Source organism: Rhipicephalus microplus, chromosome X, assembly GCF_043290135.1.
Source record: "Rhipicephalus microplus isolate Deutch F79 chromosome X, USDA_Rmic, whole genome shotgun sequence".
NCBI lineage: Eukaryota > Metazoa > Arthropoda > Arachnida > Ixodida > Ixodidae > Rhipicephalus > Rhipicephalus microplus.
The window spans coordinates 269222777-269294865 of NC_134710.1; positions in this window are offsets into that span (position 1 = coordinate 269222777).

Consider the following 72089-nt stretch of genomic DNA (forward strand, 5'->3'; position numbering starts at 1 on the left):
TTGCGAAAATACTTGGAAAAATTCAGAATTATGGCTGAATCAGTCAACGACTTTCCTGAAACATTCATTATATTCGAATCAACTAAATATTTTCGCGAAAGTGCTTGCAGCACATGAAATAATCAATGCTGGGATGCTTCCCCGTTCTCGGCTTCATCGAACATGCATCCCGCTGCTCTTTGGTTTTAGCGTATGCACGGAAACTCACACCAGGGCGAGAAGTAGAGACTGTATTACGCGTTCCTTTAACCATACAATTACAAGCGCCGAACAGAATGGTTGCTGTGATTCCACGCTTCGGGAATCGTTCTTTCAAGCCTGTTGTAAATAAAGGCAATAAACTCCTATGCCTACATATCCGCGAAGTATACACCGTCATAGTGTTGGATGCACGGACGCTCAAAAAAAAAAAAAAAAAAAAATGGCCACTGAGTGAGCTGCACGCTTGAGGATGAAGGCTGAGTTGTTTCGCCGATTTCAGTTCTATCAGTGAATTGTATCGGTGCCACGACGTTTCGTAAGGACTCATTCACTATAAGGCTCACTCGAAGGCGCCCGGCACTGCGGGAACTAGCGTATAAACAAATCGGTAAGTTAGAAAATGAACTGACTCGGTGCTGGAAGCACGCGCTGCGCTGACGACGGCATTGGCGAGTCACGTGATGTCGTTTATTTCGTCACAGCGACAGTACCACTGGCCTCTCCAGTGGTCGCCCTCCCTCATAACTCCGAACCACGGTGGAGGAATATTCCTCCGTCATAACTCCGAACTCTCGATCTCGCCTCCTTCCACATGTGCATAGTCAGCCCCCTGTACACCTCCTTGCAGCATTCGGGCTGTTAGATTTTCGACTTCTGGCTACCCGCGGGTACAGTGCCAGCCAGAGCGCGCTCGTTTTTCTCGCGCTGCTCCCCCCCCCCCCCCCCCCCCACGGCGCACTTCCGGTTGGCGTTCGTTTTTTTCGGGTTGGACGTTCTGGCGACCCGCGGGGAGCCCGAGGGTCGGCAGGCGCTTCCAGGATAATTTAGTTGCGGAAGCTTTCTGGAAGGTTTGGGGCAGGTTTGGGGCAGGTTTCGGGCTAGCAGACGCCTGAAAGGTACGATGCGCGCTCTGTGCCATCTTTGTGAGGACTGGATGGATTGTAATGTGATTGATAGATATGTGGGGTTTAACGTCCCAAAACCACCATATGATTATGAGAGACGCCGTAGTGGAGGGCTCCGGAAATTTAGACCACCTGGGGTTCTTTTACGTGCACCCAAATCTGAGCACACGGGCCTACAACAATTCCGCCTCCATCGGAAATGCAGCCGCCGCAGCCGGGATACGAACCCGCGCCCTGCGGGTCAGTAGCCGAGTACCTTAGCCACTAGACCACCGCGGCGGGGCGATTGTAATGTGGGCGCTTGAGGACTGCGCCTTCGCTTGTCATTACGGTTGGCGTTATCTTCTAAAGCCTGTTCCGCCTTGCGAGATGAGGCGATTACTAGTGGTGGCGAATGTTTGAAGCTACTGTGCATCGCATTTGTTATGTTTCCCGTGAAGCTTCCTCCTGTGAACAACGCGGTGAACTGTTGCCTGTTGACTACATCGTGCACATGCCTTAAGAGTTATGTACGTAGTACACGTTCGTACGTACGCATGGAGACAACTTTGGAGTTATTTTTTTTTCGTAGCAGTCGTTTGTGAAGCTGTGCCTTCTTTTTGTGCACTTAGCGAAGACGATTGTGATCGAACTAGCTCGCTCCATCGTATGTTTGCGTACGTAAACCTCTTAGAACCTCTGTCCTTAGAACCTGTGTCTTAGAACCTCTGTACACGATTGATCTTCGATGGTGATAGAGGGCCCTAGATCGCGAGTGTTGGTGATGCTCGCTGGTCGAGAACGGCGTGCGAACCCATTTCTATCTATAAGCCAGGATATGTGGTATGATATTATACGACACGACGCGAGAAAAAAAAAACGAAGAATGGAATCAGAAATGTATACATCCTTTAGTGGTCCATTTCATCGTTGGCTTTGTCTTTTTCCACCTCTTCGTAATAATACCGCGCAGTACGGACCTAGTAGGTCGAATCAAAGCTCATGTACATGACATTCGTTAGGTGTCACTTAGAACTGAAAAACTGGCCAAGGAAAGTTCTAAAACTGGGTCGAGAACTTGTCAAGCAAATGTTTATTTTGTATACGACGCGCACTCGTGGTACCGATACCTGCGCCTGTCATAAACCCAGCGCCGTACCCAGGAATTTTTTTCGGGGGGGGGGAGGGGGTTGTGTGTAGAACGGCTGATATTTTTTAAGATTTATACTGGCTTATTATCGTGAATAAAACAAGTACATCGCTTACTTGTAATAATTCGATGGTACTTTTGAAATTTTTGTACCCAAATAAAGAAATTGGTATGTCAACCTCAAATTCTGGTTAAAGCAAGAAATAAGTTTGGACAATAGCACCACCAAAGCCGGGGACACCGCCACCAACGGCTCCTGATGAAGTAACACAACGTAACCGCGGTACAAAAACGGTATGTATGTGTTACAAGCTGCCACTCTAGCGTCGCCAGCGCGAAGTCGGCGACGGGAATGACAGCAGGTTAGGTCGTTCCGTACGTAAGCAGAGACAGTGAAGACATCAGAGACGTATGTGGGGAAAAACAAAACTCTAGTGATATTGCAGCACAGCAGAGGAATCTAGGAATATTGCAGAGGAATCTAGTACAACACTTAATACCAACTAACAAAATACATATAAAATCAATAAATCAGCTTACAAGAGAGAAGTATTACAAACTACACAAAACTAACCAACAATAAAACTACAGATGAGAAAGTCCGAAGGTATAAACAGGTGAAGGGATACCTGTGATGACCGGCAGCGTTGAGTCCACGACGATCGGATGCGAGAAGTCAGAGAGAGTTCTGGCACAACTGCGATGTCGGCGGTGTTGCAGCGCTGGTGTTTCCGGGAGGCTAGTGCTTGAAGCCGATCTCGGGCAGGTTGAGCTTACTCGAAATTCAAGTACCGATGCCTACGTTACAGACGTTAATTTCGCGTCACAACTAGACGAATGGCTAAGTTTAGGTGGCCAGCTGACACGGAGCCACAACCACTTAAGCGATACTTCTTGATCTCCTTCTACACCATGTTGGTCAGCAACTAGACTGCTTAGCAAGGCGAAATCCTGCTCTTAAATCGACCTCCGTGTCCCCTGATTCTCGTCCTGGGGGAAAAAAGACCTCTACATGGGTCCAATCATGCACGTTTCATTGTTAGAAACTCCACCCTAAAAATATATTGACCACGTCCCTTTTTAATTAGGAGAGGGTCCTCAACTAAGCGAGAGTGACAACCTGTTGGGGTTCTTTCATACGGCTTGTACACAGGCAGTTTTGCCCGTGGGAATGGTCAGTTTCCTTTGTTTCAGCCGGTGCGTCTTGCAGTCTACAGCTAGTTCGGGGTGCATCGCGGCCTTTGACGACCCTCCGACGCTGCCGTAGGTACAAAGGATCAAACATCGGCGACTAACGTTTGAAGAAGAACACCCCATTCAGTACTTCCCTGCACTAAAGGCCAGTCTTTTCATGAGCGAACGGTTCCACCGGTCAGTGGGGGAGTGCGGTGGCCGTTAATTTGCCGTTACGCCGGGTCGCAAAAATGGCAGTCCGTGACAGCATGTATGCAAGCAAACAAACAAGTCGCCCGACATTCCGATTTTCTTGTTACCGTTCGCACATTCTGCTTGCTGGATAGTTTCCTCGTAATTACGAAAGGATAGAAGGGTTGAAGCTTGGGCTAGCTGGGTTTAGCTTTTAATCGACTCTTGAAACATGGAGGGAAGTTTAAACGAGGAAGTTTTTCCTTCTCGGCAACTTGCGAAATTCTGTGAGGACTTGTTCTGCGGTCACTTGAAGTTCTCGATGGATGCTGAGCAGTGCTAGTCCGGTAAATCTGTCGTTGTTCATATGATTTCGAAGGTAGCTCTTCAGCCTTCTTAGTGTGGAAAAAGTCCGTTCCGGGGTCGACGTCGACACGGGTAAAGTCGCCAGGATAGAAAGTAGGCTGTGGATGTTCGGAAAAAAGTCGCGGTTGCACATCTCTAAGGCCTGTAAAGCACAAGCTGGGCGATTCCTTTCTTCGATCCGGCAGCATTTGTTCACCCACAATGGGAACTCTGTTTCAATGACATTAGCCGAAGGAATGTCGCCAAGGTAAAACTGCTTCCGATGGAGGCGGAAATGTTGTAGGCCCGTGTGCTCAGATTTGGGTGCACGTTAAAGAACCCCAGGTGACCTAAATTTCCGGAGCCCTCCACTACGGCGTCTCTCATAATCATATAGTGGTTTTGGGATGTTAAACCCAACATATCAATCAAGGTAAAACTGCACTGCATCATCAATATCAGAAAGGCTAGCCGATGCGCAGAGTTTCGGCAGCAGCATGTTAAGGCCAAGCACGACCTTCTTATGGGCATCGAACCGGTCTCTTACTTGATTTTCAAAGTCAGCCAGCAAAGGCAAATACACATTCCTCCGGTAGTACTCTTCGGGAGTAGCAGAAGTTACGTTGCTTCTTTGCATCTGCCTTCCAGTGATGCGTGGTAGGGCCATCTCAACATTTGTAATCTTCAACAAAGAGAGCGACTTCAGAAAAATCTTAATAAATTCCGTTTCCGCACTAGCCCTTTTTGTGGAAAGAACGTCTATAACGTTCTTTACGTGATTGCACGCTTGAGCCAAGTCACTATATATTTTTTGAAGAAACTTGCAAAGTGGCAGTGTCAAAGAGAAGAGGTCGCTACAGATCTGAAGCGAAACGACAAACTCGGGCTTCGTAATGACATTGAGCAGTTGAGAAGCTTTTGATGAAGTATCAGATGACGCGGCCTCTTCTTCCAAATATTCGAGGAATTGTACAATACGCACGTACAGTTCAAGGAAACGCTGAAGTGCATCGTGACTCTCTACCCACCTTGTTTGGCAAAAGGAGAGAACTGATTTTCTTTTTTCTTTTGTTAAATCTTCCACTTTGTCTCGCAGTTGGTTCGTCCTCTTTTGCGAAGCTCTCACAAACGTACAGGTTGAGGATACAGTTCCCAAACAGTTGCGGATGCTGGGGAGTTTGCATGCGTGAAGCAGAGCAAGGTTCAACGAGTGGGCGCTACAATGCACGTACAATGCTTTGGGCGCTGTTTGACGAATGAAGGCTTGAACACCGTCAAGGTGGCCGCTAATTGATGCCGCGCCATCGTATCCTTGCCCGCAAAGTAGGTTCAGGTCAAAGCCATGACCTCTAAGGCTGTTCAGGATTGTGCTCGCCAGCGCCTTGCCAGTGAGATCGTACACGGGAACGAAATCTACAAAATCTTCTTTAAGAATGGGCACTCCCGACGTGTCGTGTCCAACACGTACCTTACACATAGGGAAATGTGGGCGGTGCGAGATGTATCAGTGGCCTCGTCAGCTAGAACTGAAAAACACGAACCTGAGTTGACGTTTTCCACTATCTTTCTTTGTATGATTTTACCACAGAGGGTGATCAACTCATTTTGAATTTTTGGGCTCGTGTACAGCGCATTCGCCGGAGATGTTTCCATGTGAGCTCTCAAGGCGGCATCTCCACATTTTGCTCTTATCCTAAGCAGTGCGCGGAAATTTCCATCATTGTTGAATGGCATCACTTCAGACATATTTATCGGACCAGAGTCGTCTGTGCCGCGAAGCGGTACTTCTTGCCTGCCACAGAAAAGGATTGTTTCTATTGTGGGCAGCAAGTTCTTGCGGTTTTCTTCCGCCTGCTTTTTAAGGCCGTGGTCAAGTTGTGTTAAGATGTCATGCTATGAGCGGGACCGGACTGCTAAAAAGTTCTCCGATAGCGTTGTTGACATGGTGTGATAACTGCTGGATGCGTGGCTCTTAAAGGCGTCCATGGCTTTCTTGTAATTGGTGAACTCCTTAGTTACAAAACAGCCCAAGCGCTGGTGCTCCCCTTTTCCTGCACACTCGCTTGCGAAGACTACGCAATATTTGCATATTGCTCCTTGAAGCTTCTCTGAATAAACAAGCCATGGGTAACGATCTACCCAGTGAGGTTGGAACTTCAGACTCCTTTTCCCTGTGGCTGGATAATCATAGTTAGCCGGAGGGGTCCACGGATTGAGCAGCAGCTTCTCCATCGTCTCTGGATCATTTAAATTATTGCTTTTTGAGACAAACAGTCCCAAGTCGAAAATATTCGCACTCGTCGCACAGAGGGGAGGCGAACCAGAATGTGTAGGTGCCATGCCACTCACCTTCCTTGGGCATTGCCCAGTGGTAAAGGCGTCACTTTGCCCAGCGCTGACTGTAGAACAAAGATCACTTGGAGTTGCACTGCGGCCACCATCATTTCCTGGCGGCGCATGGGCGTCCTGCTTGTGTTTGTTCTCAAGTGATTCATATAAACCGGTGCATTCTCCTGAGTCGCTACAGAAGTTCGGACGCGCTTGGCTTTCCACCAGTGCTGAGGAGGGCGAAGTTTTATCCTTCGAAGGAGGCGGTTCTTCTCCGTCCGCTTTATCGGTTCGAACTTTCTTGAAGTAAGACGCAAGACTCCTTTGCTTCGTTGTTGCAGAGTGTCTTTTCATTTTGCTGCCGCAATCCTGTGCACGCACAAGGAAGTGGCCAGTGGCTCCAAAAAGACGTTTGCCACTGCTTCGACTGCCTGGCGTGAACGGCGGGCGATGTTTTCTTCCTCTCTTATCCACTTTACAGTGGCTAGAATGTAGAAGTGTGATGAACGCGCCGGCTCCCGCGTGGCGCATGTGTTTTCTGAATGCCGCTACAGCTGGTGTGCATGCAGCCCCATTATTGTACTCCAGCTGCAGCAAACTGGATTAACGCTACTTAAAGACCTTTTCACAGAAGACTCCATGGGCACTGCATACTCCCTTTAATATACGTGAACCCCGAAGAATGCACTGCCGAGACATTTGCACTCCCGTGGTACAGTTCAGAAAGGAGGTGTTGCTCCGTTCCTGTGAAAAAGTCACCTTTTCACAGAAGGCTCCCTGGGCGCCTGCATAATTCTCTCTGGGCTGCGCTAATTAAATAGCCGTGACCCCCCAAAAATGCACTTTGTAGGCTGTAACGTCAGCCTCTGTACTCCCGCACGCAGCCCAGCTTGGCGGCGTTTTTTTTTTCTCCTGTGAAAGTTGACCTCTGGTGCCGGATTGTGTGCGGGCTGTATCCTCGCTTTGTGCACTTTGTAGGGAGGCGCATATACCTTCTGTGTACAGAAGAGCTAGATTTCCTTGCGTGTGGTTAAGGTTGTTCGAAGTTGCTCGGATATGACAGTTTTTCAGTAGGTGTCATCTTCGATGATTCGTTTCGTTGGCGAGGACGACAGTTTGAGAAAAGTTTGCCCTGCAGCCTGCGTCCTCGGAATGCACGCCTGAGTTTTTCCGCTTAGAGGTTTCGTTCCCTGGCATATTTGCGCACGTCATGTTGGTGTTGCCGTTGCTGTCGAACTGTTTACCTTCACAAAAGTAGACGCGCTTTTCGTAGGAACCCAAAGCCGACAGGTGCGGTCCGCACAGAGGGATAACTTCTCCAGCTGCAATGCACAAGGAAAGCATCTGGAATCAATAAAGAAGCTGCTACAGTGTGAAAGACGAAAAAAAAAAAGACTCCAAGGAACGCGAGGGCGAAGTGCAAAGGTGCACAAATAGGGCAGGTGCGCGTGCGGGAGAGGGAGCGCTGAGGTGTTCTGGTAAAAGGGTAGGTTTGAAGAAAGGAAGAAGAGGGATGTTGTGCCAGGAATGTTGCAGTGTAACTTTGGCAGCTGGTGGTCGCTGTGAAGGCGTGTAAATAATTTAGTATCACCCGAAAAGTTAAAGCATCAAAAAAATTTCGGGGGGGGGTCAAAACCCCCTCAACCCCTGTCACAAAACGAGCGCTCAAAAAGGGCGCGCCGCCAACTTCTCGCGAGGAAACGCTGGAGTGACGCCGCGAAGTCAACGATAAAAAAAAAGAAGAAAACAAACATCTAAAGGCTCCCCGGGCGCGCGACTCTCTCCCTCGGAAGCGTGGGTCCGCCGACGAACCTCCTCACGCCACATTGGCGGCCGAGCAAGCACTCAAAATTTCTAGACGGAAAGAGGCGTGGTGATACCGGGTTGAGTCATCCGTCGCGGACGGCCCTCGTTTCCTCTCGACCTCTCCCCCAGCCTTCGCTGCGCATCGCGCCGACAAAATGATGAGAACCTTCTGGAATCTCGCGGGGAAGGTATTTAATCGAGCAGCCGAGACGAAAGATGAGGAGAAGACGGAAAGTAGCGCCAGAGCGCGTAGGGTATACCGCCGTGTAGTCGGCGAAGGTTTTGCCCGTAGAGACAAAGCAGGAGACGAGGATGATTTCCACCTGAGGGGTGACGACTCGAGCTACAGGCAAGAGTGTGTGTTTACCACTATCGAGTGAAGACGCGTGGCAACAGCTGCGTGTGTGAAGCCGACGTTTTTCCGGCGAAGAAGTTGAAGCTTGGAGAGGGGCCAATTGAAGACGGGAGGTTTCCTGGAAGAGAAACTTCGGCGAGGTTTCCTGGAAGAGAAACTTTGGGGGCTGCGGAACAACGCGGGACTTTGAGTGAGTGATTCTCGGAAGAGTATCATCCAGACTTTTGTTCCAAGAACTTTGGACTGAATAGGTTTTCTATCTCTTTAGTCTTAAAGTGTCTTGGTTGTTCAATGCATGCGACTGCATTGTAGTGTGTATTGTTGCCTGTGTCCGTTGTTTCGAGTGTGGCTGATTGTACTGTGTAGTACGTTGTTTGATTGGTGACATATTGTACTCAACGATTGTGGAGTGTGCATACTTGTGTATTGTTTTCGATCTGCCATTATTGAGAATATAATTCTGTTTTGTTTATCAACTCTCGGCTCTGACTTATTCTTTGGGCCGGCCACAGCCAGCGTCCGCTGGCGCGCCAAAAAGGACCACTTCTAAATTGTCCACGCTTTCGTGGTGCGGTTCGGGGGGCCGATATTTCGGCCCTTGGAATTAGCCCAGCGATCGCCTCCCTAATTAACGGGACCTGTGTGACAGTTAATCTGGCGTCCGCGACTGGGACCTTTTGGTGCACAGTGTGTCCAAAGTAGTGAGAAATAGCCTCGAGTTGTTGATAGTGCTATCGAAACGATTTTGTGTGTTGCTCAGTGTTCTCGTTACCAAGTGCAGGAGAGTGTTCCGATAGACTGATTTAGGCAGATACTTTTTACACGTGGCAAGACTTTATTTGCGAGACAACATGGATCTCGGAAAGTTAGTTGCTCTTGGTGAGAAGATGGGTCCTTCTGGCGCCGAACTACGGAAATGGGTAAGCCAGAAGGAGAAAGAGGTGGTGGAGAGAGAGAGGTTGGAAGCTGGGAGAGCTAAGGAAGAAAAAGCAGCTGAGTTGGAACGAGATAGGTTTTGGCAGCTGAGAGGGCCAAGGAAAAAAAAGCAGCTGAGTTGGAAAGAGAAAGGCTGGCCGCTGAAATGGCGAAAGAAGAAAGAGAGGCAAAGGAGCGACAGCTGAAAGAAGAAAGAGAGCAGCAATTGAAGTTGGAGCTGGAGAGAGAGAGAAGTTGGCAGCCGAAAGGGCGAGAGAAGAAAGAGAAGCGAGGGAGCGACAGCTGAAGGAAGAACGAGAAGCGAGGGAGCGACAGCTGAAAGAAGAAAGAGAAGCGGAGATGGCTGAAAGGGAACGGCAGCGGCAGCACGAGATGGAACTCGAGCGGCTCCGTTTGCAACAGCGAAGTGAAACTCCCGTCCAAGCTAGAGTTGAAAGCAGCGAACGGGAAGGTCATGGCTTCCGCTTGAACCCAACCAAGCTGCTCGTAGCGTTTGATGAAAGGAAGGACGACCTTGACGCGTACCTTCACAGATTTGAGACGATTGCGAAAAGCCAGAATTGGCCGGAACATCAATGGGCAACTGCTTTGAGTACCTGCTTGAGTGGTGAAGCGCTCAGTGTGTACGGTAGGCTGACGCCGACCGATGCAGCCAACTATGCCAAGGTGAAAGCTGCTTTGCTGAAACGATTTAGATTTACTGTGGAAGGATTCCGGGACAGATTTTGGACAGGAAAGCCAGCTGATGGTGAGACGGCTACGCAGTATGCCGCCCGACTTTGCCATTATTTCGACAGATGGATTGAACTTTCAGGGACAGCGCAGGAGTACGATGAACTTAGAGAGCTCCTAATTAGAGAACAATTTCTTACTAGTTGCCACCCAAGCCTGTCGCTGTACTTGAAAGAGAGGAGAGCTAAGTCACCTAAAGACATGCTTGAATTAGCGGATCAATTCTTGGAAGCGCAAGGTGGCAATAATTTGGCCAAAGTCAAGAAGGAGTGCCCCGAAGATTCGAAGAAATCGGCTCCCGAAGAAAAGAAGCGTGCACCGGAGAGCATTCCGCGATGTTTTCTGTGTAACCGAGTGGGTCATCGCGCGAGCAACTGTCGTACTAACTTTACGAGCCCTACGGTAGTAAAATGTTTTAAGTGTGGTCAGACTGGGCACAAAGCGGACGCATGTCGAAACGGAGCGAGTCAAACTCACCAGGTATCCTGTGTGCAAGCGGCACCGAAATCCGGTAATAATGCCGTCACCGATGGATTCGTAGAGTTGAAAAATGGGGAGAAAATTCCTATTGCGGGTGCTGTAATGACAAAACAGCCAACCGGTGTTACGAAGGGAATGCCAACGCTGTCTGGAAAAGTTGCGGGCAAAAAGGTTACGGTGTTAAGAGATACCGGTAGCTCCACTGTTATCGTGCGAAGAAATTTGGTACGGGAAAGTGAGTTAACAGGTGAAACGAAACCAGTCTGCCTAATTGACAGTATGGTTCGGATGCTTCCCGAAGCAGAGATTGAGGTCGAAACCCCGTACTTCAGCGGGAAGGTTACTGCTCTATGCATGACGACCCCCCTGTACGACCTCGTCATCGGAAACATCGACGGGGCGCGAGCGCCGAATGATCCAGAACGATTGGGAGAAGACCCTAAGATAGAACCCTCGCCAACCCAGCGACCGCGAGATACAGTGGAGGAGCATCCCGTGACGGATCTCACTCGAGCCCAAGGTGAAGCCGCGGTGCAAGAGACAGTGAATGAGAAGATGATCGTGTTGAATGAGTTCACGGGCCGGGCAGCTGGACTTACGTCGGCACGACCTCAACCGACCGAATGTGTAAAGGTGACGCAGTCGGCCAGCCAGGCCCAATATCGTGACATGAACAAGCGGGTGAATAACCGGGCAGGATCGGTTGAGCGTCATGACCCGCTAGCAGTGTCGGAAGTGACAACGATGGCTGAGACGCCGCCTCAGATACCATCGTTGGAAAGGGCTCGCCGGAAAAGAACGAGCAAAAACAAGAAGAGGTCGAGCGAGCACCGCAAAAAAGGGTGCAAGCGCAGCTCGAAGTACTCAGGATAGGTGCTGAGGTCAAATCGGAATGCGTTTGTCTGTGTTGAGCCTCAATATGTTGTGTTAATGTTCGTGTTATCTTATTGTGTCACAACTGTATGTCGAGCGAGTCAAAATGTTTGTTATGGTGATGTGATGTGATGTATTGTACAATTGTTGTAAAGACAGAACTTTGTACGTTTGTATTGTCTGGAATATGTGATGGTGTGTTGCACTCATGTACCTGTGGTTATATTTCATGTGTTGTGAGATTGAATTACAATGTACAATTGTATTGAGTGATCTATTGTGAATGTGACGTGTCATGAGCGATGGACTATGTTACAGTCTTTGAGAGTGTGGGGACTGTTCGCGCTCGTTTGTGTGGTTTTGAATATTATGAGATAATATTCTTAAAGTGGGGGGCAGTGTCACAAAACAAGCGCCGCCAACTTCTCGCGAGGAAACGCTGGAGTGACGCCGCGAAGTCAACGATAAAAAAGGAAACAAAACAAACATCTAAAGGCTCCCCGGGCGCGCGACTCTCTCCCTCGGAAGCGTGGGTCCGCCGACGAACCTCCTCACCCCACATCAGCGGCCGAGCAAGCACTCGAAATTTCTAGATGGAAAGAGGCGTGGTGATACCGGGTTGAGTCATCCGTCGCGGACGGCCCTCGTATCCTCTCGACCTTTCCTCCAGCCTTCGCTGCGCATCGCGGCGACGAAATGATGAGAACCTTCTGGAATCTCGCGCGGAAGGTATTTAATCGAGCAGCCGAGACGAAAGATGAGGAGAAGACAGAAGTTAGCGCCAGAGTGCGTAGGGTATACCGCCGTGTAGTCGGCGAAGGTTTTGTCCGTAGAGACAAAGCAGGAGACAAGGATGATTTCCACCTGAGGGGTGACGACTCGAGCTACAGGCAAGAGTGTGTGTTTACCGCTATCGAGCGAAGACGCGTGGCAACAGCTGCGTGTGTGAAGAAGACGTTTTTCCAGCAAAGAAGTTGAAGCTTGGAGAGTGGCCAATTGAAGACGTGAGGTTTCCTAGAAGAAAAACTTCGGCGAGGTTTCCTGGAAGAGAAAGTTCGGGGGCTGCGGAACGACAACAACGCGGGACTTTGAGTGAGTGATTCTCGGAAGAGTATCATCCAGACTTTTGTTCAGAGAACTTTGGACTGAATAAGTTTTCTATCTCTTTAGTCTTTAAGTGTCTTGGTTGTTCAATGCATGCGACTGCATTGTAGTGTGTATTGTTGCCTTTGTCCATTGTTTCGAGTGTGGCTGATTGTACTGTGTAGTACATTGTTTGATTGGTGACATATTGTACTCAACTAGTGTGGAGTGTGCATACTTGTGTATTGTTTTCAATCTGCCATTATTGAGAATATAATTCTGTTTTGTTTATCAACTCTCGGCTCTGACTTGTTCTTTGGGCCACAGCCGGCGTCCGCTGGTGCGCCAAAAAGAACCACTTCTAAATTGTCCACGCTTTCGTGGTGTGGTTCGGGGGGCCGATACTTCGGCCATTGGAATTAGTCCGGTGATCGCCTCCCTAATTAACGGGACCTGTGACACCCCCCCCCTAGTTACGAGCCTGCATAAAACTTAGACGAAAACGTAAGTTGGTCAACGTGTGTTTGCGACGTATGATACGCGATAGCTGAGCAGGTATATATCTTCAAGCTCTTTTGGGGACATGATCATTTTCGTGTGACTTCGCATCGTGTTGTCCAGTGAATGATGCATGTACTAAAAGAGACGTGAGCTTGCCAAGCAGTCACCGTCGCGGCAGCTCACCTTGCATTGTTCTCAAGGCAGCGTGCGCCAGCTGGCCGTTTCGTTCGCGGACGCAGTGAGTGGTCGTGGGAGCGTACGAAGTCGTACCACAAATCCGTGTGCTCGAGGATATTGTTTCAGCTTTTTGGCGAGCTTAGCTACGTTTTTCCAAGCGGACAATGCAGGAAAAACCAACATACAAGCAGCGAATTGCTTTGTTTGCTGCCATGACGGTATAGAGTTTCTTTACGTTTACGCTTGCTGTCCTGCGTTCCATTTTGCGACCTTCGGGCAGTCACCGGGTGGCCGTGTAGCCAGTTTACGTCATTTCCGATCAGAACCGGATGCAGCGGTAGCTTTCGGGGAGCCCGCGGGTCTCCAGAACTACCACTGTCCCAGAACCAACCCAGGAATCCGAAAATCGAAGAGCCCCAGTGCTTGCCCCTGCGGCTGACGCTGCTTGAGCATGCGTATCACCGATACATGCGCGGCATGCCCCGACATGAATGGCAGCTGAATAAGACGGACTTCGCACGCGGAGACCGCATTGCAAGCGCTCAGAGCTGTCGGCCGCCTATAAGGCGTGCTTGGAGAGTGCACCTTTTTCTTTTTCGCACTGTCACGGCTGGCTCTTGCCGCATGGCCTTCTGCAGCCGCGGCTTTTCTGAATTTTTTAACGTCCCGCCTACAGGACGTGCGCTAGCCAGGACTTGATTCAAAAGTGTAAATAAGGAGAGAACTAGCAGAACAGACCAGTATTCTCCTGTCTATTCCAAAAACGATTAGGAACAGAAAATTATTCATCAAAGTATTACGGGATCGGCCATAAGTTAGCTGACTACCATTTTGAAGCATGTCGCCTAGGTGGGCATTTTCCTTTGCCCAGCGAGGACAATACAAAAGAAAATAATTTGATTGATATGTGTGGTTTAACGTCCCCAAACCACCGTATATTTATGAGAGACGCCATAGTGGAGGGTTCCGGAAATTTTGACCACCTGGGGTTCTTTGAAATGCACCCAAATCTGAGCACACGGGCCTACAAGATTTCCGCCTCTATCGGAAATGCAGCCGTCGCAGCCGCGATTCGAACCAATGACCTGCGGGTTAGCAGCCGAGTACCTTAGGCACTAGACCACCGCAGCGGGGCAATACAGAAGAAAAGAAATATTAATCAGCTGGAAATACAGATTTTTATAGAAAAATAGTTCACAAGTTGATCATATAATTTGACTGGGCGCAGCTGACCCGGCAGGATCAAGTTATTTCATCGTTAATGATTTTTTATGTGTGTGTATGTGAGCAGCTAAGAAAGTTTGAGCGTTCACGTCGTACATCATAACTAAGAAATTTGGAAATAACTTCTCAGTTTACAGTAGATATAATCAGAGCTATTTCATACGGAGTCTATAATTCTGTAATGGGAGCTACCTCCTGGTGACGCCGTGGTGCTAGACGTTCCTTCATTTGCTCCGGTGCCTCCGCATTACGTTTAACCTTCTGGTTGAGAGGCGCTATTAGGTAGTTCTGGCGCAGCTGCGCAACGAAGGCGCACAGCTTCGTTGCGCAGCTGACGAAGCTGTGCCAGTGCTTCGTCAGCTTCGAAGCACTTCGGAGCGCTTCGTCAGCTGCCAGCGAAGGCGCCAGCGCTTCTGCCCAACACCTCCTCAGCACGTTTGCCGCGGCTATGACGTCACTACTCTAAAATGAGCAGATTGGCGAGGAGCGTGGTGGTGGCTACCCGGTGCTAGCTGCGTTGTGTGTCACGTAACAGCTCTTCGCGTATGCTCAGCACGGCTCTTGATAAAGCATGCGAAACGGCTCAACTTTGGCCTATTTAGCTCCCAGTACGCTACGAATAGTGCAGCACCGCTGTTTCTTATTGAAGGTAAGCATGCAGTGATGGAAACTGGGTGTTTCGATGCGGTCGTCGCCATGGGTCGTTCACCTGGGCGCGTGCATCTAGGCACGCGTTCGCCGTGGCCGACCTCCGCTTTCGGCGGGAGTTTCTCAAGCGGCTTTGGCAGCGACTTCTCCAACTGCCTGTAGCCGCAAGTATCAGCTTCACTGGTCAACCATCTGTACGGAGTGCTTTCGCGGTGATTTTTTTATTCCTCTCTGGGCTGTGATACGTGACCACCAAAAAAATTCACCGCAGATGCTGGACGTCAGCTTTTGCATTCCTGGTGTCCTAGCCCAGCATAGCTAGGTTTTGTTTTATCTTGAGGAAAGGCCTATAGACCTTTTCAAATTTTCAGGACATGGGGCCGCTTTATTGAAATGCACCCCTTCCAACGTGCAATTTTGGCGCAATTTGTTTAGTTGCGCGTATTCGAATCGGTGCGTTATGCGTTGGTGTGAGATCACTGCTACAGCCAGTGTTCGCCAATTTTTCGTTTGCTTAGCCTGTTTTGTGAGACATTATCCCTGCAACTGACCGATCCGTCGCTTTCTAATCTGTTCACCGGCACGCATTGGCAACGTAAAAAATGAGCTCCACTTCTTTGAATGACTGTGTTAGGTCGCCTGTGCTATACTCGGCGACAACTTTTCTTGGGACAGAAGAAAAGCTATGGGGGTGGAGATTCTGCACATGTAGCACTACGCGAAGTAGTCCAATTTGGCGCGCGTCGCTTAACGCTATGCAAAGGGAAGGGGGAGCACCATCGTTTCATGTCGACGCAGACGCTGCCTAGCGTTTGAGATGCACGTATAAAGGCGGGACTTTCTAGCATGTTCAAAAACACGAAGCCACGACGAAAAAAATTAACGGAAATACAAATATTTTGTTGCTCTGAGCTGCGTCCTGTCTGAAATAGCTTCACGTAGAAAATAAAAAAAAGGTCTTTCATATTTCACCTTGAAAACACGGGCGATATTGTGATACTAAATTCAGTGGCGCAATGATGCACGCGTTTTTGCTCCATACCATTCGCTCTAATGCCAAGAAAAGTTGTCCCCGAGTATAGTAGCACCAGTGGAGTGCGTGGTTATGGACGCTGTTTTCCACAGCTGCTACTTCACGTTAGCTACAAGCTTGTGTTCATGCTTGAATTATAGCAAGAGGCACATTTGGTAAAAGTACTTTAGGTGATTATACAGCATCAGTTTTTGCATACATTTGCAGAAAATGGCAGCTAAAGCGGCCGGCTGCTTTCTCTAGACAAGTGTAACTCCCTTTGTATACCTTCGTTAGATATCCGTGATGCAGCTCAGGAACGTTGTTTTTGTTGCTTGTCTTGTTGCCGACTAAGTGCTGTGAACAGGACGCGATGATAGCGACACGTTGAGGTTCTTTTGATTTCCTGACGACACCCACTGCTTTCGCAATTTAGGCGACGACGGAAAGTGATGAAGCACGAACATATATACCTGCCCTCATCGCGTGGCGCATATGCTTCAGAGACACGATTTTACCAAGCTGTTCCTCTTGCGCTGATTGTTCGTGCACCCGTACATGGCACGTGATGATCAGATGGTCTGATCTTCGAATACGCACAATTTCCTTTCACGACAGTTATTTTTTATTAGATAGAGGTGCCTGTTACACATCCAAGCGTACCGTGTGTGCAGGTACGGCATGCGCAGCCCAAAGCACGATGGCAACACTGAGAAGAAAAAAATGCAACCTTTATTTTAAAGAAGAGGTCGGCTCTGGGCCGCAGTTTTGGGATATCGGAGGAAGATTAAGTGCAGAGCGTGAGCATATCAAAATAACAGCATGCAGTCCGCGTTCATCCGTTGCAGTAGTCGTTCTAAGAGTCACTATCACCCGAGTTGGTCGACCTGCTCTAGAGTATTCGAAACAGGCCACATGCACTAGCATACGTCGCTAGGGCTTTTAGGGTCGCAACTCCTTATAGCGACACCCGTTCGTCCCTCGTAGCCGTTGTATTATGTAACAAGTATAACATTTTGACCTCGAAGGTGGTGCCGGTGAGAGATTTATGCTGTGCGTTGTTGAACAATGAAAAATAGTGCTCAATGTACATGCCGATGGCTGCTAATAGGGAATAAGAGACAGAGGCATTCTGCTTTCAGTTAACGCGCGCGCTGCAATTTTTATTAGCAGCCATCGGCATGTTACATTGAGCACTATCTGACAAGGAAGGGTTGCTACGTTATAGTCGCTGTGTGTAACCTCCTTAGTTTTAGAAAGGTTTAGCGAGCGTTGAGCAACAGTGCCATGAATACAATGAACTATACATGAATGAACTCAAGGTGGTTAAAGGTGGGAAGTAGATACGAAGCGCAAGCCGTAAGAAAGTGTGTTTGTGCCACCTCTCGTTTAGTCCTTGGAATGTCCACTGGATGGCGGGGCTTCTATATGAGGAATATATGATGAAAAGATGCGAGATGGTGGTACTTGGAGTGTTGAATAGATGGACGAATGGACACAAAGACAGATGCATGGATGGACGCATAAATGGACGCAGGCACGGATGCATGGACGAACGCAGGGACGGACGCACGAAGAGACGCACGCACGGACGGGCGGATGGACGCATGGATGGTCACACAAGCGGACGCATGGACGGACGCAAGCTAGAACGAATGGACGGACGAATGCTTCGCCCCACTTTCCATTATTCACTCCGTGGATATGCTGCCAATTTTTTTGTGCTTCATCATTACATTGTAGCACACCACCTAAGCGTCTTACGTTGTCGCGACATACCGTGGACCGGTCGAGCCCTGCAGCTCACTGGTTCGAAAGTGCTCCTGCATGTGTACTATATCGGCGCCATGAGCCGGAATCTTTCTGTGACGTATACAAAGACATCACATGGTACCGGCTGTGTGATGTGATTTAGGCTGTTCGGACGTGGCTGTTCTCGCTTCGCACTCGTCGGTTGTTTGCATTAGCTGCGAAACGATCTAGAGTGTTTGCCAAATAAGATTTTTAGCGAGCCAACTTACGGTCAACGCCTGGCCATGCGACGGAGCACGTGCGCATGGTATAATGAACGCACTACGTGAAGACACGCTCTAGTAAAAGGTGAATTGTTTATTTTATTATTTGCATTGTTATGCAAATCTAGTAATCTGTAAAATGAAGCATTCTCAGATTGCGGAACATTTATGCTTACTGATCCAAGCGTGATGGCGCGCACCTGTCTCATGCTTTTGCGCTGAAAGTACGCGGCGAGGTGGTATGTTGTGTTGATCAGGGTTGACTACCCTGCAGGATTCACGGCAAAACCTTGCCCTATAGTTTTCAGAGTGGTGTCAAGTGGTCGAAGGAAACGGGGGGACGCTTAGGCATTGGTTAAATTCATTTACCTTTCATGAGAGTATCTAGAACTTTTTTGCAGCAAAAACAGTACTCTTCGCAACGGTGGTTTGATCGGGCTGCTACTGTCACGAGTATCACTGGATTATTACTTAATATACATGATTGATATGAAAGGTTTAACGTCCCAAAACCACCATATGATTATGAGAGACGCCGTAGTGGAGGGCTCCGGAAATTTCGACTACCTGGATTTCTTTAACGTGCACTCAAACCTGAGACACGGGCCTACCAAATTTCCACCTCCGTTGGAACTGCAGCCGCCGCAGCCGAAATTCGATCCTGTGACCAACGGGTCAACAGCCGAGTACCTTAGCCACTAGACCGCCACGGATTGGGGTGAGACCGCCTTCACAACGAATTCGTGAAGGGCAGAGCTTCGCCTCGATGATTTGGGCATCATTTTTTTTCTTTCATGGCGTGGTGCTCACACTTCTAGTTTTCTTTTTTTTCGCTATCTCTTTTCTATCGGTTTGACGGCGCCAGCGTCGTTCGTTCGCCGCGTGCGTGCTGTGCGTGCAGCGTATTCTGTCTGCGGTTCGCGGCATGCGCTGTCGTGAAGACGGCTACTCCCACAGCTACCTGAAGTCAGACGATGAGCTTAATGAAACGTCTTTGACTGCCAAGAACTATAGGTAAGCTGTGCGGACAATAAGAGACCTGAACAGGTCTTGTAAATGCAACGATGTATCGGTTGCTTCTCAATGTGTCGCTTTGCGCCTTGACGTAGCATTAAAAAACGCAGTAGTAATTTCAACCAGATACTCAACACGGCAAAACGGCATGTTTTCAGTTGTAGGGTTAGAGCTGCAGAAATGATGTCGCGTTTTGAAGATCGAATTATTGTTGTTCTGGTCATTGGTTCAGAGTTTTCACAGCACCAATTTACGTCTATTTGAGTGAAGCGTCGCTTTGAACTTCAAAAATTCTATAAATGTGATTAGAACTTGACTTTTATTTTTCGGTTTCAGTCATGATTAGATGCGTGCATGCAAGTTGAGTTGAGTTGAATGAACTTTAATTTTTCAATGGTTGTTGCTGTGCGCGATGATAGGCTGCCAGGGACACACCGTGTGAGGAACATCTTCTAATGTACTGGGCGACGGCCCTGGCCCACTGGACGGCCCACAATCGATCTTTGAGGGTGTCACGGAGGGCCATTTTCGGTGACCTCGCTTCTCGGCAATTAACGGGCGCCGTACTCCCCCACTGACCGTGGGAACGGGGGGCGCATGAAAGAGAGCCGAGACGTGCAGAATGGGGTGCTCTTCTTCGAACGTCGCCGCTGACGTTTGATCCTTTGTAACTGCGGCGGCGTCTGCAGGGTCGTGGAAGGCCGTGATGTACCCAGAACAAGGATTAGACCACGGGACGCACCGGCTGAGAGTCAAACAGTCTTACCGTTCCCAAGGGGAAAACCGTGGGAAAACCTCTGGTGGCCAAGTCGTATGACAACACCCCAACAGGTTGTCACTCTCGGTAGTTGAGGGTCCTCTCCTAATTAAAAAGGGGTGGGGTCAATATATTTTTGGGGCGGAGTTTCCATCAATGGAACGCGCATGATTGGACCCAAGTAGAGGTCTCTTGTCGCCAAAGAAGAGAGCGAGGAGACACGACGGGGATTTAAGCGCAGGATTTTAGCCTGCTAGTCAGACTAGTCGCTGACCAACATGGTGTAGAAACAGATCAACAAGTATCTCTTCTAGAAGTTTTCAGTGTGGCTTGTTATGCCTACGAGTCCACAGCGAACGTCCGTGCTTCTGAAATAGGCAATCTGTGTCAAGGCCAGCCCGCGAGCCGCCTGACGTGATCAACAACTCAACGGCGTCATCACGCCACAGCGCATTTCTGGCGCGCACGTGCAGTGAGTCATCTCAGCCGCGAGCCCGTCGAGTAAACAACCGGCGTCTTCCTGTCTGGCAGCTGACGCAATGCGCAGCGACGTCACTCGTCCTTGGGTGCCGCCACCTGCAGTGCAGCCTCTCCAGATTCGATGAGAAAGAAGGACGCGGCCGAGCGGCGACCTCATTGGAGGATTCTGACCTCGCGACCAGCGGCGCTTCTGGTTGGACATTTGGGTTGGACCCGGGGCATATAAAAAAGCCCTGCGGCGCGTCGAGAGCGGACCCCTTTGACAGCAGACCCATTTGAGAGTAGAGCTATGTGTTAGAGAGAAGCTCTTCGCGTCTCTGTCGGCCCCAGTGCCGAATTTGTAACGCCTCTGTATATATGCTGTACATAAACCTTGTTTAACTCACCGTCGTCTCGTTCTCGTCTATCAGCTCTGCGCAGAAGCAGTCGCGAGCTGAGAAACCTACGCTACCAAACGGCTGGTGACCTTCCCGGCGGAGTTCGAAGCAGTGGCGCCTTCGGGACCGTGTTGGCGTCGCCGTCTTTCGAAACAGTGGTTGCAGCGGTGAGATTTCGAGGCGCCCTTCGTAACGTTGTCGGAGGTGCGCGTCGCAACAGTGGTTGGCAGCTGCGGGATCGGCCGGCGTCAGCGACATCGATGCGGTGAGTGCCTGATGTTTTCCCCTCAGTTCACCAGACTACTCTAGCTCAGGTTGTAGTAGTTTAGAGAAGGGCTTTGTGAAGCATTGAAGTGAGCTTTGATCGTTTCAAGGAAAGTCTAAGTGCTTTGAAACCAAAGTTATTGCGGAGGGGTTAAATACGGGAGTGTGAAAAATTGCTTGCGCGTCTTGCTAGTTGACTTATAGTGGGTACGGCAAGTAAATTGTTAACAGGGGCAAACAGCAAGAGGCTAGTGTGAACGATGGAGAACCTTAAAGTGAAGGAACTCATCGAAATTTGTGAGGTACTCGGCATTACTTTGGGCCGTGCGAAACGAAAGCGAGCGATCCTTGAGATCATGAAGGATGAGGGAGTGTCGGCTGAGGAAGTCGATGAGGCCTGGGTGGATATCAAAGCACGCCGCGAGGAGGCTGAAAGGCGAGAAGCTCGCGAACTTGAAGAAGCTGAAAGGCGAGAAGCTCGCGAACGTGAACAAGCTAAAAGGCGAGAAGTTCGTGAAGAAGCTGAAAGGCGAGAAGCTCGCGAACGTGAAGAAGCCTAAAAACGAGAAGCTCGTGAAAAAGCTGAAAGGCGAGAAGCTCGCGAAGAAGCTGAAAGGCGAGAACGCCGCGAGGAAGCCGAGAGACAGGAGCGCCTCGAGTTGAAACGAATAGAATTGGCATTACTACAGTGTTCGCAGGCGCCTAGCGTAGCTTCTCCAACAGTTCAGGTCAGCGGTTATAGAATTCGGGACCAACTGCCACCGTTCGTAAAGGCGAGGACATGGCGAAGTATTTCGTCAAGTTTGAACACGTCTGTGAGCGAAACCCTTTGGAGCGGTCTTTTTGGGCGCAGAACCTGTTAGCTCTTCTTCCCGGCGAAGTGTCCGACGCGATAACTTGCTTGTCGAGGGAAGCGTTTGAGAGCTATGACGAGGTTAAGGAAGTGCTCTTGAGACGTTATAAGTTGTCACCCGAGGCTTTCAGGCAAAGGTTCCGGTATGCTAAAAAAGGGAATGAGTCGCACGTTGACTTCGCGTTTCGTCTTAAAGCCGATTTAATTGAATGGCTCAAGGGCGAAGGTGTTTATGACGACCGTGATAAAGTGGTGGAATGCGTTGCATTGGAGCAATTCTACCGCTGCATCGAGGAGGATGTCAAACTTTGGCTGCAGGACAAAATTGGTGAAGTACAGCTAAACAAGGCAGCAGAGTTAGCTGAGGAGTATTATACTCGCCGAAAGTTGCAGAGCAGGGCAGTGCGCGTGTAAAAGGATGAAAGGAAAGAGGGCTTTTCAAGGAAACCTGATGAACGGAAACCCGCTCCGCACCGTAATTTCAAGAAGGACCCGTTTCTTACGAAGGACACTGTAGGGGAAGGGCAAACGGAAGTGGAGAAATCGAGTGAGGTTTCTAAACAACGCACTGATACCACACGGGCGTTTGAATCACGGAAGCCGCTAATCTGCTACAACTGCAAAAAGGAAGGGCACATCGCGATAAACTGTAAGCAAAAGTTTGCTTTTGCAACAATCCGAGAATCGGAAAAGAACATGCGGTTGTTGGAGCCGTATATTCAAGAAATTAGTGTGAATGGGCAAACGTGTCGAGCACTTCGTGACTCAGCGGCAACCATGGATGTTGTCCATCCTTCATTGGTGTCTCCGGATGACTTTACAGGAGAATGTGCGTGGATCAGCCAAGTCGCCGAGGAGCAGAGTGCTTGCTTACCAATCGCCACTGTTGTCATTGAAGGCCCGTTCGGTAAGCTTCGCACCGAAGCGGCTTTGTCTGCCGCGCTTCCCGATCGTTTTCCTTATCTTTTCTCCAACAACTCAGAGCAGCTTCTCAAAGAGCAGAGTAAATCGTTCTTCCCAAACTTAGCCTACATGGCCCTCACGCGATCGCAAGCGCGGAAGCTTTCGCAGGCGCTTGATCTTGTTCAATGCGGTGAACTCTCAAGTGACCTTGTCGGTGGGTCGACGGAACCTCAGAGAGGAAATTTTCCGCGTGAGTCATGTGAGCAGTCACGCGAGCGGCCCGTTGCCGAAGCGACCGGCGCGGTTTTCGTAGCAAGGGGAGACGACATCGCGCCATCGAATCAGAGCGAGACGGCTGCAACGCTCTCGCCTGTAGCGGAAAGTTTGAGCGAGCTGTCGAGGATTGATCGAGAGACGCTCAGTCGAGAGCAGCGTGAGGACCTCTCGATAATAGCGCTAATGGAAAGCGTAAACTTGGGGAAAAAAAAGAATGTTTCTTTTTTTGAGAAAGAGGGAGCAGAAGTTTTGAGTTCTAGTGATGTAATCGAAAGGGGATAGGAGGTAACCTTGGAGCAGTTGAACCTAGAACCTAGGTTAAGTGAAGTCCAGAAGGAGGACCTGAGAAAGATAGTTTTGGTGTTTGAAGACGTGTTTTCGGACTGTCGAGGAAACACGACGGTGATCGAACACGATACGGAGCTAACTTGGGAGGAGCCAATCCCTAGCAAGCCGTATCGTTGGTCTCCTGTGGAACGTCGCAAGTATGAGCAGCTGTTGGTACCGCATAGGTATCGTCGCCTAAAAGTGGCTGGTAACTGAGATGGAGCATGATGCTCCAACAGCGCAACTTCGACGTTCGCTAAAAAAAAAAGAAAGCTAAGCGCTAATGCAGGCGCATTGAGCCGTGCGTTTAGTTAGTACCTTCTCTACCTTTCGGTTTCTCACTGGCAATTCGGGGCAAAATTTTGACCTCATCACGACCTGAGCTGAGCGCTCTCATCCAGATTGAGCTCAAGGAGCCAACTTTATGTTCTATTGTAATTCGTTACGTTGTTGTACGTGTAAAAAATTGAGCTCTCATTTTAAGAGTCTTGTGTCCCACATGTGCCTCTTGATGTAGAGGGAACGAAATTGCGAAAGACACGTAGCCAGGTATATGTTGTACTATACTTTGTCTGGTGGCCCCGCCGCGGTGGTCTAGTGGCTAAGGTACTCGGCTGCTGACCCGCAGGTCGCGGGATCGATTCCCGGCTGCGGCGGCTGCATTTCCGATGGAGGCGGAAATGTTGTAGGCCCGTGTGGTCAGATTTGGGTGCACGTTAAAGAACCCCAGGTGGTCAAGATTTCCGGAGCCCTCCACTACGGCGTCTCTCATAATCAAATAGTGGTTTTGGGACGTTAAACCCCACAAATAATCATCATATACTTTGTCTGGTGTTCTGTCGGGTGACCGAGGGCACTTGCTTGTGTCGTGTGTTGTCTGTTGTCGAACCGTTCTTGGCAAGTTGCAGAACCATCGACAAGTGCTGAAACCAAAGATTGTCAGAAGAGACGAGCGAAGCTGGTCGACAAGTTGTGGCGACAAGCCAGTGGAGCTGGGATCCGTCCTCAAGAATGGGATGTGTTTCCGGGACAGAGTCTGGAGCGGCATTCTCCACATGGCCCTGGAGGCGAACCTGGAGGGACCTGGCGAACGAGCGCGCCTGACATCCGAGCCACGTGGAAGCAGCTCGTCTTTCCGGCGCATTGTCTGGCGGCGGGGGTGCTGTTATGCCTGCGAGTCCACAGCGAACGTCCGTGCCTCTGAAAAAGGCAATCTGTGTCAAGGCCAGCCCGCGAGCCGCCTGACGCGATCAACAACTCAACGGCGTCATCACGCCACGGCGCCTTTCTGGCGCGCACGTGCAGTGAGTCATCTCAGCCGCGAACCCGTCGAGTAAACAACCGGCGTCTTCCTGTCTGGCGGCTGACGCAATGCGCAGCGACGTCACTCGTCCTTGGGTGCAGCCACCTGCAGCGCAGCCTCTCCAGATTCGATGAGAAAGAAGGACGCGGCCCAGCGGCGACCTCATTGGAGGATTCTGACCTCGCGACCAGCGGCGCTTCTGGTTGGACATTTGGGTTGGACCCGGCGCATATAAAAGAAGCCTTGCGGCGCATCGAGAGTGGACCCTTTTGACAGCAGACCCATTTGAGAGTAGAGCTATGTGTTAGAGAGAAGCTCTTCGCGTCTCTTCGGCCCCAGTGCCGAATTTGTAACGCCTCTGTATATATGCTGTACATAAACCTTGTTTAACTCACCATCGTCTCGTCCGCTCGTCTATCAGCTCTGCGCAGAAGCAGTCGCGAGCTGAGAAACCTACGCTACCAAACGGCTGGTGACCTTCCCGGCGGAGTTCGAAGCAGTGGCGCCTTCGTGACCGTGTTGGCGTCGCCGTCTTTCGAAACAGTGGTTGCAGCGGTGAGATTTCGAGGCGCCCTTCGTAACGTCGTCGGAGGCGTGCGTCCCAACAGGCTCTGTATCGGCTGGCCACCTAAACTTAGCCGTTCGTCTAGTTGTGACGCGATATTAACGTCTGCAACGTAGACATCGGGACTTCGCCTCCAGTTAGCTCAAGCTGCCCGAAGTCACCTGCAAGCACTAGCCTCCCGGAGCCACCAGCGTTGCAACACCGCCGACATCGCAGTCGTGCCAGAACTCTCTTCGACTTCTCGCGTCCGATCGTCGGGGACGCAACGCTGCCGGTCATCACACGTATGCCTTCACCTGTTTATATCTTCAAACTTTCTCCTCCGTACAGTGGCGTAACTAGGGGGGGGCAAGGGGGTACAAGTGCCCCGGGCGCCACTAGGGAGGGGGCGCCAAGCCGAGTCCTCGGGTTGGCGCCCCCTGGAAAGGTTGTCAATGTTTTTTTCCGTAAAACCGCCTGGAAGGGGGGAGGGGCGAGGTTGTAATGTACGACTGGAAGTGGGGATGGTGGTGAAGGAAAGGGTTGCCGCAATGGCTTTTGCATCGGGAAAAGGATCCTCTATTTTCATTTTGCTGCGCTACCTCCGTGCCTTCCCATGACCCTCGGCTAAGCTTTGTTTTGTGCTCCGCAGCACTGGGTTAGATGAGTTTCAGCGAACCCCACCAGCCTCCCAAACCACTTACTGAAAGCTTCCCTGAAACCAACCACGTACGTAAACAAAATAAAATAAAAAAGTTCGAATGCACCTTTTTTGAGTAAGAACAGAAAACTCCAACGAAATAGCCGATCGTCCAACGACTAATCGTCCACGCAGCGGCGGAAGGAAGGGCGAATATAATCCGTGACCTCGGCACCAAAGGCTAAACAAAGGCGTTTATTCGCAGAGTTCTCTGGAGGAAAGACGGAGAAAGCGTGACACGACGGCGACGTTTGTTGATTCCCTGCATCGCGGGCGCCAGCAAAGCAATAGAAGGGCGGGGGTCAACGTTTCCCACATGCCATCCACCGCCATGGGCAGGTTCATCCTTTGGCCCAAAGAACACGCACCTGCGAAAAAAGCGCAGAGCGTAGTGTACCCGACAGCATGTGCCGACTGCCCCGCTTCGTACGTTGGAGAAACCAAGAACTTCCCTGAAAGAATGCGGCCGCACAAGGATGACCTCCATCAATGGAACAGCGAACGGAGCGAAACGGCAGAACACTCCGACCAGTTTAACCCCCATACCAGACCCGAGGGCGCGGTGTCTAGCTGGTTGCTTTGTTTTGTACTCACCCTGCATTCCTTGGGATGCACAAATAGCGCGAAAGCTTAGGTACGAGAAACTTGGGCCTGGGAAGCGCCCGTGCCGTCAAGATTTTTGCAGTGTGGACTGGAAGAGAACAATGACGGGTAAGGGACTTCCGGAAGTTTGAATAAAAAAAGAAAAATACTATACAAAAACGCGGGCGTAGCTCATCGAAATCAGAACTGGTGGCCCTTGGCCTCCGAAATGGCCCGCCGCGCGCCAGTAGGCAATCGCGGAAGCCTACATTAGCGCTTTTAATGGGGGGGGGGGCTGTAGTAATAATTATTATTAATAATAATATTATTATTATTAATAATAATAATATTATTATTAATAGGAGCTGTAGTAATAATTATTATTAATAATAATATTATTATTATTAATAATATAATAATAATATTATTATTAATAATAATAATAATAATAATAACAAACATTATCACGGGCATAATGAGGGGCGCGGAAATATATTTGCCCTGGGCGCCGTCCTATCTAGTTACGCCACTGCCTCCGTAGTTCTATTGTTGTGAGTTTGTGTAGTTTGTAATAGTTCTCTCTCGTAAGCTGATTTACTGTTTTGTATATATATTTTTTAGTTGTATCAAGTGTTGATGTATTTTGTTAGTTGTATTGAAGTGTTGTACTAGATCCCGTGTGCTGCAATATTACTAGAGTAAAGTTTGTTTTGTTTTCTCACGTCTATGATCTCTTCACTGTCTCTGCTTGCCTACGGAACGAACTAACCTGCTGTCATTCCCGTCGCCGACTTCGCGCCGGTGACGCTAGAGTGGCAGCTTGTAACAGAGAGCCTCGCTGAGAAGGGCGGCTTTTTATTGCTCAGCAAGGCGCTCCACTTCAGAGGGTCCCTCAATTGACGTAGTCCTTTCTCGCGGCCTATTTTCGTTTCTTGCGCATTGACAAAATATATGTGCCATGTCGGCCCGTGCGTGCGCGCTCCAAGGGCAGCCAGGCGACGGGCACAGCGTGGGCCACAGGCGGTGGAGATGGTAGGGGTTTGTGAACGTGCCCGCCTGCAGCCTTCTTAGGTCCACCACCTGCGGCCTGTCCAGGTGCACGTGGGGTGGCAGAAATTTCCTCCAGTCTTTCCTATAGTGCCCAAGGACGTCGTGGTACGTGGCAGAGAACTTTTCTGCATAGCAGTCGACGCACCTCTGTTGCCTTACTTCTGCACCGATTTCAGTTGCCGCAACAACGGTGGTGGGGTGGGGTGGTAGTGGGAATTTCGGTGGTGGCGCTGCCTGTGGCCAACGCCTTGCCTCCACCGGTGCTCCTCCTAACCACTGTGGTAGCTGCGTCGCGGCGGCTAAGTTGCCTCGCGACGAGGTTGACGTGCTCGTTATGGCTGAGCGGGATGCCGTTGAGTCTTTGGCTGTTGGCAGTGCGGCTGCTGGTCTTACGGCTGCGTGTGTTAATATTTGCAATGTCGCCCATGTGCGAGGGAAACTACTCGAGGGCCTCGTCAGTAATCTTCCCTGACGCGAAGTACCCAGCCCTGGCGTTAAGCATGCGAGCCACCTCCTCGAACACCCAGCCTTTATTACAGCTCCAAATCGCTAATTTATAATCAATAATATTAAGGGTGTCGTCCGCACCACTGAAGAATACTGCTAAATATATGGCCATCTCTTCTCCAGCTTCGGCTGATGGGAGCGGATGCAATGACCAGAACCTTTCCCGTTGTATCCAGGACCACCATGAAGAAAGCAGGTGCCGCCGTTGTTGACAGGACTAGCTGTTGATGTTGCCGCTGAGCTGTCTTTGCATGCAAGCTAATCGTGATTTCAAAAACAAAAAAAGACTGCCCCTAGGCTCTCGAGATAAATTCTTTGCAGTCTTGGAATAGCTCCGTTTGGTTGTTTGTTTTGTACGCATCTGTGCATTTATTTTCTTTGAACATTGAAAACGTCATCGTGCATGACGCGAGACACCATATGTGCAACCGGGCTGCACTCCATGCTGGGACACGGCCGTGTGTGACATCGGTCGTCCTGATAAAAGTGTGAATTAGATATTTAAAGCAGGGTACATGCCTGATGTGTAATTCTGTATAACAGATGCTGATGTGTCACCACCGAGCTTTTTGTCGTATTACAGTGCAGGTCCTGGTTGAAATTACTTCTGCGTTTTTGTATTCTAAATCAAAGCGCACAGAGACACATAAAGAAGGCATTCATACAATCTTATATTTAGACTTCTTCAGGTCGCTCTATGTCCGCACAGAGTCGTCTTACTTAAGGCAGCCGTGGGAGTACCCATCCTCATGACGATGTAACCCTTGGAGGTACTTTTCTATCCCATTCTTTTGGTCTGAAGGCTCGTGCACTGTTGCATCACACCTCCGGCCACAAGGAAATTACATTGCGCACGCCGCGAACAGAAAAGGCCGAAAGAATAGAGCAGAACAAGCCGCATTCACCGCACGCACGCAGCAAACAAATTGCGCTTGCTCTATCGAAGAGAAATAGAGAGGGAAAGAGAGAGCAAAAAAAAAAAACACGAGAATTGTGCGCACCGCGCCGCAACGCAGGGAAAACATGATGCCTACGTCATGAAAGCGAAGCTCCGGCCTGAACGGATTTGTGAGAACAGTCTCGCCCGACCACCACGCCGGGGCGCGCGAGCCGATTTTCGATGCGCCGAGCAGCCGCCGCTATCTCTGAGACGAGCTGGAAAATCAAAACTTTTAAACGCGAATGTATTTATTCGTCCGTCCGGAAATATACACTGCCCTCTCCCATAGCACCAGATGCTGGCGCACGCGCTTATATTTGCCCCTAGCAATCAGAGCGCCCCCCACCCCCCCTGCTTAGTTTGAACGTGACTTTCCGCCGCCTCAATGCAGTGCGCTTGAGTCGCATTTGTAGCGTTTGTGCTGCACAGCCAGAAAACAGCGCGATCTCTACGCGTTTGTGCTGTATTGAAGGCGGTGGAACAGCCCTGAGGTGATTACGAACGCATGTAGGAAGCGTTCGTTGAAACAGGCGCTCAAAAGTGAGATACTTGAGGCGCGTCGATGAGTTGTCCAGCGAGTGTTTTATTATTTAACCGTGCAAGCTAGCCACTAGAATTGTAAACGCCTATCGCGTTTTTCGTGACAGAAAAACGCCACGCCTGTCAAACGGAGTGAAAAAAAAAAAAGAAAACATTATTCTTCGAACGATGGGTTCTGACATGCGAAACGCCGTTATGAAAACTACTCAAGACATTCGCATTTCCTCACCATTCCCTATGGGAAGCTTGGGTCATTTTTTGTGCTGATTAAAAGCAAACATGCTGCTATACTCGCTTGTATTGCCTGTGTGTGATTCGCAGACTTATTACGGCTCGTCCAACACCTGCTAACAATCGCCGGGTTGGCGCTTTTTGTCGCTGGAGGTGGATGTTGCGGGGTTTGAGCTATTTCTATGCGGGGTGATAAGAAGAGGACGACGATGTGTTGGTGTTCGAAACATACAACAGCCTGCATCGATCCCTGCTCAGATATACTCCTTCTTTGACTTTTGGCGTGTTTTTCTATACAATTTTTCAGTACAAAATTACTTTGTGTTTGTAAAACCATAGGCCTTTTACTTAAAGATCCTGCTGCCCGGTTCTTAGCCGATATCCCTTTGTGGGTGTGCGCCAGAGTTGCAAGAATCATCATCATCATTATCCTAACAGCCGCCATCTTGACTGATGGACTATTTTTCAAAAGTAAAGTAGTAAATACATCCACAGCAATATTGTGCATCTACAATAAAGTTTCAGCTTTGCACTTCATGTTTAGTCCACTGAATGCAAGAGAGCAACGGTGCGAATAGGCCGGATAATCACCATGGGTAGGCTGTTTTCCTCTTTCGATACCGTAATTTCGGTGCACGGAACATAAAGTAACAGTGAAATGTTATTTTTTCTTGCTATTCAGCCAGCAGAAGCGCCTCCGAATAATTCTTAGCCCGTGTGCGTCATGATAGGTGAGGACGAGTATCGTTCGCCGCAGCACCGGTCAACCGACTGCGACCATATCGAACAAAACTTGGCTAAAGATGAGGTTACCGCGGGCAAAAATCAAACAGGATCCGACCATTCGAGCAATAAATCGCCTTACAGTGTCCAGCAACTTTACAATTCCTGACTCAGCAAGCTCCGGCGAGCACAGCGGGCCACGTACTGCGTTTCGATAGTTGAGACCGTCATGCCCGAGAACCACTCACCGCCGTCCTCGCATTGGGAGCCGTATGCACTGCCGTTCTCGTCATGGGATATAGCCTTCCATCCCTGAGACACGCAACAGCACAGTGGCAAAGGAAAACAGAGAAGCTGCGGCGCCAGCCATTTTCGGAGAAGTGGTCGCGAGCTTCGAAAAATACCGCTTTCGACCGCAGGTGATATGAACTGAACTCCCGTGAAGACCAACGCTCATGGTAGGCTTCTAACGCACTGCATCGTCTTTGAAGTGCAACAGCTTCATAAAAACGCACATTAGGAACTCTAGCTCGCTCTCAACAACGCGGTCACATGCGTGGCGATTCTCACGACGGCGTCACCAAGGAACCCCAAAGCCCCTGCAAAGGAACGTGACTGCTGCTGCCCTTATCGTTCTGCAGTTCGGATTGCGAGGGCCTCTTCGGGAGCATGGCATCACGCAGTCAGCCGTGGCAAGCCAAGTTTTGAAGCTAGCAGTAGTGTCTGCCCAACACGTGACATTTTTCGGAAATATCACGCAAGCAACAAGACTTGCCGAGACTTCGGGGTATGGGGCCCTGCAGCTTTTATTTACATTGCATTATATTTTTATTGAAGAGTGCTGCTTCGGCGCAGCTGGTCGGCTTCGGATTGCATGCAGTACAAGTATTCGCTAAAGGGTTGCATGTCCGCCCCTCAGTAAATACTAAACCGTAGACTTTGAGCCCCCCCCCCCCCCCCTAGGTAGTTAGGCCCCTCTCTTCTTTCCTCCCCCACGTGCGCACGCTGATGCCATGGTGCATGGCACTTGCAAGTTTTGATAAAATAACGTCAAGTGTTTCTCACAGCAAGTTCAAATTGAAGCCACACGCGCAACATGACGGAAATAACGGTAGTATTCCGGCACAAACGATCTGAAAAAAGAAAGAAAAGTGACCTTTCTTGGTCGTCTCGGCACTTACAGTTGAAGAGTGCTTTGGTGATCGAGTGGACGTTGAGCTTCCATCGCGAGCTAGGGAAACTCTAGTCACTCAAACCTTCCCCTTCGGCGTGGATCGCGTGACCAGAGGCCGTTAGGACCAAATAGCTTGCCCGTACGTGAAGCTGAGCTCCAGCTGCGAGCGCCGCTCCACGCTCATCCATCGATGGGCCGCATCTTCCACGGCTGTGACAAATGTCGGGAAAACCAGCGTCGCGTACAGCGGGAGCCGCGCCGTGACAGACCGCCGGTGGGAGTCGGGCTCCTACAGGCAGTTGGAGCGTTGAAAGGTGTCACCTTATAAGAGATGAACAAATCAGCTTTTACGGAAGTTTGAACAAACCTAATATGAGCCGTTTTTATTACTTGTTTTTTTGTGCTCTAATGGAATGTGTTCACGGTACTGAGCTTAGAGCTAGATTCTTCCGATGGCCCTGGAGGCGAACTTGCAGAGACCTTGCGAACGAGCGCGCCCGACATCCGAGCCATGTGAAAGCAGCTCGTCGTTCCATTGCATTGTCTGCCCCGCTACGGTGGTCTAGTGGCTAAGGTACTCGGCGGCTGACCCGCAGGTCACGGGATCAAATCACGGCTGTGGCGGCTGCATTTCCGATGCAGGCGGAAATGTTGTAGGCCCGTGTACCCAGATTTGGGTGCACGTTAAAGAACCCCAGGTGGTCAAAATTTCCGGAGCCCTCCACTACGGCCTCTCTCATAATCAAATAGTGGTTTTGGGACGTTAAACTCCACAAGTCAATCAATAAATCCTTTGCTTTGTCTGGTGGCGGGGGTGCTGTTACGCCTGGGAGTCCACACCGAACGTCAATGCCTCCGCAAATGCAATCAGTGTCAAGGCCAGCGATCGAGCCCGCCTTACGCGATTAACTCAACGACGTCATCAAGCGGCAATGCCGGTCTGTCTTACGCAACTCACAGTGAGCTCTCTCAGCACACGAGCCCGATGAAGCAATCGGCGCCTTCCAGTCTGGTGTGTCTCTTACACAATGCGTGGCAACATCACTCGTCCTTGGGTGCAACCCCGCGCAGCGGCTCCGGATTTGATGATCATGACGCAGCCCAGCGGTGGGTCCCCATTGGAGGATTCTGTCATCACGGCCAGCGGCGCTTCTGATTGGACGTTGGCGACGAGAAAGATCCACCTGGTGCCTATAAAAAAAGTCAAGCGGCGCTTCGCCAGCAGTTGACCTAATCGTCAAAGAGAAGCCAACGCATGCGTGCTAGAGAAGACAAGAGTGGCGATGTGGGCTTGTTGGTGCTCTGTCTTCTCAGTCTATTTTTTTTCTGTCTTCATTTTTTTGCCTCGCGCTACATAAATTTATTTAGAGAAGATATATCGGCTCTTCGAGTGCCTAAGCTCTGGGCCCATGTGCCGAATACGTAACGCCTATATTTCTATGCTGTACATAAACTTTGCCTTAACGCACCGTCCTTTCGTCCGCTCTTCTATCAGCTCTGCGCAGAAGCAGTCGTGAGCTGAGTAACACACGATACCAAACAGCTGGTGACCTTGGCGGCGGAGTTCGGAGCAGTGGCGCCTTCGGGACCGTGATGGCGTCACGCCTTCGTAACACCGGTCAGGCCCACGACTTCGTCGCGCTGGCATTTTAATCGCCGAGAACGCTACGGAACACGTTTCACTCCCGCAGAACAAGCGGGGTCTCAGGATGGGAAGACAGCAACAGAGAGCACACCAGCGTACGGGTATCTACTGCACGGCAGAGAGCTCGAATGTCTCTCTACGTTTACATGTAGCAATGGCACACTTTCTTAAAACGAAAGCGACGTGCATATCCCCTTGTTTGAAGAAGCCGATTTAAATCACATGAATAAAACTGCGTGTGGATTTCAGACAAGGTAGGTCCGAAGTCGGAGCTATATGTTTTGTAGTCAAATGTATTGGGGTTTCGGGACTTACTGAAACATATTGTCCAACCACACAGCCCTCTGGGTTGGATCACAATCCATGTTGATCTGTACAACTTTTGGCATCAGCCCATACGTCCCCTTTATTATTTATTTATTTATTTAGTACCCACAGCGCCAGAGGCATTACAGTGGGGGACACACTGTAATGTATAGCGACACAGAAAATACGTGGAACGAACTGTTTTGGGAACATCGCATTATGTGTAAGAAATTATTAGTTGGAGCTGCGGTATCAATGCGAAGGAACGCAAACCCCGCCAAGGATAGTTGAATCTGATCACCCAGCGCAGTGTAAATCGTAAATCATCGGGGAAGGTCTTCATTCCACGTCAAACGTAAAAGAAAGTTGATGGTTAAATCTCCCATGAATGAACACGATTATAATTTGAAAACAGGTAAGAATGCTTGAAACAATGAGAGAAGAAAATTAAAAAAAAACGCGGTTTGCACTGAAGTCGGACAACAATGACACTGCGTCATAAAACCCACATCGTAGGGCTGTTTAACAACCACCGTAGACAGCGACATGAATTTTTGCAGCATTCCATTAAAAAAAGGTAAAGCGAAACATTCAAATAAGAGAATTCGAACTTATGACCTGTGAGACGACCGCTTCTCGAACTGCGCGACAAGCCATTACGCCACCAGTACAGCTAGATGGTGGTGTCTAAAGCGACTACAAATTCACGGCAATGGACCCCCTCATTTTCCCCATTACACTACATTGACAGGCGCCCTCACCGGAGTCATTGCTTTACGATAAATGGGCCTTCGCTATAGCTGCATCGCTATTATGACGGGCCCCGTCACGGTAACGATTTCACTTCGGTGACGGGCCCTCCCACTTGAACGATGGTACTGCGCTGATGGGCCCCGTCACTGTAGGCACGATTACACTACGCTGACAGGCCCCCTCTCTCGAAAGATAGTGCTGCGTTAAGGGGCCCCGTCACCATAGTCACTGCCATAAATAAAAACACCAAGGACATATTGCGATTTGAACCTGGGTTACTGCTTGCCAGCCCAGTATTCTACCGCAGAGCAACACCAGTGCCTGGAACGTAGTTGCAAACTAGCCTTGGGCAGCCTTGAAGTCGGGAGAGGAACCGCGTTAATATTAGTAATAAAGCGTTTCAGAACAGCGAAGGAACAACGCGGCATCGCACAAAGTAAATTATTGCGTAATGAGTGCGTCATCAACTGCCATCACAGAAACTTCTTGTTCATCTACTAACTGTGACGTATACATACTTCTGGGGATTAATTAGTGGTTTTAGCAAATAGTACGAAATTTTAGAGCAATTTAGGTTATATAGTAGAAAGTTTTAGGCATAATTCTTCCTCTTCTTCAGGCACAGCATGAACAAACAAATTCCTTGCAAGTATACCTAGTGGGTACCACGTTTCAGCGAAGAATGGCGACGGACGGTCTAGTGAATGCCTCTCTACTATGCAAAAATTATGATGATTTATGGCGTAGTGGGTATCCTGCAAGTGCGCTTGTAGCACTTACCCAAATAGTTTTTCGCAAAGGCTCCGAAAGACCGCTCTTCCAGCTTTCGCTGTGACTGTGCTGACCTGGTGCCTTGTTGCTCCTCTCTTTGTTTCTTTATCTCTTTTCGAGTTTCTAAAATATTTTTAACTTATCTTTATTGATTTCTACGATTATTAGGGCATTCGAAGAACAAGAGGAAGAAGACTTCTCTCGGGGCAAGCACATGCCTTTCAAATTTCTAACTACTCATTCTTGGCCAATCCCCATAAGTGGGTACGTGTCATTATCTTTGAAGGACAAACAAACAAATAAATGGCTATGCTAGATGTCGTTTTGGCGTTGTTGATGTCATCATAAAGGAGTTCCAAGACGTAGAGCAAGAAGTCTTCTCTGTGACGTGAGCGTGCGCTCAAATGGAGACGAGACATTTTTGTCTGGTATTCTGGACATAGCCAGTATTTAACTAGGAACTGATTAAGAGCGTGTGATAGCTGCCATGTCTACGTACAGGAGCGACGTAAGTGCAGGATGATTTCTTGTTTTACGTCACCCCCTCTACGGGGCGCGTGCCCAAGAGAAGGGAGGCAAGCGGCATAAAGTCTGTAATTTTATGTCGTTCAGAAATATGTAGCGTTAAAAATCTTGGCTGATGATCTCGAGAGCTCAGTGCATGCATTGCACTTGTCAGCTCGAAATGCCAAGTAAGGGGCCTTTCAAGGTGTTCACCTACAGGAAATCAAATGACCCAGCGTGATAGAAACCTGCTAATACAAGGAAACCTTCCCTTCCAATCGTTTGGCGGTTCATCTATCTGCCTCTTTGCTGCCCACCTCTACCACGTTGAAAAGAGACCAAGATTATGCTAGACAATAAAACGAACGACGATGTTCTGCTAATTATGCCAGAAATGCATGGTTATGTTCAACCATTCGGACCTTTGTGCGATCAAACATTAACATTTCTTGCTTCCTGTCGTAGATAAACGTTGTGCTGGTTTTTGTTTGATATTATTTGAATTAGTGTAAAAAAAGTGCCTATATTTACAATTATGGAGGCCTAAAACAGTGTTTTTTACCTACTTTTGGCGCCTGAAACGAGGATTTAGCGCCTAAAAATCTTGCCTCTACTTATCGATGAGGCTTAGATTCTGGGGAAATAAACTGTAGCAATGAAATATACAGTTTGTAAGAAATATTATATATAGAAACATATTAGATGGTACCATGAAGCGTGCTTGGATTCAACTCTCAGCAGTTATTTTCTCGTGACAATTGTAAGACTGGCAGATGAACACTCAAATATCACAATATCGCAATGGCAAAAGCATAATTCGGTGCGCACATTTGTATAACCTGGTCTTTGTAGTCAAGTAACAACGAAAATGTTTCTTTGCTGAATGTCGCGCGCTATTTTAGATAATGACGCTGCAGCATTAGCAGCAAGCTATTTCCTGCACGTAACACATTTGGAAGGTGGCATGCTCAGTAGCAATAGATTATTTTCGCTATACGAGCATAATAATCTCTGGCTGTACCTTCAGTTCGATGGTTGGCTATCCTCCTCCGATTTTGAAACCTCTGCAGCGACGTGCACAGGCAGAAGCTTAAAGCATTTGTCAAGTGAGACTGATAGGAAACACTAGCGCTAGTGTAGTTTCATATGCTCCCTTCTTTTGCGTGTCATGCAAATTCTGCGCGACAAAGCTGACAGTCAAGGGTTACCAAGCACCTCGAACCAACGCTTAACTCTGTTCAGAAACATTTGCTATTCAAGCACACATCTTTTGAAGCTGAAATATTGCGCGCCCGTTTCAAATCCTCAGTCGATTTTGTGAACAGCCTTCGTGAATTTGCGCACCTCGAAGTCTTCTAGCAGGACACTGCCACAAATAGCAACTGCATCCTTCAGAGAAATGACGGCCTCAAACATGCATAGGCAATGGTCCAAATCGAGGTGGTGGTACAGCGACACAGCAGAAGAGCCTCGGACCGCTGAGTCAGTTTGATAAGGACTCGCCTCTTCTATCCTAGGAGCACCTGAAACCATGGTACATGGTATCTGAGCATGGGCTTCATGTATGGACGCAGCGTGTTGCACAAACTATGCTTTGTGTTCATTTTTCAGAGAACCAGCAGAACACTTCGTCAAAAAAGAAAAACAAACTCATCCAGGTCATGACACGTAACGTCACTGCAAAGAACAATAAGCACGCACATACCAACTGTAGATTTCATGAAGGCAGCAAACGCCAAGCCATGGTCTCCGGGGCCGGCTACATTGGAGCAGATGTGCTGCTTCTGCGAAACAACGTTTCCAGAGAGTTGCTCGGCACTGGGTAGCGGATGCGTCGGAATCAGTGGCAGCATAAAATCTTTTAAATAAAGAAAGTAAAAAAGTCGCCTGCGCATTTATTTCTGAAGCCACCGGACGTGGACTACTCCATCGAGTATAGCCACGCACTGGCATGACGGCTGACCATGCTTGCTGGCACGGGAACGAACGCAGTTACATGTAATAAACAACTAGAAAGAATGGTGGCACGCATCGCGGGTCGCTTTTGAAGCCAAAGATACTAATGACGAAAGGGGAAGACTTTCTGACGATGAAAGGTACAGCAAGTAAATAGGAATTTCGGCACAACACCAACAGGACAGCAAGCTAATAATTATAGCTGACTAGTGGCTGCAGATACAAGGGGCCCTGGGGCCTCTGAAACCCCTGCTTCCGCGGGGAACTAGATATTCCTCCGCATACACAAGTTATTTCACCTAATGATGCCGCATCCACATCGTTGGTCACGCAGTATCCCAAAAAGAAGAGGGAAGGGAAATGGGGCAGTTACTAGTGGTGCCACTATAGTATGGTGCTAAAACAGAGAAGACAGCCAAGCTGGTGGTGTTTCCCTTCTCCTTTCCCTCCTCCTCCTCATGATCACTTTTCTTTCCAACCACTATACTATACCGGACTATGCTATGTTTCACCCTCTCCTTTCGCCCTCCTCATTTCTTCTCCAATCGCATTGCTACACTACGGCATACAACTAAAGCTATACTATGATTTACTCTCTCCCCTCCTCTTTTTCATTTTCGTCAAGCTCACTTCTCTATCACTATACAGGGATATGCATTCCTTTACGCTCCATGCTCTTCCTCACAGCCTTGCTATACTATACTACAAACGCTATGCTATGGTTTAAACTATATGTGCCTGGATAGCCGAGTGGTTACGACGATCGCCTTCAGATGGTAGGTTCAAACCCATCTCGCCAAAAAATTCTCTTTGTATCTTCTTTTTTCTTTCTCTCTCACTCTCTTTTTCTCTCTGTACTCGTTATCTCGCCTATCAGAGTTATTGTATTGCCTCCACGTGCCCTGGGGGCTAAGCAGAAGAAAGCGAAAATAGCTCATGGCTCTTGATGATGATAATTTCTGTTCACGACTAATGGAGCCTATCGAAACATATGCAGCTGCACCGCTAAAATAAAAAAAGGATAATGAACATAGGTAGGTTTCTATAGTAAACACAGGAATGATACGGATCACATACCTACGTGCAAAACTTGTAGTTCGCATGTACCAGGCCAAGCTTCCGTAGGAATACATGGGAAAGTGACCTGAAAACGTTTAACCAGACCATACGTACGTGCGAACCAGAAGTGTTTGCACGTACGTATGTAATCAGTGAGTATATTTGGCAAAGTAAACAGCTCGCATGTATACACACTCTGTGTCTTATGCGAACAGTAATGCGCAGATGACCAGCTTGTGCTGCGGGACCGGTGCCGTTCAGGTATTCCGGGGAGGCAGTGGCATCCTGCCCATGTTGCTTGTCACCGACACAGATGCCTGCCTTATGTAAAATGAGGAAATTTGTTCAAAGTATTGGTCTCTATGAATTACAGAAGAATATGGGTAGTTAGCGCGGTTTGGAAAACAAACTTGAGTTTTGATTAATTTATTGCCCCTGTAAATAATTACATCATGTGCAAATTCTACATTTGGAGAACGCTTGGTAATGCGTGCATAGATTCTAGTTATTATTAAGGTGATTACGCAGACTGTCTTTTATTCAAAAAATAGAATTTGTGCCATTATTCGTATAACTCAATTTGTTGATTCGTCTAGCGAGCTTCTATGCTAGGCAAATTTTCCGAATGCTGCTGCGGTAAATGTAGCATAAGCCGCGAACACTGTGCTTCTAGACTGCAAACATCACAAAAAGGGCTACGCTTTAGTGCCTGTTTGTGTTAGTTTAACGGGCAAGTTAAACAAATAGAACTTTAATGGTGATTCCATTGGACTAATCGGTTTGTCGTGAACTCATTAATACTCTATATGAAGGGTGCCACACGCACCTTGAGCCGCTGATAACCACAGACTCACTGAAAGTCCATCGGTGATTTGAAGCGTGTCGTGTATCCTGAACGATGCATCTCACGGTTTATCCGCTCAAGATGTGCATACTGTCAAGAACCTGCGGGTAGACAACATTTCTGCTCATGTCAATGCGGCAGTTTTGACAGTCTATTACCGGACGAGCTCTTGAGAACTAGAGAGAGGAACAAAAGGTAAATCACTTTTAGTTTAGGGAGAATTCTCCCTTGGGAACGAATGAGGAATTATCAGGGAATTCCAGAACATTTTCTAGGATATGTTACATAGTAACACGAGGCACCATTGCGAAAGCGCAAGTTCGTCATCAAGGATTATGTAAAGTTCAGCATTGTCTTTTTTTAAATGCAAAACATCTCTTAGCAAACTTCGGCCACTTTGCGCGTATCTATCTATCTATCTATCTATCTATCTATCTATCTATCTATCTATCCGCTTACGTTTGGGTGCTCTCGTGGTCAACCCCTTAACTGAACTGGGCGTGAACCAAAATTAGCATGGGAGGGTTAGATGGTTGAAGGAATATTACGCGCTGGTCGAGACATGAATAATGTCACAATTCCGTCGCGTACGTCGTGAAAGACTTCCCGCCGGACAGTGGCACATACGCACGAGTGCGTGCACATGTATGTGCCACAGGTTGACACTTCATATCTACCCAGGAACAACGAGAACGCACATGGGCAATTTTAACGTGCGAGCGTTAAGAAATACCCGACATCACGGTAGTGTGGACCCGACGAATGAAAAGAATAAATGTCAGGGTCCCAGATGGAATCGAACCCAACCATTCTGCGAGGCAATCAAGTATTTTACCACAGAGCTACACCAGTTCTCGGAACTACTTTTCAAATAGACGCTAATATACGTGCAACGTCAATAGTGTTTGCAGTGATGCCTACCCAATTTTATAAACATTACATATGCACTCCTTTGATACAGCCGTCACGTTGGGTTAACAATTGTGGTTAGTTGCCATGCGCTGAAATTAACTTATGTAACAGTGCCCGAAAACAGCATCCTCGCGAGCATCAGCACTTCATATCAGCTTCTGGTGTTTCTAATATGCATGTCCCAGTTGGCATCGTTTCGCAAGTGCAAAAAAAAAAAACTGGTTATATAAACATCTGCAACTCTTGAACTTTTGTCCGTGCGTGGAACATTTGTACTTATATATACGTCATTTCATGACGTGTCGCTCAATAAAAAAACCACAACACGGTCACCTTCCCTCCACATGCTTCGCATAACGTCAATTCCCAGGTACGTGGGATATACATAATTTTTTGTTTTTATTGGTAAATGCGTGTTTTAAAGTAAACCCAATTTAAGCTTCCTTGCCAGCTTTTTCACCAGCTAATACTGGAAATCAACATTATTAAGCAAATGAATGATAGGAACCTGATGCAAAATATAGAGGATTGAAAACACATTCGCTTCAGTGTGTGGAGGGAGAGGGTTGCTGACACTTCCTGTAAAGTTATTTGCGCTTCGTGGCGCACGTGTCTCGCCCCAAAACGGCATTTCAGGGTGACAACCATCGGGTGATATATCGCGTCGTGTTCGCGAGAGTTGGCCTCCACTATCGTCATCATCGTCATGGTGTGGCGTCGGCGGTTACCCCTGGCGGAAAGCGAGCCTTGTTGGAGGGGGAGAGTGGAGCGAGTCTCTTCTGCGCGTGGCAGTTGCCGCAAACGGTTGTCTCTAGCGTGGGTCCTCGGCGCGTGGCACCGTGGGCCTACGCCCCGGGGGCGCTCGTGGTAAGTCAAGCGTTGGCAACACCACCTTGGGTGTGTTTGTCATGCTGTGTGTTTGTCGTGTGATTGTGTATTGATGTCCTAGCGTGGTAATTACGATTGATCTGACGATTCAGCGGATGATATCATCATTGTAAATCAGTTAAATAAATGTGTGTGTGTCTTTGGTTTGAACAGACCATGTAAACTGTGTCCGTTCACTCCAAGAGCGTGGTGTGTCGCTCGCCATTTTGAGACTCAACAAGTGACACTCGAGTTTAAAGCAACAAAACCTTCAGCCGTTCTTCTAATTCACATAAAAGGTGGACCTTATTGTCGCCTGAACTGCATGCATTTTGCATTTACCTAGGACTACAGGCTCCATGACAATTCAATAAATAAAACAACGGAAGTGATCGTCGCTCTTCCGAAGCGTTGTTACACTAGAGTCTTCTCCTCAGTGCTGGTTATTCGAGAAACATTCAGAAAAAAATAGTCGAATGTTCTAATATGCGCCATTTGATTCTTATTGAAAGTTTTCGAATAATCAGACACTTGTGATGCTTACAGAGCTCTGATGCATTCTCAGCTCAGGGGCTCGCAAGTCTTAATGCTTTGCTAAAACCACGCCTACCCCAAATAATAGAAATCAAAGCAGAAACACGTTTCATTTATGCATGTTCTGCGCATTTGTGTCTAAAAATGTATGAAAAAAATAGTTTAGATGGTTTTTTACCTCCATGATGGATGTTTTTAGCCATTTCTAGCAACATTCTTTTGCGTAAATCTAGCTATTTTTGTTCTCTGACATGTGGAAACACTGAATGAGATACACGTAACTTGAGCTACCTCCTGGTGACGCCGCTATGCTAGACGTTCCTTCATTTCCTCCGGTGCCTCCGCAGTACGTTTAACCTTCTGTTTGAGAGGCGCTATTAGGCAGTTCCGGCGCAGCTGCGCAACGGAGGCGAACAGCTGGGCCCGCGCAGGCGCCAGCACGTCTGCCCAACACCTCCTAGACACGTTTGCCGCGGCTATGACGTCACTTCTTTTTTTCATTCTTCTCTGGGCTGTGATACGCGACTGCCAAAAAATGCACCGCAGATGCTGTGACGTCAGCCTTTGCACTCCTGGTGCCATAGACCAGCATAGCGACGTCTTTTTTTCTCTTAAGAAAAGGCCTATACACCTTTTCAAATTTTCACGACATGGGGCCGCTTTATTGAAGTGCACCCCTTATAACGTGCAAGTTTGCGCAATCGCCATGTTTAGGTGCGCGTATTCGAACCGGTGCGTTATTCCTTGCTGTGAGATCACTGCTACAGCCAGTGTTCGCCAATTTTTTGTTTGCTTAGCGTGTTTTGTGTGACACTATATCATCTGCGCACATTAACGCTGGTAGTGCCTGTTCAATGAGTTTTACTTGTTTGACGAAAGAGAGATTGAAACCTAGTTCATTTTCCTCAAATTTGGCCTCTAATCCTTGTAGGTACATCATGCATAATAAGGGTGACAGGGGACACCCCTGCCTAAGCCCCCGTTTTACCTCTGCAGGTTTTGATACCATATTTTCTCACTTTATAACTGCCTTGTTACCTTTATAGATGGCTTTTAAAAGATTAGTGACTACATCTTCCACGCATAGTGTGTCAAGTATTCCCCACAATTCCTCTTGAATCACGCTATCATACACTTACTTGATATCCGAAAATGCTAGCCACAGGGTCCTGTGTTCCTTTTCTGCTATTTCGATGCACTGCGTCAGTGAGAACAGATCGTCTTCCAACCTCCTGTGTTTCCGAAACCTATTCTGCAGTTCCCCCAGCACCCCCTCATCCTCTATCCATGCTTGCAGTCTTTTTTTTATAATCTGCATCGCCAGCCTGAAGACCAGTGATGTCACTGTTCAAGGCCGGTAGTTGTTCATGTCAGCTTTGTCCCCCTTTCCTTTATAGATCAAGCTCATCCTGCTAAGTTTGCATCCACCGGGAATTTCATCATCGATTACTATTTTGCTCACTGCCTCTCTCAAAGCCTGCTTAAACTTCGGACCTAATGTCTTTATCAGCATAATTGGAATGCCATCTCGGCCTGTTGATGTACTACTAGGAACCCTTCTCACAGCCCTTTCTTACTCTCGTTGAGAAAATGGAGCCATTGCGCCACTTGATTCATCCTTTCCTTTTGTGGTGCATCAAGCACTTCTTTGTTGAAATTTTTCTGTCACCCTTGTTCTTATATATTCAATAGCTTCGTCCCCTTCTAGCCTAACACCTTGAGCTGTAGTTAGAAACCTCTGCTCTAGGCTCGTCTCATTTCTGAGGGAGTTTAGATGGTTCCAAAATTTCGCAGCTGCCTTTCTATGTTCTATATGTACTTCTGCCAGTCACTGAGCTCCCTTTCTTTTAATATTTTCATTGATCAGAAGGGATGCATCCTTTCTACAGCTTAGAAAGATTTCCGATTTTCTTTCAACATCATCTGTCGGTTCACCCCGCTGCTTAGCATGTCTGTGTTCCCTAGAGGCTTCCTGACGTCTTGCTATGGCTCTCTTAACTTCCTCATTCCACCAACTTTTGGGTTTGTGTCTTCTTTTCCGAGGTGACTTGTCACATGCCTTAGCAAGCTCTAGCTCAAACAGTCTAATTAGATTCGTGTATGTCCGCACGGTTTTAGTATCCTCAGTGATTACTTTGTCAATTTGTTTAGTGGCTATTTCAATTTGCCTTTCTGAATAAAAATTTTCCTGTTGTTGCTCATCTTGTCTCCTTCCCACTTTCACTGCTCTTCCAAAACTTAGCTTGATACGTTTGTGATCACTACCCAAACTTCTGGAGCCACCTTCATCTATGTGCATTCCCCTGAGCTTATCATACATCCTATGTGACATCAGTGCGTAATCTATTGTCGACTGCAGCCTTCCTACCTCCCATGTTATTTGCCCTTCACACTTCTCGGTACTGTTTCAAATTATCAAATCAAGCCTTTCACACATATCCATGATCATTTTGCCTGTCAGGTCGGTATACCAATCTATATCTTCGATGTGCGCATTCATATCTCCTAGTATATTTATCTCGCCCTCTCGCCCCGCCGCGTTGGTCTAGTGGCTAAGGTACTCGGCTGCTGACCCGCAGGTCGCCGGTTCGTATCCCGGCTGCGGCGGCTGCATTTACGATGGAGGCAGAAATGTTGTAGGCGCGTGTGCTCAGATTTGGGTGCACATTAAAGAACCCCTGGTGGTCGAAATTTCCGGAGCCCTCCACTATGGCGTCTCTCATAATCATATGGTGGTTTTAGGATACACTCTCTACTATTGCCTGGTTTTCTTCTCTGGCCTTTGCTCCCGTCCACAAGTACATGAAACCAAGGAGTGTCATTTGCCCTGCCACTTTCCCTTTTAGCCATAAATGTTCCTTGCACTCCTGCTTGACCCTTTGCCAGTCTGTACTTTTATGAATGAATGTCACAATACTACCCCCTTTCTGCTGCCTTCTGTTCTATTACAATATTTCCACGCGTATTCTGGATTGTTAGGAGGTTGTTCCATGTCCCTGAGATGTGTTTCTACAAAACCGTATACCATCGGCCTCTCCTTCCTTAGCTGTTCTTCTATCTCTTCCCACTTCAGCCTGTTCCTACGACCCTGCATGTTAATATAACCTATGTCTGAATTGGCTCGGCGCTCGTGGCTGCGTCTATTTCTGCCCCGGACTCTACCTATCTTAGATACTGCTGCCACTTTGGAATCGTATCTGTCCATAACACCTGTCAAAGAGTCTCCCTGGTTGTTTTCCTCGTTACTAGCTATCCTACACCCCGAAGAGCCCACTTGCCCCCCCCCCCCCCATAAAGCTACTGTGCGTCCTGCAAGTCACCAACCCACCTCATGGCCTAGCCGCCCATCGAAGTGAATTGTGTCTTGTTGAAAACCACCTCACCTATGCACCTCTCTGTTTATTTCCACCACCTCAAAGCCTTTCTCTCGACTCATCCGCCATATCTCTTGGTTTGCGTTGACAACCGCTCTTTGCAGGTTGCTATCACGCACAGGTACCTCCGATATCGTGCCTATCAGTACCTGTACCTGAGGAGAAGTGGCGCGCATGTCATCGACACTTTTCGCCAGTGTGGTTGCTAGTCCTGCTGTATCTTCATTGAAGACATCGTTTTAAGCGCCTGAAATTATCACGAGGTTTCGTCTATCAGCTGTAGTTTTGAGTTTTGCGCTCGTTTGCCTTATGACTGCTTCCAGCTTGCATCCTGGGAACGCCCCTTCTGCAACCCTCTTGTCACTTCTTACCCTCTCTTTGATGGCTTTTTTGCATCGATTTAAATTCAAGTCCCCGGCGATTATCACATGCTGTGACTTTTCAGCTTGAGCGTCCTGCACCTTGGGGTTACTTGCACCTGTGACGCCAGCTGGTTTGTCCCCTCCCAGCTCACCACTATATCGCTGAAGCTGGGCCTTGCGACAATTGAACCGGCTGACTGTTTATTCCAAACTTGCTTGCTCTTTTTTGTCCGCCGTTCTGGTTGCCGGTTCCCTACTGTTCTCTCCGCAGGCCGCTCCTCTGTTCACCTTGGCTAGTGCTTCCTCTGTGGACTTCAGCCTTTCTCCCATTGCCCTCGTTTTCTCTTGCTCTGTCATCAACGCAGTCTCGAGCTCAGTGATTCTCATCAGCAGTTCACTCTGGGCAAGCATCATTTTCTCCATTTTCTCCTCGACCTCACATTACCTACACTTCGCGTCAGCCTCTTCCCCATCCGCGTCTACACTTGGGTCCACTTTCAAACCCACCCCACACCCTTAACACTTTACAGTCTTTTGACCATGTATTTCTGACACCAATCGTCCCTATGACTTGTCTCACTCGATAAAACAAAACTCGAGCCCTGCCCTACGAAAAAGAAAAAAGTATAAGCTTGTAGCGGCGATGAGAAGAGAGACGTGAGATGACGTCAAAGGCGGCCGATGGGGCCGTGCCGATCTCGCCACTTTATTCCAGGCCTGAAGCGGAGCCACGTCGGCTACCAGCGTCCGCCATGCCAGGCGTGTCAGCTCGTTCTAATTCTCGCGCAGCTCGAGCTAGCATCAGCTGCGCGAGAGGCGCGGCGCGGTGATTGAGAAATGATGATGGTGATGATGGCACTACAGGGCCCCCCCCCCCCCTAGCGCTTTGCGCGATTTGAAGGCGTATGAAAAAGAAAGAGAGCGACAAATGCTATATACATGAACGGCAATCCATAAAGTGTTCATTTGGCAAGTCCAGGTTGTCAACGTTTATGGGCCATCAGTAGGCAGTGTGTCTCCGGTGGGCGACTCTGGGAGAAGCGCAAGGGACGAAGAAGGAAGTGCCGGGTCGCTGTCTTCATAGACACGTCCATCCCACAATTACGCGGCGGAACCATTCGAATGCGCACCCGCCGTTTCGAGTAGACGCGGCTGACAAACGTGCCCACAGCTGGAACTGTGGACAGGCGCTGAAGAGCTCGCGCCGGCACTGTGGGCGAAATAGTGTGAAGGATCGGAACGCACTCATGATGACCGAGCACTGAAGTTTCACAGCCACAGCGGGGTCTCGGACAGCGCACAGGGTGCCGAGCCTGCTGTCGACAAGGAGCAGCGTCGCGGTCGTGCTGGTGCGGACGTCTCTGTCGATGAAACACCGGCCTCCGCGTAGCACTGCGACCGGCATGCCGGGGCGTGAGGCCGAGTCGATGGATGCGGAAACGCCGTGCATTGCGGCTAGTCATGTGCACGGCAAGTGGTTGGCCCTTGCGTCGGGAAAACCTCGTAGGTGTTTGCGCCGTCTTGAAGGCCAAGGCTGCAACACATGACTGTTTAGCCAGAAGCTTGAAAAAGGGCCTCTCTGTACTATGCCGAACGTGACGATTTCGTTGGCATGCTATCAAGGGCGGCAGATATGCAGTTGGACCGCACGTAGTCGCTGTTGTTACCAACGAGCCTGTGTGGCGGACTGCATCCGGCGCCAAATGCTCTGGGGAATAGTTGTGAAGCTCAGAAGACGTGAGCTTTGATGGAGGATCGGGTGGCACACCTGAAAGACCATCGGTTCTCTGCGCATGAGGGTTGGTGTGCAGGTCTGCATGATCGATGACAACCTCTACAGCATGTGTGGCATATGTAGTCTGCAGTGCCATAGGCGCGCCAGGTACGTCGTCCTCAGCTGCGTCAGTTATAGTCGCAGTTTGGCTGTGGTTGACGGCTTATGACTTTAACTTCGGCTGCGGGAGACTGCGGGGCTGAAGATGGTCGCTGCTGGCAGGACGCAGAGAACGTCGAGGTGGGTGGGGATGCACCTTCGGACATCGTCGACGCTGAAGTCTCCGCGACCAAGGGGCGAATAGTGAGCGTGAGGATATCCGTAGTCTTGGCAGACTCCAGGGCATGCGGCGATGAAGCCGTCGTGGAGTCTGACATGTCTGAGAAATCGTGGTCTATGTAGGCCGGAGAAGACATGCGGGTGGCGAGAGTGCCCGAGGGACAATCGGCCGAGGACTTCGAAAAAATGCACCTCGTGGCGACCCGGTCGTTGGCTACAGGAACGTATTGAAGAAGCTCGTCGGATTTCGTGGCTGACTGGTCGCGTGCAGCACGAATGTTCTGAACCTCGTCGGATGGGCATTCGTACGCGGGACTCGCGTTGATAGTGGCCGGACGAGATGTTGTAGGAGACGTAGTCGGGGAAGTTAGGTCCCGGTCAGTGAAGACTTTCGGGCCGGAGGGTACCGCACGCTGCGACGCAGACGAAACCTGTAAGTCGTGGGTGAACAGCAGCCGGTGGTAGGTGAGGCCATAGATGGCAAGCACCGCAGAGCAGAGGTCATCGTAAGGCTGCTGGCTGGAGGTTAAAGTGACAGAGAGATGACGCAACTCTACTGGAAGGGCGTCTTGAAGAATGGCGTGCATCAGCGGCTGGTCCGTGACGCCATTCAACGCCAGAACGGCATCGAGCTGCATGAACCATACCTTGGGGTAGGTCGATTGGAACGGCGGCACTGGCGGGCAGAGTGGCGGGAACATGGCCGCGGGCCGCTCCGCGAAGGGCGTGTTCTCCGGGCCACCAATGTAGCGGCGATGAGAAGAGAGACGTGAGATAACGTCGAAGGCGGCCGATGGGGCCATGCCGATCTCGCCACTTTATTCCAGGCCTGAAGCGGAGCCACATCGGCTACCAGCGTCCGCCACGCCAGGCGTGTCAGCTCGTTCTAATCCTCGCGCAGCTCGAGCTAGCATCAGCTGCGCGAGAGGCGCGGCGCGGTGATTGAGAAATGATGATGGTGATGATGGCACTACAAGCTCTACTGCAAAAATTTGCGTGTTCAATGTACGTGCACCTCCCCCACGGTGTGGCAAAGAAAAAAAACAACAAAAACAAACAAACAAAAAAGTCAAACACACACACACGCACAATATAATCAATACGGGCAAACTGACCCCAGAAAAAGCCGTACAATAAAATAGGTGCTACAGAGATTTTAACTGCTGCGTTATAATTATAAAGACAAGCTCAAAACATGCAAAACCACTTATCTGCGCAGTCGATCGGGAGTGCTCAAAAACACGTCCATCCACCGTGACAGTCCGAACCGAACTCCGTGTGACAGTCCGCACCGAACTCTGTGCAAATGTGTGCCAGCGTCACCTGGCGGTTTCCTCTCAAGGCTTTACGCGCAAGCTGGCGTGCTCATCACACTTTCCTATTCTAGCCACTGTAGCTCCTGCATGTGTACCATGGCACCATCGGCCGGAATCTTTCTGTGACGTATAAAATGACATCACGTGGTACCGGCTGTTCGACGTGATTTAGGCTGTTCTGACATGGCTGTTCTCGCTTCGCAAACGTCGGTTCTTTTTGCATTAGCTACGAATTGATCTAGGGTGTTTGCCAACGAATATATTTAGCGAGCCAACGTACGGTCATCGCCGCGCCGTGCACTTTCCACGGAGTGCGTGCGCATGGCGTAATGAACGCACTACGTGAAGAGTCACTCTGGTTAAAGGTGGGTTGTTATGCAAATCTAGTAATCTGTAAAATGAAGCATTCTCAAACTCCGCGAACATTTATGCTTACTGATGTAAGCGTGATAGTGCGCACCTGTCTCATGCTTTTGCGCGGAAAGTGCGCGGCCGAGACGGAAGTGTGTTGATCAGGGTTGACTGGCGTGCAGGATTCACGGCAACACCTTGCCCTATGGTTTTCAGAACGGTATCAAGTGGTCGAAGGGAATGGGGGATGCTTAAGCATTGGTTAAATTCGCTTGACCTTTCATGAGAGTATCTAGAGCTTTTTTTGTAGCAAAAACATTACTCTTCACAACGGTGGTTTGTGCGGCATGCTACTTTCACCAGCATTACTGGATTATTTTTTATTAGACATGATTGATTGATTGATATGTGAGGTTTAACGTCCCAAAACCACCAGATGATTATGAGACGCCATAGTGGAGGGCTGCGAAAATTTCGAGCATCTGGGGTTCTTTAACGTGCGCCAAAATTTGAGCACACGGGCCTACGACATTTTCGCCTCCATCGGAAATGCAGCCGCTGCAACCGGGATTTGAACCCACGACCTGTGGGTCAGCAGCCGAGTACCTTAGCCACTAGGCCACCGTGGCGGGGCCTCCGCGCGAGACGAGGCCCGTACTCGTGTGATCAGCATTCTCGCCAAGCTCCTGCGTCAACCGCACACAAAAGGGCCCAACGAACTTGCAGGAAGCCAAAGGACTTTGACTCCAACCTAGTATGCATCCGACGTGAACTCGGCGCCTGCAAGTACCCCAGAAGTTTTCTTGCTTCGTCCAAGAAAGGAGCCCTACGCCCGACTAAGCCACGTCATTCCGTCAACCAGCGTCGCGCCTCTATTCGGTACGTTCCCGGCATCGTCGAGGCATTGGCGTGTGCCCTGCGTATATACAAAGTGCAAGTCGCCTATATTCCGAGCCACAAGCTTCGTTACGAGCTCGTCAACGTCAAGGACAAACTAAAAAAAGCAAAAGTTCCCCAGGGTTGTTTATAAGATTCCTTGTTCTGACTGTGAATATGTCTACGTTGGTGAAAGCGGAGGTTTCGAGAGACGTTTGAAAGAGCATGAATTACGTGAAAAATAAAAAAATGTCGCTTCCAGTGCTCTTGCAGAGCATGCAGAAAGAATGCACCACTGTTTTGATTAGGACCATGCTTCCGTTATAGCCCGAGAAAAGAACAACGCAAAGCGGCATTATCTTGAATTTTTAACTATCCAAATAACGAGCAACACGCTTGACCACAACGCTGTCAGTCTACCTCTGACGTGTGTAAGACGCTTCAAGCGTATATTTTAGCGGATTTAAGCTGGAAGCTTTGACCTCTCAGCTAAGTGAACAAGGCTTGCGTGTGGTAGTCGAAACGTCTTTATATTTTTGACACCCTCTTGGTCGGCGTCCTGTCTTTTTCTGTCTACAATGCCATTACTTCTCGACCAGACAAGATTTTGTCCAATTCTCGACTTCACAAATTATTCTGCGAGCTCTCAGCTCCAGACAGCTAGAAAAGGCCTTTCGGCCTGGCGTGACCTAATCGCAAATTCTTATGTGTACACTTCGGGAAAGTCTCATGTCATAATAACTAAATATCAACCACAACGCAGTACAAAAAGTATCTTCGCGAAAGTGCTGGCTGCACATGCGATAATCAATGCTGTGTTGTTTCAAGGCCGCTCATGACTACGCACCGCACGGGGCCATCGTAGTCATCAAGCGGCCGTGGTTGTTTCCTCCTTCTTGGCAAGCTATCGAACATGCAGCTTCTAGGTTTTAGTGTTGGCACAACAACTCGCACCCGAACGAGAAGTCGGTACCACATCATGTGTTCCTTTAACCATAGAAGGGCCGAACAGAATGGTTGCTGTCATTTCACGCTTCGGGGCTCGTTCTTTCTAGCCAGCTGGTACAAATAAAGACCATCGATTCAGATGCCTACAGATTCGTGAAGTACACCGTCAGACATACTGAACAATTGATCTTCAATCCCAGACGCAAAATCTTTGCGGATGCACGCACGCTCCTAAAAAAATAAGTAAAGTGGCCGCTGAGTGAGCAACACTCTTGAGGATGAATGCTGAGTTTTTTCGCCAATTGAAGTTTTATGAGGGAAGTTTATTGGTGCTGCGACGTTTTGGAAGGGCTAATTCACATTGATGCTCACTCGAATGCGTCTGGTGTTGCAGCAACGAGCGTATAAAAAAACCTACAAGTTAGAAGACGAACTGACTCTGGGTTGAAACCAAGCGCGCTGCACAGACAACGGCCACAGCGAGTCACGTGATTCCATTTACCACGTCACAGCGACAGCAGCACTGACCTCTCTAATAGTCACCCTTGCTCCCTGATACGAGCAGCCGAGTAGGTTCTTTTGGTTAATGACTTTGGCTTTTATATGGGAGATTGTTGACGTCACGGTGAACGCGCAGGGGCTGAGGATTGCTGAAGGGCACGCAGAAAAGAAGGAATCGTTTGGTGAAATTTTTGGCTGCACGCGGTTCCGCTGCCACCTTTGACATGGCTGACGTGACAGCATTCAAAAGTTAATTGAGGCCCGGCATCATGTTAACTTGATTGATTGATATGTGAAGTTTAACATCCCAAACCACCGTATGATTTTGAGAGACGCCATAGTAGAAGGCTCCGGAAATTTTGATCACCTGGGGTTCTTTAACGTGCGCCCAAATTTGAGCACGCGGGCCTACAACATTTCCGCTTCCATCGTAAATGCAGCCGCCACAGCTGGGACTTGATCCCGCGACCTGCGGGTCAGCAGCCAAGTACCTTAGCCACTAGACCACCGCGGCGGGGCGGCATCATGTTAACTTGACAGGCGAATTTACCAGATGCGCATTAGGATGTTTTTATAACGAGCAGATATACTTTGCGTATGCATGGTAAGTGTGAAGTGCCGTCGATTCACTCTATTGACACCGTGAAAACCCGGCCACCAGAGAGCTCTATTTAGTTGATGTTCTTTAGGCTCACGTAGACGTTTCCTCTTGTCTTCCAAAGTACTGTCTTACCGTCTTGTGCATGGGTAGCCTCATTTTTTTATTGTAGCATTGATATATGGCACAGGCAGGAGCGCCAGTGAAAGAAGAGAAGGTGGAGTGTTGTTGCTGCTCGCACTCGCTCCGCTTGACAGCTGGTCGGCTTTATTTCTGCGTTTCCCCCAATAAACGTGTCTTCGGCTTGCTGCTAAAGGCGTACTAACAAGTGGTGGAGGTGCTGGTGCATTTCCCATCCTGGAACTCCGCAACCGAACTCTACCTTCCCGTCAACGATGTTCACCGACGTTGCACAGCCGACCATTCCTACACCCCACCTGCCCGCTGTCCCGGTGTCCCGAGAGAGCGAGACCAAGTTATTTTCAGCGGCACGGATGAGCAAGACGTCGAGGACTGGCTCTCTTCGTACGGGAGAGTAAGCGTCAAAAATAGGTGGGACGAAAACGACAAACGTGGCCGTGGCCACTTTTACCTGAGAGGAGTAGCGAAGCTCTGGTTCAACAACCATGAAACTGAGCTTACCGACTGGGCCACTTTCAAGACCACCTTCGTGGACGTGCTTGGCTGACCAACACTGCGCAAGCTCCGCGCAGAACAGCGCTTGCGAGATCGCGCCCAACTGTCTGGAGAGGATTTCACGTCCTACATCGAGGACGTTGTGGGCCTCTGCCGTCGCTACATCCCGACATGTCCGAAACAGCTAAGGTCAAACACATTATGAAAAGCATCGAAGAGGATGTCTTCCCCATGCTAGTGGCTGTTACGCCTGAGAGTCCACACCGAACGTCAATGCCTCTGAAAAAGGCAATCTATGTCAAGGTAAGCAATCCAGCCTGCTTTACGCGACCAACTCAACGACGTCATCAATCGGCAAAGCCGGTCTGTCACGCAACGCACCGCGAGCTCCCTCAGCCCGCGAGCCCGTTTAAGCTATCAGCGCCTTCCAGTCTGGCGAGTCTTACGCAATGAGCGGGAACGTCATTCGTCCTTGGCTGCAACCACGCGCAGCAGTCGGCGCCTTCGAGTCTGGCGAGTCTTACGCAATGCGTAGCAACATCCCTCGTCTTTGGTGCAACCACGCACAGCGGCGGGCCCTTTGGAGGATTCCGACATCACGGCCAGCGGCGCTTCTGGTTGGACATATGGTCACTCAAAGAATCCACCTGGTGCCTGTAAAAAAGCCCTGCAAAGCGTCGCGAGCAGCTGACCAATGCGTCAGAGAAGGCTCTCGTCGGTTCGAGCCCCTTCGCAGTCGGCGCGCCCGATGTCCTTGGCAGCGGTGAGTTTCGTGGCGCCCATCGTAACCTCGACGGCGGTGCGTCTTCGTAACAGTGGTTGGCAGCTGCGGGATCAGCCGGCGTAAGCGACAATGATGCGGTGAGTGCCCTCATTTCACCAGACTACTCTAGCACAGGTTATAGTAGTTTAGAGAAGGGTTGTGTGAAGCATTAGAGTGAGCTTTGATTGTTTCAAGCAAAGTCGAAGCGATTTGAAACTATAGTTAATGCGGAGGGTGTAAACACGGGGGTGTTAAAAATTATTTGCGCGTTTTGCTAGTAGACTTATAGTGGGTACGGCAAGTATATTATTAACAGGGGCAAACAGCAAGAGGCTAGTGTGAACGATGGAGAACATTATTGTGAAGGAACTCATGGAAATTTGTGAGGAACTCGGCATTACTTTGGGCCGTGCGAAACAAAAGCAAGCGATCTTTGAGATCATGAAGGATGGAGTGTCGGCTGAGGAAGTCAATGAGACCTGAGTGGATATCAAAGCACGCCGCGAGGAGGCTGAAAGGCGAGAAGTTCGCGAACGTGAAGAAGCTGAAAGGCGAGAACGCCGTGAGGAGGCCGAGAGACAGGAGCGCCTCGAGTTGAAACGAATAGAATTGACAATCCTACAGTGTTCGGAGGCGCCTAGAGTAGCTTCTGCGACAGTTCAGGTCAGCGGTTATAGAATTCGGGATCGACTGCCACTGTTCATAGTAGGCGAGGACATGGCGAAGTATCTCGTCAAGTTTGAACACGTCTGTGAGCGAAACGCTTTGGAGCGGTCTGTTTCAGTGCAGAACCTGTTAGCTCTTCTTCCCGGTGAAGTGTCCGACGTGATAACGTGCTTGTCGAGGGAAGTGTTTGAGAGCTATGACGAGGTTAAGGAAGTGCGCTTGAGACGTTTTAAGTTGTCACTCGAGGCTTTCAGCGAAGGTTTCAGTATGCCAAAAAGGGGAATGAGTCACACGTTGTTCGAATTTCATCTTAAAGCCAATTTATTTGAATGGCTCAAGGGCGAAGGTGTTTATGACGATCACGATAAAGTGGTAGAATGCATTGCATTGGAAAAATTCTACCGCTGCATCGAGGAGGATGTCAAGCTTTGGCTGCAGGGCAAACTGGGTGAAGTACAGCTAAACAAGGCAGCAGAGTTAGCTGAGGAGTACTATACTCACCGAAAGTTGCATAGCAGGGCAGTGCGCGTTGAAAAGGATGAAAGGAAAGGTGGCTTTTCAAAGAAACCTGATCAACAGAAGCCGCGAATCTGCTACAACTGCAAAAAGGAAGGGCGATCGCGATAAACTGTAAGCAAAAGTTTGCAACTATCCGAGAATCGGAAAACAAACGGAAGCCGCTAATCTGCTACAACGGCAAAAAGGAAGGGCACACCGCGATAAACTGTAAGCAAAAGTTTGCTTTCGCAACTATCCGAGAATCGGAAAACAAACGGAAACCGCTAATCTGCTACAACTGCAAAAAGGAAGGGCACATCGCGATAAACTGTAAGTAAAAATTTATTTTCGCAACAATTCGAGAATCGGAAAAGAACATGTGGTTGTTAGAGCCGTATCTCCAAAAAATTAGTGTGAACGGGAAAACGTGTCGAGCACTTAGAGACCCAGTGGCAACCATGGACGTCTATCCTTCATTGATGTGTCCGGATGACTTTACAGGAGAATTCGCGTGGATCAGGCAAGCCACCGAGGAGCAGAATATGCTTGCTTACTGATCGCTACGTTTGCCACTGAAGGCCCGTTCGGTAAGCATCGCACCGAAGTGGCTGTGTCTGCCGCACTTCCCGATCGTTTTCCTTATCTTTTCTCTATTAACTCAGAGAAGCTTCTCAAAGAGCAGGGCAAATCGTTCTTCTCCAATTCAGCGTACATGGCCTCATGTGATCGCAAGCGTGGAAGATTGATCTTGTTCAATGCGGTGAAGCATCAAGTTCAAAAGCTACTGATCTGTGCGACCTTGGTGACGAGTCGACGGAACCTCAGACAGGAAATTCTCCATGGGAGTCATTTGAGCAGTCACGCGAGCAGCCCGTCGCCGAACCAACTGGCGCAGTTTTCGTAGCAGGGGGAGACGACGTGGCGCCATTGAGTCAGAGCGAGAGAATTGCAACACGGAAAGTTGGAGTGAGCTGTCGAGGGTTGATTGAGAAACGCTCATTCGAGACCAGCGTGAGGACCTCTCGATTATAGTGGTAATGGAAAGCGTAAACTTGGGAAAAAAGAAAAAAGAATGTTTCCTTTTTTGAGAAAGCAGGGCTCCTGTATCGGAGCTACACTAATGCGCAAGGTCGCAAGTATGAGCAGCTCTTGGGGCCACAAAAGTATTGTCGCCAACTATTGGAACTGGCGCATTAAAACGCGTGGGCCGGCCATCTCGGCATAAAAAAGACCAAAGCTAGAGATTCCCTTGAGTTTTATTGGCTGAAATGCTGGAAGGATATCGAAGACTTTGTACGCTCATGCGACGCTTAACAGAGAGCTGGGAAATCCACGGACAAGTGGAAGGCACCCATGAAGCTTGTGCCAATTATCGCAGAACCTTTTCGGCGCCTAGTAATCGATATCTTTGGGCCATCGCCAGAGTCAAAAGAAGGTTGTCAGTACATCCTGACGGCCCTCAGTGTAGCCACAAAATTTCCGGAAGCGATACCACTGTAGCGAGAGAGGAAGACGGGACGACGGCCAACGTAGTCGTGTCGTTCTCTCCCCACTTTATTCCACGCCTGAAGCGGAGCCGCGTGGCTTTTCACGTCCGACCCGCCAAGTGCACTAGCTTGTTCTAATCCTCGCGCAGCTCGAGCTCGCATCAGCTGCACGAGAGGCGCGGCGCGGCGATTGAGAAATGATGATGATGATCATGCACTACAGGGCTCCCCCCCTAGCGCTTTGCGCGATTTGAAGTGTATATAACAAAGAAAGAGAAAGAGACTATATACATGAACGAAAATTCGCAAGGTGTCCGTTTGGGAAGTTCAGTTTGTCAACGTGTTGTGACCATCGGGAACCAGTGGGTCTCTGGTGGGCGGCACTGGGAGTTGCGCAGTGGACGAAGAAGTAAGCGTTCGGAAACTGTGTTTGCACACAAGTGGGTGACAGGATAATCAGCTGGGGCTAGCTGGGAGCGCACAGGGTGTCGCGAGTGAGAATCGCAGGTAGAGAGGCGTTCCGGGTGAGGTGGTGACGGGTGCACAAAAGCAGATTTGGCCCCTGCTCGCGAAGCAATTAGAAGTGGCGTAGGGAAGTCTTGCAGACCACCCATCGACAAGCAACGGCTTTGACGGTGCTTTCGCGGGCGTGCACAGCACTGGTGCCGATGTCGGTACGCAGGTGTCGTGGCGTAAGTGGTATTTGAATATGAGTGGACTTGACCACTTACGTTGGCAGTAAGTAGCATTGTACACGTTGGGTAGAGGTGAATGACGTATGCGGCTTGCAAAAGGGTGTGCCTACAGTCCAGTTACACGCCAGCTCGCCTACGGTTTCCGTCAAGAACTCAGTAGGAGGCGTGTCATGGGATCCAGCAGATATGGACTCTGCAGGAGGCTCAGTGGGCGTACCTTGACTTGGGGAAACACCTTCAGTAGTCGGCGTACGTCGGTTCGTGCGCAGGTCAGTATGGAAGATGGGTGCCTCTATGCCAGGCGTGAGATGTGCGGTCTGCTGTGACATAGGCAGAACAGGCACGTCGTCCTCAGGAGCGTCGGTCATAGTCGTAACATCTCAGAAGTTTGGTCGTGGTTGACAGCTTGTGGCTTCAACTTCGCCTGCGAGAGACTGCGAGGGCGAGGATTGTTGCTGCTGGCAGGACACGCGGATCATTGAGGAGAGTGGAGAGACACCTTCGGACATTGTCGACACTGAAGACTTCGCGACCGGGGAGTGAATAGCAGGCGTGACGATGTCCGTAGTCGTGGTAGACACCAGGGCGTTCGGTGATGTTGCCGTCGAAGAACCTGACGTGTCAGCCGTGTTATGAGCCATGGAGGTCGGCCGAGACGAGCCGGTGGTAAGCATGCCTGCAGTGTCATCGGCCGAGGACGATGAAAACACAAACCTCGTGGCTGACTGGTTGCATTCAGCCGAAATGTCGAGAACCTTGTCGGGTGGGCAGTCGGGCGCAGGACACGCATCGCTGGTGGCCAGACGAGAGGTTAAGTCTCGTTTATCGGACGTTGTTGAAGGCGAAAGCTTCGAGGTCGGAAAGTCAATAACGGGCGAAAGGTCACCTGTGCCAGGCTCCGAGGCGGGCGGCAAGGTGGTCGTCATGGAGTCTGCTGGGGCCACGGTGTCGCGTGCCGTCGCTTTAGTGGAAAACGTGCAGGTAGCAAGCGTGCCAGAAGGATCATCGGCCGAGGACTTCGAAAAAACGCCCTTCGTGGTGGGCATTGTCGGCAGTAGGAACGACTTCAAGAACCTCGTCGGATCTGTGACCGGGTGCGAGGATCACTGCGCTAGTGGCCGGACCAAAGGTGGAGGGAGACGTTGTCGGGGAAGTTAGGTTGCGGTCAGATGAGAGCTTCGGGCCGGAGGGTCCAGCAGGCTGCGACGCAAGGAAAACATGAAAGTCGCGGGTAAACGGCAGCGGGTGGTAGGTGAGGCCAAAGCTGGCAAGCACCGCAGAGCAGAGGTCATCGTAAGGCTGCTGGCTGGAGGTTGAAGTGCCAGAGAGATGACGCAACTCTACCGGAAGGGCGTCTTGAAGAATCGCGTGCATCAGTGGCTGGTCCGTGACGCCATTCAACGCCAGAACGGCATCGAGCTGCATGAACCATACCTTGGGGTAGGTCGATTGGAACGGCGGCACTGGCGGGCAGAGTTGCGGGAACATGGCAGCGGGCCGCTCGGCGAAGGGCGTGTTCTCCGGGTCACCAATGTAGCGAGAGAGGAAGACGGGACGGCGGCCAACGTAGTCGTGTCGTTCTCTCGCCACTTTATTCCACGCCTGAAGCAGAGCCGCGTGGCTTTCCACGTCCGACCCGCCAAGTGCACTAGCTTGTTCTAATCCTCGCGCAGCTCGAGCTCGCATCAGCTGCATGAGAGGCGCGGCGCGGCGATTGAGAAATGATGATGATGATCATGCACTACACCACTTAAGGAGCTCAATTCCCCTCATGTCGTAGATGCACTGCTGTCTATATTTGCACGCATCAGATTTCCTTCTGAAGTTCAATGCGACAAAGGTAGTGTCTTCACCAGCTGCCTTACCTCTACCTTTATGGATAAATGTGGAATAAAAGTAGTGTACAGCTTGATTCATCACCCGCAATCTAATGCGGTAGAGCGTATGCATTTCGTTTTGAAACAGATACTGAGAGCTTTTTGCTACGAGTACAAATGTGACTGGGAAGCGTGTATTTCTCCCGCTCTGTTCGTTTTGAGATCAGCTCCTCATGAGAGCACTGGTTTTAGCCCTGCAGAGCTTGTATATGGCAGTAGTTTGAGAACACCATTGCGAATGCTACGCGAGTCCTGGGAGGAATTCTGTGAGGACCCTAATGTAGTTTCGTATGTTCTAGACCTCCTTCAGAGGCTTGGAAAAACGAAAGATCTTGTGGAAAGCCACGTGAAGGCTGCACAAGTGGTGCCGAAGGAGTACTCCGACAAATCAGTGAAGAAGCGTGCTTTTGAAGTAGGTAGTCAGGTAATGCTGCTGCGGCCGTCCAAAAAGAATAAGCTGGAGGTTCATTGGGAAGGGCCCGCCAAAGTAATATCGAAGCTTTCTGATACTAATTATGAAGTGAAATTAGGAAGGCGTCCGAGCAAAGCTTACCACAGTAACTTGATGAAACCATACGTTCAACATCAAGTGGTCGTAAATCTGCTGTTGAACGCTTCAGAGGAAGAGGGAGCAGAAATTTCGAGTTCTAGTGATGTAATCAAAAGCGGATCGGAGGTAATCTTGGAGCAGTTGAACCTAGAGCTTAGGTTAAGTGGAGTCCAGAAGGAGGACTTGAGAAGGATTGTTTCCGAGTTTGAAGACGTGTTTTTGGACCGTCCCTGAAACACAACGGTGATTGAACACGATATCGAGCTAACTTGTGAGGAGCCAATCCGTAGCAAGCCGTACCGTTGTTCCGCTGTGCAAAAGCAGATCATGAAAGAGGAGATCGCTAAAATGCTGGAGTTGGGAGTCATAGTACCGGGCAAGAGTGACTATACATCTCCTCTAATATTGGTTCAAGTGCCGGGAAAAGATCCGAGGCCATGCATCAATTATCGGCGTCTTAGCGCCATAACTCGAGACCAAACTTAACCAATACCAAACCTAGAGGAGAGGGTAGAAGCTGTGTCACAGTCCAGCTATATTTCAACGTTAGACCTCGTGCGAGGGTATTGGCAAGTCCCCCTTACGAAGCGTGCTAGCCGCTATGCCACATTCGTTTCTCCATTTGGAACGTATCGTCCACTTAAGCTGAGCTTTGGATTGAAAAATGCGCCCTTTTGTTTTTCAGGCTTAAAGGAACGCGTTCTTAAAGGCCTCTCAGAGTTCACTCTGCCGTATCTTGACGATGTCGCCATCTTCTCAAACAACTGGGAAGAGCGTGTCGAGCATTTACGCGTCGTGCTAACAGTTTGAAAGAGGCTTGTCTGACTGTGAAAGCTACTAAATGTCACTTAGGGTACGGCGAGTTGTCTTACCTGGGACACGTTGTGGGGCGTGGTTGGCGTAGATCATCAGAAATCAAGGTAGCCGCCGTCGTGAACTATCCACGACCAACCACAAAATCTGAAATAAGGGCATTCTTTGGCCTAGCTGGATACTATCAGCATTACGTGCAAAACTACTCTAGCATTGCCAGCCCTCTACCTGACGCACTTCGAAAGTCAGAGCCGGTCAAAGTAGCATGGGACTCAGAAAAGGAGAATGCGTTTTGCCAGCTAAAACAGGCCCTAAGAGAAAAGCGCGTTCTTATGGCATCCGATTTCTTTAAGAGATTTGTGGTTCAATGCGACGCGAGTGATCACGGCATGGAAGCTATATTGTGCCAGGAAGACAGTGCTGGTAATGAAAGACCATTTTTGTATTTAGGTCGAAAACTCAGCGGCAGGAAAGAGGCATACAGTACCTCTCAAAAAGAATGCGCTTGCTTCGTATGGGCCGTTCAAAAGTTAGCTTGTTATGTCTCCGGTTCGAAGTTTGTGGTCGAAACGGACCACTGTCTTACAACCTGGGTAAATAACATGTCGCCTGAAAGTGGCTGGCTACTGAGGTAGAGCATGGTACTACAACAGCACAACTTCAACGTTCGCTAAAAAAAAAGAAAAGCTAACCGCTAATGCAGGCGCATTGAGTCGTGCGTTTTAGCTAGTACCTTCTCCGCCTTTCGGTTTCTTGCTGGCGATTCTGAACAAAAGTTTCTTCTCATCACGGCCATAGCTGAGCGCTCTCGTCCACAGCGATCTCAAGGGGCCAACTTTATGTTGTATTCTATTTTTTACGTTGTTGTACGTGAAAAAAAATTTGAGTTCTCATTTTAAGGGTCTTGTGTCCCATATGTGCCTCTTGATGTAGAGGGAAAGAATTTCTGATAGACACGTAGCTAGGTATATGTTGTACTATACTTTGTCTGCTGTTCTGTCGGGTGACTGAGGGCACTTGCTTTTGTCGTGTGTTGTCTGTTGTCGAACCGTTCTTGACAAGTTGCAGAAACATCAACAAGTGCTCAGACCAAAAATCGTCAGAAGAGACGAGCGAAGCTGGCCTGCAAGCTGGGGCGACAAGCCAGTGGAGCTTGGATCCGTCCTCAAGAATGGGATGTGTTCACGGTACTGAGTCTGGAGCTGCATTCTGCCCATGGCCCTAGAGGCAAGCCTGGAGGGACCTGGTGAACGAGCGCACCCTTCATTCGAGCCACGTGGAAGCAGCTCGTCTTTCCGGCGCATTGTTTGGCGACGGGGTACTGTTACGCCTGCAAGTTCACACCGAACCTCAATGCCTCTGAAAAAGGCAATCTATGTCAAGGTCAGCAATGGAGCCTGCCTGACGTGACCAACTAAACAACGTCATCAAGCGGCGGCGCCGGTCTGTCACGCAACACACCGCGAGCTCCCTGAGCCCGCGAGCTCGTTGAAGCTATCGGCGCCTTCGAGTCTGGCGAGTCTTACGAAATGCGTGGCAACATCCCTCCTCCTTAGTGCAACCACGCGCAGAGGCAGGCCCCTTTGAAAGATTCTGACATCACGGCAAGCGGCGCTTCTGGTTGGACATTTGGTTATTCAAAGAATCCACCCGGTGGTCATAAAAAAAAGCCCGGCGGAGCGTCGCGAGCAGCTGATCTATGCGTCAGAGAAGCCTCTGGTCGCTTCGAACCTCTTCTCAGTCAGCGCGCCCGGTGTCCTTGGCAGCGGCGAGTTTCGTTGCGCTCATCGTAACCTCATCGGCGGTGCGTCTTCGTAACATGGCGAAAGACCCGCGAACAGTTGCGGAAGTCATTCACCACTGCCAAAACTACGATGAGTTGCGAAAACAACGCATTTGAACGCGACGCCATACTTTTGACATGACCACCACGCCACCATTGACCATTGCTGCAATTTCACCGGAACAGACGGTATTGACGCCGCAAATCTAACAATTCATCCGAGAGGAAGTGGCTCGCCAGTTGTCTCTTGCACCCTTCCTTCCCAGCAATAATCACGGGCTGACCTCGTCGCTGCGCCAAATCATCGAAGAGCAAGTCTGCGAGGCACTCCCGCCCACGAATCAGCCACCGCCTGTTTCCTTTACCCTGACTTGCGCTGACGTCACGCGAAGGCCGGCACATGCGCCGGCACATGTGCCGTCAAATGTCATCGACTCTGCCCACCAAATGAACGCCTTCTACGCAACACGCGTACAGGCAGGTTCACATGTTTTCCTTTCCCGCCGTCCTTCAATGCTTCACAACAATCCTTGGCACACACCGGATAACAGACGCATCTGCTACTACTGTCGTCTGCCTGGCCATGTTAAGCGGCTCTGTCACCAGTGCGTCCCTTATCCAGGTACCATTGATGAAAGCTATGGCTACGCCCACAAAGAGCCACTACAGACGCTGCCTCTCGATGCTACTTCGGATACTCCTCCACCGAGCCACCGCTTCTCAACCAGCACCGATCGCCCTCTCCCCGACGACGTTCGCCTTCACCGATGCTTCGGCGTGCACCACCTGCCCAAATGAAAAACTGACCATCGCAGTTCCGGAGGCAGGAACTGCTCCACCATCGAAGTCTACAAGGCCTCGTCCTCTACTCACTAACGAAATAACTGTTTTTATTGAAGGTTTTGCCGCTGAAGCATTAATCGATACTGGAGCTGCCGTGTCTATATTGAGTGAAGTGATGTGTCACAAGTTAAAGAAAGTTACGATTCCACTTTCTGGCTTCTTTCTGCGTACGGCAACCGCGTATCAAATAAACCCTTCTATGACTGGCATGGCTCGGCTACTCATCCAGGACGTTCTGTACGTGGTCGAATTCATCATTATTCCATACTGCTCGTGATATTAGGCTGGGACTTCTTTCCACACATCATGCCATTGTTGATTGTGCCCGGGCCGAACTAGAGTTATCATCTCTCGCCGACGACGATTTTAACAAGCCTTCCATTTCTCGTGTTGTCGTCACTGCAGACGCGGATATCCCGGCTATGTCTTCGGTTATTGTGCCGATCTCCTGCGACCATGATACTTTTTCGAACGTCATGTTCACACCGTCTGAAGACTTCACTTCTCGAAAAAACGTTCTACCTTTTGCTCTTCTGATGGCCGAAAACACTTCCGCAACCATTTACGCCACGAATCTCCTTTCAGTGCCAGCCAGATTGTTCAGTGGCGAATGCATCGGCCGTTTTGAGGACATTTATTGTGTTTGCGCCAGTCAACTGCTCGATCGCGCAACAAGCCTTCAGATCGACAGTGTTACTCCCGCTCCCACGTCTACCACATCTTCCCTAAACGCCTTCCTTTCATCAATTTATTCGGACCTTCCTGTTGTCCAACGGACCCAATTCTTGACACTTCTCGACCGCTTCCGGACGTCTTTCGACTTCAAGCAAACCAATTTGAGCCAAACATCTGCAATTGTTCATCGTATAGACACCGGCACCCACGCACAATTGCGTCAGCTTCCACACCGGGTCTCACGCTGAACGCCAAGTTAGTGATGATCAAGTGTGTGATATGCTCAATCGTTGCTCCATACAGCCGTCCAACAGTCCATGGGTCCCGGCAGTGGTACTGGTTAAAAAGAAGGAAGGGAGCATCCGTTTCTGTGTCGATTACAGGCGCCTTAACAAGATCACGCGCAAAGATGTTTATCCGCTCACCAGAATTGACAACGCTTTAGACTGTTTGCAAGGAGCAGAATTCTTTTCCTCGCTGGATCTTCAATAAGGATACTGGCAACTGGCAAGTACCCATGGATGGATGAATCTGACCGCGTCAAGACCACGTTTGCAACTCCGGACGGCTTGTACGAGTTTAACGTGATGTCGTTCGGTCTTTGCAACGCCCCTGCCACCTTCGAACGTCTGATGGACAACATATTTCGAGGCGTCAAATGGCAGACATGTATTTGATATCTGGACGACGTCGTCGTTTTTTAAAAAGACCGATACCCATCTTTTGCGCCTCGCAAGTGTCCTGGAATGCCTCACACATGCTGGGCTCCAATTAAATTTGAGAAAGTGCCATTTTGCGCCCGGAAGCTCACCATCTTAGGGCATGTTATCAGCAAGAATGGTGTTCTACCTGACACTACGAAACTCCATGCCGTCGCCCAGTTTCCTAAGCCATCGACACTAAAAAAACTCCGGAGCTTTATCGGCTTATGCTCATGCTTTCGTCGATTAATCCGTAATTTCGAATCTGTAATAGCCCCTTTAACGCGGCTAGTTTCTGACAGTGAAGACATTTCAGCGTCGTCTTCCACTAGCGATGACGCATTTGCGAAACTACGTCATTTGCTGACATCTCCACCGATTCTTCGTCACTTTGACCCAGATGCCCCTACCGAAATCCACACCGACGCTAGTGGAGTCGGCCTTGGTGCCGTTCTTGCTCAACGCAAGTCTGGCTTCGACGAGTACGTGGTTTCTTATGCCAGTCGCACTGTTACTAGGGCTGAAGAGAATTATTCCGTCACAGAACAGGAATGTCTGGCCATCGTTTGGACAATCACAAAATTTAGACGCTACGTCTATGGCCGCCCATTTGACGTCGTGACTGATCACCATGCCCTCTGCTGGTTATCGTCACTAAAACACCCGTCTGGCCGTCTGGCTCGTTGGGCATTGTGTCTCCAAGACTATGATATCCGTGTCGTCTACAGGTCGGGCCACAGGCATTCAAATGCCGACACTCTTACCCGCTCTCCACTTTCCCATGAACATGGAAGTGCGTCTGTTTCCAGTCTCGATGCTGCGGCACCTTCGTTCACTGACATGCCCTCCGAGCAGCGCCAAGACGCTTGGATAGTCTCTATGATGGAGGTACTGTCTGAGCCACCCCAAGGTGCCGCCAATCGTTCACTTCGACGTACAGCTCAGCATTTAGCCATCCGCGATGGGCTCCTGTACCGTCGCAACAACCTTTCCGGCGGCCGCAAGTGGTTACTTGTGGTTCCTCGTCACTTACGTGCAGCTATTTGCGACTCCTTTCACGCCGATACTCAATACGGCCACGCAGGTGTGATAAAAAAAACGTATGCACGCCTACAGCTGTGGTACTATTGGCGCGGAATGTACCGATTTGTCCGTCACTACGTACGTTCGTGTTCGAAATGTCAATGCCGAAAAAGCCCACCAAACATAGCCAACTGCAGCTGTTGCCTTCCCCATCCCGACCTTTTGACCACATCGGAATCGACTTGTACGGTCCCATTCCCTACAGTCCTGACGGGAACCGCTGGGTGGTGGTCGCTATCAATCACTTCACACGCTATGCTAAAACTACTGCGATGCCAGAGGCCACATCACGTGAAGTTGGCTTGTTTATCCTTCCCAATCTTGTTCTTCGCGATAGCGTGCGTCGTGAGCTACTCAGCGACCATGAACGTACGTTTCTTTCCGAAGCCGTACAAGCCCTTCTTCGTGAATGCAACGTTGTGCATTGGACAACCAGCACGTACCATCCGCAAACGAATGGAATGACAGGACGTTTTAACCGCACACTGGGTGACATGCTGTATATGTACGTGTCCGCTGACCACACCAACTGGGACCACATACTTCCCTTTGTTACTTACGCTTATAATAGCGCCACTCAGTCTATGACAGGGTTCTCTCAGTTCTTCCTCCTCTACGGGTGCGAACCTTCCTCATTCATGGACACCATTCTCTTGTGCCATCCGGATGCTTCAGAATCCCCAATTCTATCCGAAGTGGCAAGCGGAAGATTGCAGGCAACTCGCACGTTCCTTAACCACACAAGATCAAGCGTAACAAAAAGACCGTCAGGATGAAAACCTACCTCCCCAGTCCTATTCGCACGGCACGTTGGTATGGCTTCGCGTTCTCTCATTTGCTCCTGGTCTCTCCACCTAGATACTGCCGAAGTACGAAGGCCCCTACCGAGTCCTACGTCAGTCCTCACCGGTTAACTATATTGTTGAGCCGGTTCAACCATCGACAGGCCCCGCCGCAGTAGTCTAGTGGCTAAGGTACTCGGATGCTGACCTGCAGGTCGCGGGATCGAATCCCGGCTGCGGCGGCTGCATTTCCAATGGAGGCGGGAATGCTGTTGGCCCGTGAGCTCAGACTTGGGTGCACGTTAAAGAACCCCAGGTGGTCGAAATTTCCGGAGCCCTCCACTACGGCGTCTCTCATATTCATATGGTGGGCTTGGGACGTTAAACTCTACATATCAATCAATCAACCATCAACAGACCGACGCAGTCGCGGTCGCGAGACTGTTCATGTCCATCGATTGAAACCGCACTACGGCGCACCCATCCTACCCAGTCTATAGGTCGCCAGGATGGCTCCTTTTTTTGGGGGAGGGAGGGAGGGATTTGTAGAATTGATATATGGCACAATGTCACGGACGGCCATTTTTGGCGACACCGCGTCACGGCAATTAACGGGCGCCGTACTCCCCGACTGACCGTGAGAAACGGCGGCGCATGAAAGGGAGCCGAGAAGTGCAAAATGGGGTGCTCTTCTTAGAACGTCGCCGCCGACGGTTAATCCTTTTGTAACTGTGGCGGCGTCTGCAAGGTCGTAGAAGGCCGTGGTATACCCCGAAAAAGGATTAGACTACGAGACACACCGGCTGAGAGCCAAACGGTTGACCGTTCCTACTGGGAAAAGCGTGGGAAACGCTCTGGTGGCCAAGCCGTATGACAACAACCCGACAGGTTGTCACTCTCGCTAGTTGAGGGCCCTCTCCCAATTAAAAAGGGGTGGGGTCAAAATATTTTTGGGGTGGAGTTTCCCATCAATTAAACGCGCATGATTGGACCCAGGTAGAGGTCTCTTGTCCCCAAGAAAGAGAGCGAGGAGACACGAGGGGGATTTAAGCGCAGGATTTTGCCCTGCTAGGCAGACTAGTCGCTGACCAAGATGGTGTAGAAACAGATCAACAAGCATCTCTTCTAGAAGTTTTTAGTGTGGCTCTGTACCGGCTGGCCACCTAAACTTAGCCGTTCGTCTAGTTGTGACGCGATATTAACGTCTGCAACGTAGACATCGGGACTTCGCCTCGAGTTAGCTCAACCTGCTCGAAGTCACCTACAAGCACTAGCCTCCCGGAGCCACCATCGTTGCAACACCGCCGACATCGCAGTCGTGCCAGAACTCTCTTCGACTTCTCGCATCCGATCGTCGGGGACGCAACGCTGCCGGTCATCACACGTATGCCTTCACCTGTTTATATCTTCGAACTTTCTCCTCCGTCGTTCTATTCTTGTTAGTTTGTGTAGTTTGTAATAGTTCTCTCTCGTAAGCTGGTTTATTGTTTTGGTTTTATATATTTTTAGTTGTATGAAGTGTTGATGTACTTTGTGAGTTGTATTGAAGTGTTGTATTAGATTCCGTGTGCTGCAATATCACTAGAGTAAAGTTGTTTTGTTTTCTCACGTCTCTGATCTCTTCACTGTCTCTGCTTGCGTACGGAACGAACCAACCTGCTGTCATTCCCGTCGCCGACTTCGCGCTGGCGACGCTAGAGTGGCAGCTTGTAACACACAAGCAGGAGCGCCAGTGAAAGAACGGAAGGAAGAGTGTTGTTGCTGCTCGTGTTCACTCCGCTTGATAGCTGGTCGGCTTTACCTCTGCGTTTCTCCATTAAAAGTGTCTTCGGCTCACTGCTAAAGGCGTACTAACATTATCTTCAGCATTGGGTAACGCTAATTTTTGTTCCATTGAACTGCCAGCTCGTGTGACATGACCAAAATAAGCTTTATTTCCTTTGCTTCAAAATAACTTCAGGAATATTCCCTCTTAGGTCTCGAGCAGTTCATATGGCAGTGCATGGAATTTTGAAAGGTTAATGCCAGCTACTTAGCTCCAAATAATCTGCATGGCTTTTTATTATTTGTTATCTCTTTTCTTTAAAATCCAGCACTGGAATCCATACGTACATTACTACGGGAAAACCAGGGCATTTGAATAATTTATTTTCTTTTTTCGAGCAATAGCGGTTGCGGACACCGGCGGCGGTGGACAACTACGGCGCCACAAACCGCCCTTGTTGGGATCTTATAACAGCTTTCGCTGTAAACTCATTCGCGTACGCCATGTGCTTCCACTGACATATACCTCACCACAAGTAAACAGCTAATGCTACTCTGTTTTACAGCAGGAGCTCACCATATATCGGCGAATAAGAAAGTGTCTTTTAAACATAATTATTTATGTATTAGGCGGTGGCTTTAACGCCGTGGTGCCCGCTCACGCCTGTCCTAATAAAAACCGCAGCCGAGCTAGAGCAGAAATAAACATGCGTCACATAAACACGCGTCGACGTGCATTCTCCACCTGCGAAGCACTGCGATTGTGAGACGCAAAGGAACAAAAACAGCATTCCAGACAACTGAAACAACTGCAGGCTTTCTGAAAGGAGTCTATGATTCCATTACTAATACGTAATAAAGCATGAATTCAGAGCACGTTTCGGCTCAAGAGTGAGGTATCATTGTGATGTTGCTTCTCGCCGACCAGCAATGGGCTGTCCAGCAGGCCCACGAAGCGGCCGCCAGGTACTCCCTGTCGGTCCCTACGTGGGAGACGCCCGCTACGCGCTAAGCGCGTCCTGCAGGACCGAAATAAAGTTTTTTCATTCCATTCATTCCATTAGGCGGTGTCTTTTTCAGGCAATAGTTTTCTAAATTAAACAACTATATGACGTTAAGGCACGTAGCTGTCGTCTGCGCAGATGAACTGTCTTTGAGGCGGAAATAAGTTGTCGCTGGTGAAGTCACTCTGAAGAGATTGAGTAAAGTGTTTTTAATTAATCTCTTAATTGTCAGCTTGAGAGTATACTATAGAAAAGTTGCGGGGCGTCACAACCAAAAGCATTCTCTAATTTTCATATAACCAAGAAGTAGCACGCAGTTTGAAACATTCGTAATGAAATTTAAGGACGCCCGAAACGCATGATCACAACGCATAGCTACAGCCTGGAGGCTGAAACCCTCCTGCGGTTTATCTTCGGTAGTGGTCAGGTTGAACTGGGTGTTAGTAGGGAGATTAGAGAGTGTCTGGCCGAAGGCAGCTATGCGCTTGCAGTTCAACACTTGAGCTTTTGGACTTTTTGCCGTCTTCGGATTCAAGTTCTACTCAGCCAAAGACCACTATCGAAGACGGGCCTCGTGAAGGACGTCACTCAAACTACATACCAACACTGAATCATATCGACTGTGTAGCTGTACGCTGAAATACCTTTGACAACCTCTTGGCTGAACACTCCGCAAGGTACACCAAAACAGGCCCCAAGTCCCGCGTCGCTCTTTCAATGCCAGGTTACATCCCGGGACCCGTCTCACGATCTTCTGAGCCACGAACTTCTCACGAAACGACAGCTTAGGTACTCGAAGAGCCGAGATGCCTTCTCTCGCACGCATCCGTCGGCTTCTCTGCCGCATAGGTAAACTAACTGTTACGAAGCGCACCGCCGACGAGGTTACGATGGGCCCCACGAAACTCGCCGCTGCTAAGGGCACCGGGCGTGCCGACTGCGAAAGGGGCTCGAAGCAACGAGGCTTCTGTGACACATAGGTCTACTGCTGGCGACGCGCCGCGGGGCTTTTCTTATAGGCACCGGGTGGATCCTTTGAGTCACCAAACGTCCAAGGAGAAGCGCCGCTGGCCGTGATGTCGGAATCCTCCAATGGAGCCCGCCGCTGGGCCGCGTCATGCTCATCAAATCTGGAGCCGCTGCGCGAGGTTGCAGCAAAGGATGAGTGACGTTCCCACATATTGCGTAAGATTCGCCAGACCGGAAGGCGCCGATTGCTTCAACGGGATCGTGGGCTGAGGGAGCTGTGCGTTGCGTGACAGACCGGCGCCGCCGCTTGATGACGTCGTTGAGCCGACCGTGTCAGGCGGGCTCGATTGCTGGCCCAGACACATATTGCCTTTGCAGAAGAATTGACGTTCAGTGTGGACTCCCAGACGTAACAGCATGCGAATTCACTTAAAGACCACATGACCACACTCAGATGACATAAGTGTCTATTAGGCAAGAAACGACTACTCCATCACATGTACTCACTGTCACCCACCAGATCTCCGAACCGAGCTTCAGCGTCGCAAAGACAGACCACCGAGGCACAGCCGATTTCGTCCCCCGAGTTGTCGTTGACCAAAGTGTGAGCAAACTCCAATGCCCAACATCTACAGCAATACTGCGACCAACCAAGGCAACCATTACAGTCACAGCGTGCCAAGTCAAGGCGTGGATGCGTCCGGCCGCGGCGACGCAGTTAGCGCCGCCCGCCAGAACCATTTTCACCCAGTCTTCCAAACACGTCACAACTTGGAGGAGACCGACCACAGTGACAGAACACATTCCACCCGTCGGGAAACGCACTGGAGGCGGTGCAACGTGGCCGAGGTTATAGACCGCCGCAACACAAAATCGTAACCTAGTATCGCTATTAGCCAAGGTTTACGCCAAACTTCAGCAAACCTGAGCGTCTTCACCGACATTTCGAACGACCTCGGTGACACACTCAGTGTCAGCCACCGGCTTTAGCGCCGAGAAATTTTCACGCGAAGTTCAAGCGTGGAATATTTCAACCACTCCGATGCAGCCACCTGGAGACGTTTCACTCTCCGGAGACGTTTCACCCAGATATCCTGTCAATGTTGCAGAGTGGTCGCGGCCGACCACCACGATGCAGTCAACTCCACCCAACTGAAGCACTGTCGGCAGCTTCACGCACTCGCAGTCATGGCTGAGCTTGACGACTAAGAGCAGCGCAATGGGGGCTCTCGGTGCGCGGAGCTATATGGAGAAAATAGAGGAGAAAGAAAGGGGTATAATAGAACAGCCAGCGTAGCATACAGGCGTTGTCTCTTCTCTCTCCGTTATAATATATATATATATATATATATATATATATATATATATATATATATATATATATATATATATATGTGAAGAAGAAGATGTGCCTGCAGCGAGCAGCATCGCCAACGCCCGGCTCGCTCGGCTCGTGCTTCGGTCCGTTGCTGTGCCGATCGCTGGACGCTTCTTCACGCTGTCTCGTCGCTGTCTTAACGGCTAATAAACCTCCTCACATTTGGTGGAAGGTGCTGTTAATCCCCGTTACTACACCCTGGAGCTGCGAAGCCGCACGCTACCACCTGTCATGACTGCCAACGCCACTACATCGACGCCTTCGCTCCAGTTCAACTGCCCTGGCCATCCTACGCTACGGGAGCCGAAGGTCTTCAGCGGTGCGGATGGGACCGACGTCGAAGACTGGCTCGAGCACTACGAACTGGTGAGCGCCAACAATAAGTGGGATGAAGCCGACAAGCTGGGCCACGTGATATTTTATCTCACTGGCGTCGCCGAATTGTGGTTTAATAACCACAAACACAACATCCCCACATGGAACGTCTTCAAGACGTCGTGTGCTGAAGTGTTCGGTCGGCCGGCTGTCCGCAAGCAGAGGGCAGAACAGCGCTTGCGCATCCGCTCTCAGCAGACTGGCGAGACCTTTACCAGTTATATTGAGGACGTCGTCGACCTTTGTCGACGTGTGAATGACAGCATGCCCGAATCTGACAAGGTCAAAAACATCCTGAAGGGCATCGACGACGGTGCATTTCAAATGCTCTTGGCAAGGAATCCAAGCACAGTTTCTGAAGTCGTCAGCTTGTGTCAGAGCTACGACGAGTTGAAAAAGCAACGCACTCTGACTAGGCAGCCTCAGCCTGGTGGTGAGTCGCTGTCCAGTTTCGACTCCATGACCAACAATTCACCATTGCTTCAGCAAGTCCGAGCCTTCGTCCGTGAGGAAGTCGCCCGCCAACTTTCCCTAGTGCCCTTTACTCACGAGACCAC